This window comes from Myripristis murdjan, chromosome 1, assembly GCF_902150065.1.
Source record: "Myripristis murdjan chromosome 1, fMyrMur1.1, whole genome shotgun sequence".
NCBI lineage: Eukaryota > Metazoa > Chordata > Actinopteri > Holocentriformes > Holocentridae > Myripristis > Myripristis murdjan.
Window position 1 is genome coordinate 17,707,398 of NC_043980.1, and position 61,000 is coordinate 17,768,397.

The 61,000-nt window shown below is 42.3% G+C and overlaps 1 protein-coding gene across 1 annotated transcript; it reads right to left on the minus strand.

Moving 5' to 3' along the window:
• Window positions 1–211: 211 nt before the first annotated feature.
• LOC115365167 (mitochondrial calcium uniporter dominant negative subunit beta) lies at window positions 212–18,079 on the minus strand. The gene is made up of 8 exons (XM_030060016.1): window positions 17,662–18,079; window positions 4,674–4,743; window positions 4,300–4,467; window positions 2,053–2,157; window positions 1,737–1,897; window positions 1,394–1,597; window positions 1,138–1,254; window positions 212–509 (listed from the first exon to the last, which is right to left on the minus strand). Exons 1-8 carry the CDS (start codon window positions 17,767–17,769, stop codon window positions 432–434), a joined length of 1,011 nt encoding a protein of 336 aa, XP_029915876.1. The 5' UTR covers window positions 17,770–18,079; the 3' UTR covers window positions 212–431.
• Between the last annotated feature and the right edge of the window lie 42,921 nt (window positions 18,080–61,000).

Genomic DNA, 61,000 nt, shown 5'->3' on the forward strand with positions numbered 1-61,000 from the left:
ATGCTTGGGCTTGAACGATTATGGCAATGATTACTGTTCATTGAAATATTCTGGAATGATGTGCAATAAACTGTTGAGCAAGTTTCCTCTCAGTTATTCACATTTGTTTGCTTACACTTAATTATGGAGAGGTAACATGCAATCAGTTGGAATGAACACCTAGAAGCTGACTGGAATTCCAACAAAGATGCTAAACAAAGGATACAGCCAGTGATGTTTTGAAGAATTTATTCGAATATTTCTCAAGATATGTTTTTTTTCTAAAGGGTACACTTAGCATTATTATCAAGACTGTAAACAAGGCGAAAATGATATGGATTCCTAATAAAAGGCACCATTATCAAAATAAAGTGGAAGAAATGGTGTTGAAGTGTTTTTGCTCTGGTCTGGTGTGTGCATGGGAGTGAGTACTCTTCATGGCTTGACTCCGTTCATGGCTTTGGCTGGATCTGTTCAATTGGCTGCTGAAGTTCAGTGGGATTCCTCAGACGCCTCAGGTCCTCCTCCACCTGACACACAGGACCAGAAATAAAAGGAAGCATAGCTGAGTTATCGGCTTGATAAAATAACCAGGAAGGAAAACACGCCAATGGATTTTTTTCAAAATAGTTTCCTCCCCTTTTGTTTATACTGCCGACAAATTACCATGGTATAAGCAGGATAATCAACTTCTCGGTGTGCGTCAACCTGCTTGTTAATTATCCCTTACTTGCTGTAGAATCTTAGCAAGAAGAGTGACTGAAGGTATAATTTTCTAGAAATATCTGATTATACTAAAACCTATTTAGTCTGTTATACACCTATAATTGTTTGAATATCAAAAGCCTGATACAAATACTTCCATAAATTGACGGCACAGAATGCAGGATGGCACATCACAGGAATCTGGAGAGTTGTAGCTTTGATTTGTGCCATTACACATTAACGTTGTTTGTAGGAGCTGCTCAACAATAACATACTGACTGCATGGCGGCTCACAGTCCCAGGACATGGAAGTCAGAATCAGTGGAGGCTCAAAATTGCTTGCAGCTATGAATGTGAGCATGGACCCCCTGAGAACTGGTGGTCACTGATTTAGGGGTCAGTTAATTGGGGATCCTAATAACTACATGGATAAATGAAACAGTATCAACACACCTGAGCCAGTTCGTCCTTCAGCTCATTGTATTTTTCCACATTGAAATGCATCTTCTTGGCTCCCTTGTAAAAGTAATTCAGGAACTGTCTGTCTTTTGCTTCTGTGTATATATAATCCTAAGGAAAAGAATATATTGTGATTAAAATTAGTCTGGGCAGACAAAGTAAACACATGTGGATGATTTTGTACGGTTGTACTCTAGATTTGATGCAGCATTAACTGGAATCCAATCCGATGTGTGTCCCTCAGTCTCACCTGCTTGGTGAGGATGTAATAGGCGAAGGCTCCCATGCTGGTGGCGTAAGTGATGAAGTAGGTGACGGGCTCCATGACGTCCCAAGAGTAGACCCACCAGGTGAGCCAGGCCAGAGCACCGCCCTGCACAGACAACAGGGCCATGCCGGCCCAGATAGCCCTGGACGACTGGAACTCGGCCTTACGGGACAGCTTGGCCCTGGTCTGACGGTCAGTGACACAAGGAGCAATGGGTTAGCGGCAAAGCAACACCTGTCCAGTAAAACTCCTCCTTACTTTAGTGCTGTCCAAAAAGCACTTAAGGAGCCACACACACACAGAGCTGCAGGGATAAATCTCCTACCTTTTCCAGAGGTGAGAGCTCTTGTTTGAGGCTGTCCAGTTTCTCCAGCAGCTGCCTCTCTTTGAGCAGGTGGTGGTCAGGCAGGTGGAGCGCAGTGTGGAGCAGATGCACAACGTGCTTCATGTCCTCCAACTCCATGACATGCTCATTTGACACACACGCTACAGTGGAAAAGGACAAGTTGCGAGAAGAGAAGGGAAAATGCTTGACCACCATGCTCAAAGAGATTATCAGCATTATTAAGTTCAAATAACCTACAAGCAATTGAGAGGCAAAGAAAAAGTATTAAGGTGACTGGAAAGAGAATTATTTTTACCTTTTTCAGGAGAGCTGACATTGTATACGGCATCGTTGATGATGAGCTGGAAGTCCTTGTCCAGCAGAGAGTCTAACAGTGTGGTGTTGGCCACTCGCTCTCCATCTGTCAGAGGGGGACACACGCCCACGTCAGTACTGATGAAATTACTCAAAGTTCAAAGTACAATAAAAACACAATAAACAGAATGTTAACCAAAACCTTGTGGTTTATTTGTACACATATATGTATATAATATCTCTTTGCTTGTTTTTTTTTTGTATGTATTGTTCCATTGGTATTAACCCACTGACTGCCACTGCTATGTTTGAGTGCACTACCTAAAGACTGATATTAAGCAAGACTTCCACAATTTTATTTCTTGTACTTTCACCTGCCCCACTAAAGAGCACCTGTCATATGAGCCATTAGAGCATGCAATGCTTCCTTCTCTCTCTGTAAAACCAGTAACACTTAATATATAACATCTCAGTGCAACATATGCTACTCAGAGAAGCCTAAGCTGAGCAAACACCAGATTGGGAGTCAACAGTTTGAGATGATACAAATAAAGCCGCTCAACTAATCAAGAAAATTACAACATTCTTAAATAAACAACATAATTTTGCATGCATAATAGAAGGACCTTTCTACTCTTGAACACACTGCAACTGTGTTGCTGAACGTGTTCCATTAACTGTTTTGTGATGGAGAAGATTTTGCTACCTTCCACAGAATGTTTTCCACATGAGAGAACATGCCTGAACTGGTTGCATCCAGCAGGGTTTTACATTTGGGTGCAGGGAGGAATAGTGAGTTGAGAAAAAGCACCTTTTTACTCAAACCACAACTGCTGCATTACGGACTGTTAATGGCTTTTTGGAGAAATTGGCACTGCGTCCTCCTATGATCATTTTGAAAGCTGAACATCAGTGCAAAATGTTCTAGGGAAACATTTTTACAGAAAAAAAGCTCTCAACCTGGGCTCAGGACCCCCCAGAGGACCACAGGATAATTCTGGGAAGTCTGAAGACAATTTATGGAATAGGAAAAAAACACATCTTGTGTCTACAATACATAGTCCTCTGATAATCAAATGGAACAATCTGAGAGGGGAAAATAAACTCTCTGGTTGAACTGTTCAGCACTCTGCAAGTGCAGCCTGTGACAGGGTTTATGAGCTGGCATTACTTTGTTTTAAGGGGTAATGAGCCAGAAAGGTTGAGAATCACTTATCAAGAGCAGGAGTTTTCAAACATTTTCATTTTCTAGACCTCCAAGTTGACAATCACTCAGCTGCAGTCACCCATTACAAATAATTTTGCCTTTGGCATTTGGTTTATGTAAACTATTACATTGTTTACATGTCATACTTGAATTGACAAACTGATTCAAAGAGGTGAAATCAAACATAACGTTAAAATCATCACACACTTTTCTTCAGATAGTTACAGTTTCTAAGGAATTAAATTACACTGAAATTAAACTATTCCTCATTTTTCTGGGACCCTGTAGAAGCCCTCCCAAGGACGACTGGTGGTCCCTGGACTCTACTTTGAAAACCACTGGACTAGAGCTCAGAAAAAAAACCCTTGGTGTCAAACTGCTCTCTGGAACAGGGGTGTCAGATTCATGTTAGGCAGTGGGCTGCATTTGTTCAAATGAAACATCACAAGGGCTGGATTATTTTTTGCTAACGCCAATATGACCCGAGCCAACACATGGATATTTTAGGCTACTTTCTGATTTATTATTTCACATCAATCCATTTCTGATTTATTATTTCACATCAATCAATTTGTAGCCTACATTGGTAGGCTGAATGAGAAATTGCATGTTGGCACATGGAAATAATACATAATGTAGAATTACATAAAGCAGAAGAGAGAAATGAAACACATATATAGCATACAGGTTTTCCATTTACCTCCAAGAAGCAAATACTGCTCTTTCCATCTTTTTTGAAAAATTCAGCAACTAGCCTGGTGGTTTTAACTAACTATAACATTTCACTTTAAAAATAAAAACGAATATGTTTGCTTATTCCCTTTTGCCTCTAAAACACCTTGGGGGCTGGATGAGACATGCTTGTGGGCCAGATTTGGCCTGCAGGCCGTATCTCTGACATTTCTGCTCCAGAGGGATGCCCAAGGCACTCAAGAACAGCAGTTAGTTGCTACTCTACCATCAGCTGAAATAAATCTGACAAACCAGGCTACAGTGTATAAAAAATGCACAAAAAGTATATCGTGCATATGTGTGTCCTACCTTTGGAGAGTACACAGGCAGTCACTCCGGGGTCTTCTCTCTGCAGATCAGCAATCAGGTCTCCCACACTCATCAGCATGGGCCGAAGGAAGAAGAGACACTTCTCATTTCTGGAGGGCAGCGGCACCTCCAGCACCAGGCGACCATATCTGTACTGCAAAGAGACATCTGCAACCCAGCCGCGGGATGCCTGCTTCAGAGCACTGCACTGCGGTTTCATACCCACTCTCATATATAAGCATGTGTGGTTAAGTTAAAGTGACATGGTAAATTTGGCTTTTACTCCGTGTGGGTGAATTTAAAGGGTCAAGTATGGATAGTCATGCATATCATAGTAGTTACATTGTCATGTGGATGTAATAACAATATCTTACCACTGGGGGGAGGGAGTGTACTGTAGAAAAGCGCTTGATGGTGTGCCAGTAGGGGCCTCCTGTCTTGAATCTGTACAGGAAGAAAGAGAAAAAGAGAGAATTAGTTATTAGCTCACTCATTCTTTTCATTCATGCTTAAAAGTATATCCCTCCCTTGGTGAACTATAATGCTTGCAGAGTGTGGAGGGTAAACAGCGCCAGAAAATCCTGCTGGAAAAAGGATCGGTCAGCAAGTTGTCTGCCAATGTTTGGGCAGTATGACTTGATTTTTGGGGGCTTTAACTCTGTGCTTTGACTGCCTGCACTCTAAACTAAATTTCTACAGCTATAACTTTATGATGAAATGCAGTATAGAGTTAAGTATGCATTTCACTGCCATGTGAAACCGGGTGTAATCCCAACAGCTCACCACATACAGTGCAATTCTGCTGATTAAACTTCCTCTTTTTGCTGATGCATGAGTTTAAGATAAAATTAAAAAAAGAAAAAATAGGTTACAGCATTTAATGTGTGGTGAAATGCTGCTGTGGCTCAATAAGAAGCACCAGCTCTCTGCAGGTCCCAGCCCATACTGATGATATGATTATAATGATAATGGTGAATGCATCCACAGGGAACACCTCGTCACTGTAGTGGACAAGACTACTTCTCTGTGCCATATTCCACACTCTTTGGGGTTAATTCCTTCAGTTGAGATGCTTAATCTATTTCTACTCAGCATCTGAATCTACCGAGGAAGTGCTCTAAGACAGGCCTTTCACCATATGATGCTGTAGTCACAATGGATTTTGCTTCAAGACAATGGGCAAGACAGAGGTCAAGGGCTGTCAGCTTTGCATTTCAATGTGAGTGACAACCTTAGTAACTCTACTGCTGAACATGGCTAGCTTTATTCTGAATGGAATGGTTGGTACTGCACCTGGATGCCAGGACAGGCTAGGGTGGCACTGCATTACATCCACATGACAGGGTTGGGTTAGGAATTGAGTGATTACTTACATAATTTCAGGGAATTTGAATTGAATATGGCCGTTTGATTTCACCTCTCTTTTAAATAAATGGCTTAATTCACAATAGCTTAAGTAACCCAAACCAGATTGCCAATGCATATGCAATGATCACAAAAAATATATATGTAGAGTATGTTCAGAACATATGGCTAACATATGATTAGGTCAAACTAGACTTAGATTTAGAATATTTATCCTCTCCAGTAAAAAGTGGCTCATATGGTTAGAGCTGAATTTTTATGCACGCTGAAAATCTAGAGCAAGGTGTCTGCAGGTATCAGAGAGGTGAAAGTACTAAAGTGAATAATGTGGTTTCTTATGTGCATGTAAATGTAGTATATGACTACATATAAAGTGACTCATCTGCAATAGACATTTTCCCAAAAGATTAAGTGTAGCATGCCAATATAAAGACAGTATTAGGTTCAGTGGCAGTTTTGGAGTTGTGTAACATCAGAAATGTTGAATTTCATGCAGAAGAGCTTGACAACTTTTGTCAAAAAGAAATTAAAAGGTGGATAAATTAAATTAGAAAACATGTTCATGTGGAAATGAAGACCTCATACATTCAAAGTCAGAGACTATTTAATGACTATTAAGGCCTAATATCTACTAAATTGAATTTAAGATTTTTTGAGAGCCTACAGACACCCTGTAGAACCTGCTATATCTGCATGCATGGAGCAAACCATCTTTGCCCTTTAAACACAACCTTTGGTGCAACTGTTAAAAAATTGGATACCTTTATTTCTTTCTTATTCAGCAGAAAATCAATGCGGTCCCATGTGAATACATGTGTGTCATACTGACATCCAGGGACATGACAGCCACTCCCGCATGCCTCTTTGTTCTGCAGCCAGGAATTCATCCAATCAATATCACATTAAAGAGGACCAGGGGAACCGTCCATTCCTATTGGCTAAGAGGGTAGAACAGCCGTAAGTCACAGTGGCGGTGCAGAGGCCAGATCTGCAGTTCTCACACATCGCTGGTCATGGAGATGGGGCTTTAATAGGGGTCAAACATTCAAATATAGCAGTAACTTATTATCCTTATGAGTGGAGGCGTTGCTCTGAGTCACAGTTTTAACCCCACAGACAATAATTCATGATGATGAGAGGCAAACTGGCCAGATGGAGTAGCACGAGTTGTAGTGGACCTGTGGGCCTGCAGTAAGCCAAGCAACGCTCAAATGATAAATTACAAAAAATGGCTGTCTGGACATCGTGTACTCTGGTAGGACAGCTCTATAGAGGAAGAGAGAAGGGAAACCACATAAGCAAGATGGTGCAGAGAGAGAGAGAGAGAGAGAGAGGGAGAAAGAGAGAACGTGTGTGTGTGTGTGTGCGCATCAACTATACTTTCTACATTTCAACACTGAGCTGAAGATGAAAGGCTCATTGAACTTGGAAAAGCAGCGAGCCAAAACTGAAAAAAACAGGACTGAAAATCTATGTGGAAAAAAAGATAAAAGTTTTTTGAGGCAGGTATGACACAATTGCAGAGATGTACTCATTTATTTGTCAACAAGTGTCATTTCTGCTGACAGTATAAACTTTTAGTTGCATAATATTGCCACCTTCTTGCCACCATTCTGGTTAAGTTGCAGTTTTAAAGCATTGGAAAAAATATATTAATTCCATATTTCCATGGCCGTGAGGGCCTAATGTTTTAAGCACTTGAACGATACAAACAAGAAGGTGACAACGACAGTAAAGTCAGGATTTCCTTATGTCCCCACATGGCTAAGATATGATGTTTTGGACCAGCTGGCCATGATAACAGCACCCAGTAGACAGCAAAACCGCAAGCTGGTGTAGCTGGGTAAGGAAGACAATTTACAGCTTGAATAACTTTGTTTTTGCCTGGAGAGTCCTTAAAATCGTGGGCTAGTACCGCTTGACAAAGAAACAGCAATCCCAGTGAGATCTGAGCCGTTCTGCTTGTGTGCGATCTCCAACTGTTATCATCCAGTTCTGAAACATGTCACACCGCCTTACTGTACTCTCATGCATCGGCGCAACTGCTCTCCATGGACGGCGCAGATTTAGTGGAAATGTAGGAATTAGGCCCCTCTCTCTGAGGGATACAAGACAACTTTCGGTACAGTAGACTGTGTCATCCCAACGGATACATCACACAAGAACAGCGGCACGCATCAAAAGCTTTACAGGGAAGTTTACTTGAGATAATGATAAACAAAGGGTATGAATTCCCTGTGTTTAGAAAAAAAAAAGTCTCTTGCATGCTGTGAAACGAAGCACACATTCCCGGGCTTGTGAGTGTGCCATCAACACAAGGAGTCGATTTTTCTGGAGATTGTTAGGAGTTAACCCCAGACAGAAAACAAATGATCAACATCTCACACAGCCTGGGAGATGGTGTTATATACTAGTCCACTACTTGATTAAAGTGGCAGGCAATGACTGTCAACAGACATGCAAAATGGGAAGGTGTGAGATGTGAAAAAAATGCCTATTATGTCTCCAGTCTCATTAGCAGTGTTTTGTGTCAGACGTAGTTCTGCTGTGGAGGAACGTTGGGTGCTCAGCACACGGCACATTGCTGAGATGAGGAGAGTGCAGCGACCAGGAGCCAGACATCAGCTGCAAGAGCCAATTTACTGAAGACACACCACTGTCTGTATACATGCATGCATGTGTGTGTGTCTGTGTGTAAGATCACTGGCAAGTTAATTGAATATCTGCCCGATCTGAGGCAGTTTATATGCTGTGCACACACACACCATGCCCATCGTACGTCAGTGGAATGTGGTTGCTGTGGCATGTAATGAACCTTGGGGGCATTACAGGAATTAATGATATGGTGCATTTTCCAAAGCTACGCTCCTCCCCCTGTAAGATCACTGTCTATAGGAAACTGGATGGCAGTGCACTTGGAGTACAAGAGAACAGCACAATAAAGTAAAGAAAACCCATCCATCCATTTTCCACACCGCAGGCCACCAGTTCATCTCAGGCTAACACAGACAAACACACCCACATTCATACCCATGGGCAACTTAGAATCAGTCACCAGTTCACCTGAAATGCATGTGTTTGGACCGTGGGAGGGAAACAGCACACCCAGATGAAACCCATGGAAAACACAGTGAGAAGCTGTCAACTCCCCACCGGAAGGAAAGGGGTTGAGGTTTTAAACAAGACCTGCATGCTGTGAGGCGACAGCGCTGCCCACTAAGCCCCCACAAATAAAGAGCAATGCTGAAAAAATGTTTTAGCTACCATGAGAGTAGAAGCAAACACAATCCATAATAAGTGCAGTGGTGTTATGGAGAGTATGACCTGGAGAGTTGAGTAATGAGTCTGAAACTGAAAACTGGGACTGAAAAGATGGTGTGGCACGAGCAACAGTAAACACACACATGCTGGTACATCCAACCTCAAAACTGGCGGTAATAGTGTACATACATGCTCAGAGAGTCACACAAATGCACTCACCTACTCCACCAGCACTGATAAACACACAAGGGGAATAGAAGCATCTAATGAAGAGTTGCAACAGGCTACAGGTTAAAGATTGCAGACACTGGCCTGCTGTACACAAAAAAAAAAAAAAAAAAAAAAAAAAATCCTGCAGCATTGCCACAGCTCACAGACTACAATTTGTGTTCGAAAATGAGGAACAGACGATATGGCCCATGTCACTGCCAGCAGATACGCAGCAGAGATGTTCTGTGTCTCTCAGTTTATGAAATCAAAAGACACAAACTGCTCTCCCTACCCTTCCAATAGACCCCTTTCACAGCAGCCATTCTGACAGGGAAAAGCAGGATAAACACTGGTGATACTTACATTAATAAAAGTCCCCCTTCAGTTATTTATTAAGACCCTAAAGCCCAATAAAAACAACCTCTGTTCATAAATATGACATATTTACAAGGTTTTTCCATGAAATATTATCTGCCTTAAATGTAATGCAAAGTCTTGCCCTCACTGGAAAAGGCCAGATCTATGAATATGTAAATATTCTCTGCCCACCCGCCACCTGCTGGCACACCGGCTTGTGACCAGAACTCTGTTCAGAGAATGCACAAGTCCCACCCCATGACAATCATGAACATTGTGCCCTATTTCAATCTAATCATGAAACTAATCATTAATTACACTAATATTGTTGATGTGAAGCAGTCATTTTGAGTTTTTTCAAAAACAAAACACAACCAGCAGTCCAACAATTAAAGTCATAAGTGACACATTAGCAGGTAAAATTTTTCATCTCTCATGATGTGCATATCTCAAAATGTATATGACTGATTGCCATGAAATTTGCAGGCAACACTCATGTTAGGTAGATAACGATACTAGTCAATTTTCCTCTAGCGCCACCAGCAGGCCAAAATGTTCAAACAGTGGTAGCGCTGGTTTTAAGAGTTGAAATTTGTCCCATCTCTCTCTCTCTCTCTATATATATATATTTTTTTTTTTTTTTGGAAATATTAAGCATTTGAGGAACAAGATGAGTCGGAGAGGAAGGCCAACAAAGGCTAGGGTGTGAAAACCAAGCAATATGGTGACAAACTGCCATTTCCCTCCTCAGTGATAAAGCAGGCCCGGCCTTCCTGCTCGAGCAATGATCAGGGTTATCACGGTGACAGGCAGCCTCATTTTCCCTGCAGTCCCTCCATTATGGGTCCTGTCACATTTGAGAAATGGCCTGTTGCACCCTACCTGAACACCCTGAGGTAAGTGCTCCCACCCTCATCATGGGGTTTGATTCCACTAAGCAAAGGCAAAGTGAGTCAGTCTGCGTTAGTAGGATTTTTCTAAACACAGATGTGTTCCAATAGCCTGTTCCATATACACATATTTCTGATTACAGCTGGATGAATTATCTTGCTGGCTGCACATAAGGCAAAAGCAAAAGGAGGTGGGCGTATGCGCGATAAATGGTCTCAGGGCTGGGGTGAAAAATGACGGGTGCCAAGAATAGAGACCAAATTGCTGCCTGCTGTCAGTGTGACTCACATCAGCCACCACGCTACCATGGAAGAGATTTGCATTGAAGCATTCATCTTGTGTTATCCAGTTAATGTTCCAGTAGGATAAGAACAAAAAGGTGATAGAGAGGGATGAGCATGGGTGCAGGTCGTGGAAAGGCAACGTTGTGTAAAGTATGCATAAAGGATGGGATGGAAGTAAGAAATGAGACAACAGTCCTGGAAAGGCAAGTTGGCTCTTAGTCAAGCAGGTCTGACAAGTTCCTGACAGCTTTCCAAATTGTTATTCTGAATGCCACGGGGAAGGGGGTAATTCTCGGTTTCAAAGGACTGCTCATCTGCGTCTTGCACAAGCTTGCTGCAGTCAGTATGGGTGGTGCAGGGTGACAAGAGGAGACAGGACCCATATTTTTTCTAGAAAGCTTAGATCACTGTTCTGTGGCCAAATTACCATATGACTCAAGTCAGCAAACAGTTGGTGTATTTACTTAGCAGCCTAGCACAGCACCTATAACAAAAGTGTAGGAAGATGGACTTAAGAGGGACACTGTGCGATTTCGTTATTCCCTGGTCTAGAAGAGTCAGATTGATGGGAGCAAAAATGCCTCTCAGCCAGGCAGCACCAACTCCACTTCCTTGATTAAAATGGAAAGCTGCCACCAAAGAACCCCCCCCCAACTTGTGCGAATCATATTGCCTGTTTCGTCACACATAGTGAAGCAATGCATCATCAAAATGTCACATCAGGGTAAGAAGTGCTAACACTGAGGCTAGGAGCTACTTTGAACTTTAGATTAAGGTTCACTGAGGGAACAACCTGCTTAAATTTAGGATTTGATTTTCCTCACAACTTTATATATGGTTAGGGCTTGAGGTTTGGCCTACTTTTCACTCAACATTAGGATCATACTTAGCTTTATAACTTCATACACCTTATAACTTCAATCACTGGTGGGCAACAAACAATTAAAATGTGCTTCCTTTTCAATATTCTGCAAGCTAGTGAAAGTAATCATATGGCTGAGCAGATTCCTCAGATTGCTTTGTCCTATGGGTACACTTAGACATACACAAACCTCTAACACCATTTATTAACAGTGCTATGAAATAAATAGCCCAAATAGGTTTGTTATCACATCACTTATTTCACAAGGATCATCATAATCACACAGTGTTTACATCCTTTGGGAGACTGTGCAAATGTGCAGTCAGAGTAAAAACAGTCTGGCCATGGGCTTGTAACAGAAATACAATATAGCACTTCTAAAGTTCAACAAAACGTCATTTGTCCCATATGTTCAACATGTTGACATGACAAAACATACAAATAGTTGCAAGTGATTACAGCTATTGGAAAAAGAACACAACTGAACCAGACACAGGTAGGGTAAAGTCATAGAAAGCTGCTACATTATTTGGTTTACATATTTATTCACCGACGCTGATACTGTCTGCATTTTTTATGTCTATGAATGTATAGCCTGTGGATGAATAATGTATTGGCTCAAGCAGATTGCAAGTAGTTTTAAAATCCATGTCAGGCTAAGTGCAAGATGTATAAATATCTCTCCATGAGTCCTGACGCACAGCAAACACATTTAACTTTCAAAACATAGTTTCCAAAGTGTTGGATAATTGTTTATTACAGCCATTTCCTGTCGTGCACTGTGGGGCAGCGCTGCTCCATATATCATCTGAGTGAAACCTAAGTATGAAAGAGCTCCTTAGGGTTATGTCCACCTGCTCCTTCTTGGAGTTCAGTCCCATTCTATTTCTGTGGATGTTGTCCTAGTAAAAAAAATGTCGAGCATGACTCGTCTCTTGTCAGTCAGGAACAGAAAGGCCAAGTGATCAGCTGGCTGAGCTGAGACATTCAGAAAAGGGGCTTAATTCACCTATTATACATGGATTGGGAATGGTTGTTAAGAATGGCTATGCAGAAGATTATACAAAACAATCACTGCCAGAGCACATATAGGGCCATCAATTAGCCTAAAATGCATTAAGCCTTGTATAATGCAAAAAATTATACCTAACCTACCTGATACCCAGGCAGCTATGTATTATAAAATTCAGATAATGTTCTCATGCGGTTAGATCTCGCTTCCTTGTCACATCCCATTTACAAAATAGTAAAATGAGCCATTTCCCACTAAGAGTCCACAGGAGATAAAGCACTCCGAGTTCAGCAATCAAATTTGCACCGCCTTCAGCAAATGATCACCACTGAGAAAAACCATCAAGCCAAGCACTTTCACCACAATGAGGGCAGCTATAGGCAATTCTACTTTCACACCACACAGTGATCATGCAGCCAAATGATTTATTTCTTATCTACAGTCACTGGCTAGCATAAAGCTGTGGAAAACAATCATAGTAGCATAATGAAGTCTGGAACACCAAGCACGGCACGATTGCCAAGAGTAAGCTGACAGCCCCGCAGTACACTCAAGGTGAATTAGTGATGCTGAGTTTGTTCTGCCGCTGCCCACTCATTATTCATCGTCTGTATGTAACAAATTTACCATTAAGCAAGCAATGACCCAGTGCCAGACAATGCAGGGGAAAGTGCAAGCAAAAAGCCTGTGTGGTGACCAAAAAACACGCAGGGTTATTATAATACACAGGAGTGACCAACAAAAACAGATGTTTTTGTTTTGTTTGTTTTAGATTTTAGCCATCAAACTAAAACTAGAGGGGCTGAAATAATGAGAGCAAGTGATGCCTTGAATAAAGCAAAGCAAAAGTGTGATATTAAAGAGAGGACTTCATGGGCTTGGAAAACAGAATAGAATAGAATAGAATAGAATAGCATGCAAAGGTTTCTTGTAGGAGCATCAAAATGAGGCCTTTATGGGTGTGTGTGTGTGTGTGTGTGTGTGTGTGTGTATGTGTGTGTGTTAACCAAGCTACTGAGTATTTTTGGACCAACAAAGACAATAATATCACTACCATGAATGAGATGGCTGGCTTTTGGTGATATTTTTTCTACGACAATGTTGGGATATTACTGATTACCAGTACATTCACAGATTTTGTCAGCTAATCATGACCAGTATGAATGACCATGATATGACCCATAAAGTAGCTGAACCAATGCTTTTACTAGCTTTGTGCAAACACTCTACAACAAGTTGCATAAGCATAGCAGAGGAACAGGATAGGATAGGTGGGAACAGATTTACATTCATAATGTGTGTGTGTGTGTGTGTGTGAGAGAGAGAGAGAGAGAGAGAGAGAGAGAAAGAAAAGGGAGGAGGAGAGAAGCTTGGTATACTTTATGCTGGTGCATTTGTGTCTGGCCACTTCAAACCTGTTGAAGTGAATCCAATTAACTGCTAAAACTGAGATACTTTAGCTTTTATCAACTGCATACTGGCAATGTTTGTGGGGGGGCTCATGCCTAATCTACTGCTCTCATTAACCTGATGAAACTTAATTTGAGTTCTTCTCCACAAACACTTAAAGCTAAATCATTTAACCTTTTCCATCATTAAATATTGCCTTATTTCCGATCCAAGTAAAATAACGGGGGTCCACAAAAGGGAATTCACACATCTGCTTGTTTGTCCAATATCAGCATCTGTGTTCAAGTACAACCAGTGGCATGAAGTTTTCTTGGTGAGGCATTTTACTTAGTAGGTACACAAGAAACAGAACTGCTCTATGCTCTGTAGACTATTTTGGATTGTACTGTAGTGTGGTGTTGTGCAGCAGGACACGTGCAGCTCCACAGGTGTGACCTCACCGGTCCCAAAATGCAGATGGAGTTCAAACGGAGCTATGTGCCAGCTATGTTCCTGCAAAGCTACAAAAAAGAAAACAGCCTCTATGGGACATAAGATGTACTGGTTACATCTTTCAGCATCATTAGCCTAAGCAACTTGCACACACAGATGCTGTTTGGGCAAGGTTTGAGGTAGCTGGCAAAATTTCCTTAGAGATGCATTTTACAGACTACCATTCATTTTCAGTGTTGCTGACATAAGTCAGGTGGCTATTTTTGTAGCCATGTTTGAATTATATAACCACAAATATAACCGTGTAATGTAATGTCACCTGTCTTGAAGGCATTTAACTTTTGTTTCTCCCACTGTTCTGTAGATTGGTGATGGGAAAGGACATGAACTAGAGGCTCTATTTCTAATTTGGCAACTTTGCCCCTGGATTTAGCTACTTTTCAGAACAGGGTTTTTCTCAAAAGCGACTAAGAACAAATTTACAATCTACAAGATTTTCAGACCATGTGGAACAATGTTAAAGGGATAGATTGGATTTATTGACACATGGTGGTATGACTTACTCACTACAAGTGATAGTGATTCATGGACAGGATTACCTCCAGAGGTGATCACCATGGTTGGAGCTGTGGGTAATTGTCTCAATAAGGAGGTACCGTATTTCACCAATTAATCGCCTGGCCGCAAATAGCCACCGGGTTCTTTTAAACGCCTGGGGTCTGCACCCATTTTGCGTATTAAACGCCCACCCGAATAATCGCCGGGGCGATTATTTGCATCATAATGAGGTAACCCAAAATAAGGCTACTCACCTTATTTTTGCAGCAGTAAACAGTTAGCCGCACAATAACTGTGCGGCACTTCCGTTTTCTGTCAAAATAAGAGCGCTAGCTAACGTTAGAAAAAAAAGGGTGCACCGTAATCTTAAATTGCCCGACTGTAAATATGTTGGACGGTAACTGTCATCACGATGATGGCCTGGTGCAGATCTGTGCAAAAATAAATAAAGGCCTGCAGCGAATAGCCGCCTGGTTCTTTTAAACGCCCGGGGTCCAAGTTGATTTTGCATATTAAACGCCCGGGCGATTAATTGGTGAAATACGGTAGCTGAATGACTAACAACAGGGTCAGCTAATGACTAACGTTGCAAGCCCCACCCACCCATAACAAAATGCAACAACATCAATGTATCCCGATGCTTATCACCTCCAATATACCAACAATATCCACAGTAGAGCTGCTTTTGTCTCCATTTCCGGTCCATTGTCTGGCAATGGATCTCTGAGCAGTCAAATAGTTAGGGAGTTTTATCCATATATGCACGTTTTATTTGGTTTGGGATTGTCCTTGGTAGCTTGTGTCTTTGCTATGAAATTCAGCCACCAAAAAAGCAAACTGGGCAGCGAAAATGGGCCAGCAATCTAAGGAGGAAATCTTGGAATTATTTCTAATAGAACGGGAACGTTAATGCCCACTTTTTAAATAAGTCAAAATGAAGTTGAAATCAGAGTAAATCATGTCTTCTGGGGGAGTAGATACTGTAGTATGACAATGATGACTGATAATGACCTTTGACCTTTGATGGCATCATCAATCCATGAATGAATCCATAAATCCATATCACCAGGAGTGATTAAGGAATACCATCTTGTGTCAATAAATCCAAAGTATCCCTTTTAGGTAATTGCTGCCACTTGCCCAGCGAATCCAAAGACGCCTGTCATCACAGTGCTTCCCATACACATCACAGCCCCACCATCCCCTATGGATAGACCATTGCAATTAATATGCAAATTACCATGTGACATCATCTGAGAGCTTCTAAGGACCTTTCTCAGAGCAGAGTTGGCAACTCTATTTCGAGGTTAAAAAAACAACAACACTGCACGCTAAACAGTCACTACTGGCAGCCACCCATCCACGCCAAGTTACAGAGTGCAGTCTTAAGAGCACTTTGCCAAGATAATTTGACGGGAGAAAGATTGCATTATTTTATACAGACAAGTTTCAAAACACACTTCATCTTAGTCATTCCTGCATCCTGAAGTGACTCATGAGACAGTGTGCCCGTCTAGCAAAAATAGATCTTGGGTTCACAATCCCACATCCTGCATGACAATATCAAATTCCCTTGTGCCAGTCAGTGTATATGCAGAATGCCATCGACTTGCATGAACACCTACTGTACAAGGTTCATTTCATTATACAGCATTACTCTCCAACAATGTGCTTTTGCTTTATATACTGGCAGTCTGCTCAGCACTGCTGACCTCTACAATATTTTATTTTTACTCTGCATTCAGATGACTAATAAAAAAAAAAAAAACAGGCCCATCCATCAGTTTGTCAAATAACTAATGTGAAGATATCTACACTGACAACCACATGATGTCAACATGCGGTGTTGCTTTGAGCCACAGCTCCCACTTGCACAGCATTTGCAAGAGCATCCATCCTTGCAGATGATTTGTGTCCAGTGATTTACTTGGTAGGTTTCCCTGTGGCACAGTATGGCAAACCCACTTGACAGTAGGAGAATGACACATTATCCACGTTGACCTGTATGATGACCATGCTGCAGGCGATACAGTGACATATGACTCCTTGGATTGTGTGATTCACTGTCCAAGGTCTCAAAGTATATTCAGTGCACGCCAGCTGTTCATATGGAGGCTTGCAAAGCAGTTTCCCTCGTATTACTATTCAGTGAGCATTCTTTGTGTAACTGGGTAATGTAAAATGAAATGATCAGTGAACCAGACACTATGGGCGATTAGCACATAATCAGTCATGTAGACGCGCGCGCACACACACCCATACACACGCGCGCGTAGAGTAGAGTAATGCGCTTGAATAATTTATTTGCTGTTCTGTTTTGTCCTGTATAAAGAAAACACTACCTGAACTGGGCTGAATGATAATAACCTACACATCATTCCACACTGATGGCACACTCCATCAATTAGACAAACTGACACTCATGCAGGCTCTTTCATAGCACTTGGCTACGAGTGAAAAGGGGAGATTGTTCTCTATTGTTGAGCTTGATTTAAGACTGGGCCAACAATGTTACATAAAATAGCGACACTGAATAGAGCAGGCCTCGATCGGTGTACAATAATGCTGGAAACCGGGTTATTGTGCCGAGCACTATCAGGCCTACTTTAGTCTAAATTAAGTGAAGAAACGAGCCATCGGGCAGTGCAAAGCCTATTTCAATAGTTATGCGATGTTGTAACAATCGTACGTCCACTTGTATGAAGTTAAGAGTCGTTTACCTTGTGAAGTAACGAAGCCGGACGAGCAGTTTTGAGAGCGGAGTGAAAAGGCTGAAGACTTCCCAAAAGTCTCGCCCCAACTTTGGAGACCATCCGTACTGAAGCCATCGCTGCTTGAAAGCCTACCGCCGATTACCGGTGATGTTTTAACATACCGGGCGGAGGTATTTTGGCGAAAATTGTGCCTCAGAGCCCGGGTGTTCCTGTTAAACACGGACTGCCTTCCTTTCCGTGTAAAAACAGCAGATGTGATAATACGCGGCGAGAGGAGGCACAGCCCAACTGAGCTGCATACCATTTCCTCCTGACAACATGCGCGATCCGCCGCTGACTCGATTTCCTTTGTCTCTTTTTTCCCACTCGGTTTACACAACAGAGTGGGAGGCTATACACGCACGGCGAAACTGGATGCCACCATGACCCGGGGGTACGCACTTTTTTTTTTTTTTTTTTTTTTTTTTTTTTTTTTGTGTTTTTAAATTCCAAAGAGTACACCCGCCCAGATCCCTGATAGTTGAGTCTTCCCTCTCTGTTCACAGGGGTGGTTAAATCTGCATACTTCTGACACAAAAGTATGCAGATTTTGAAAAAGTTCAGAAGTAAGGGACCAAAGCACGGGGCAAACCAGGTCAGGACAGGGGTGTGCTCACACAGTAGGGGGCTGTGAGAACCTCTGAGCATCCCCAGGGCTGTGTGTGTGTGTGTGTGTGTGTGTGTGTGTGTGTGTGTGTGTGTGTGTGTGTGTTCTCCGTCAGGTGATATTCCACAGGTATGTCAGTGTGACAAATTTTGAGGGCGTTGATGCATCTTGACAGTGTGCTCCTCTAGGGGGCGCCCCGGTGTCCCGTTTAAGGAGCATTCCACCCAGCCTGGCTGTCCAGAGACTTTTGCCCCCAGCCCAATCCTGTTCAACCCCTCAGGTCCTCTCACCTTAACCATTCAGTTCAGGTAAATGCTCCACAAAACTTCAATCAATCAATCAGTCAGTCAGTCAGTCAGTCAGTCAGTCAGTCAGTCAGTCAATCAGTCAGTCAATCAGTAAAAATTCATTCATTCATTCATCTTCTAAACCGCTTATCCTCATTAGGGTCGCGGGGGGATTCTGGAGCCTATCCCAACGCACATAGGGCAAAGGCAAGGAAACACCCTGGACAGGTTGCCAGTCCATCGCAGGGCTCAGTAAAAATTGCACTTGAGTAATGAAGGATTACAATGGCCTACAGAGGGCGCTGTTATCAAAGGTGTAGAAAATAAACCCAGGTGCGCTCTCCCACAAACTACTTTGAATCCCACTGGAGTTCTGGGTAGGATACACAGAGGTTTATGGTTGGGGGAGGGCATCTCCCAGACATACACACATGGTTAAGGTAAGGGTCTTGGCTGGGTGAGGACTTACAGTTTGCTTCATAAGAGCCTCTGAAACTGGGGTGACAATATATAAAACTGGCGGTACTTCCTAAAAGGTCATTGCCATATTTTTGTTCAACCCCTTAAAGCTGAAAGACTGCACTTCAATCACATCTTGATTACTTCATTTCAAATCCACTGTGGTGGTGTACAAGGGCAAAATCATGAATATTGGCTCACTGTCCAAATACTTGTGGACCTAACTGTATATCAAAGGTGTTGTAGTGAGTACGCAACAGCCCGGTGAATTTTGTGGCCACGAGCAAGGCACTGGTGGGCCTATGTTGCCCAAAAATTCCAGCAGGATTCATAATAACCATCTCAGCCACTCCTAATATTAGGCTACCTCTCACGGGATCCTTCAGCTAGAGTTACACACCAGGGAGGAATAGCGTGTGTGATCCAGCCACAGTTGTTTCCATTGGTTGAGGATTTGCTGCTGTTCCACTTGTGGGTGGAGTGACACCCAGGCAGAGTAACATGTGTGACAGTGATAAGGTTCAGCCTATGGTGAAGTGTGATTCTGCCTCATTCTCCAGGACACAGCCAAGACCTTGTCAACACAACTGTTTTGGTTATTGTATAAACTGGAAGGATTATGATGCATTTCAGCTCTGGGTTTCAGTGTTTTTGTCTGAGGCTACTCTGATCGGCCTGAGGGAGGCATGATAAATAAAGATCAAAATGTCAAACTTAAAAAGGCACTAACTGCTACACCTCTGCTCTAATATGGAAGGATGACAGACTGGCATTATTGAACAAACAGTTATCTGTTATCCTTCCACATATGGGAAGTTCAGCTCTGTATAAAATCATATCAAACAACACAAATCTTCTCAGTTGGTGGGTCTCTTAGACAAATTCCTCTCAAGTAGGAGTCTGTGGTCTTATGTACTACCATTGATCTCTTCGGGAGGCCTTGACATGAGAATTTTTGGAACTCCCACACAATACAGGTGCAAGAACAATGAACAGTGAAAAAGAGTCTGCACACTGTATTGTGCCTCCAATAGACAGAAATGTTTATTAACCTTACACAAGCTGCATTTCTATCAAACAGATCTTCCTAAACGCCTGAATTAGGCCATAGAGAGCTATTTGATGAGGTTTTGTCTGTAGGAAGCACATATGAGAACATTTACTGGACTGTTATCTATGCACTAATTTCACCTTAATCAAATAATGATAATAATAAAAAACGATTCTCCCTAAAAGGACCCTGAGATGTCCCTGGACCCCACTCTTGGGATCACTAGACTGAAAGTACCATAATTAATCAAGATCATGAGTCATATTTGAAAAGAGTATAAAGACAGTGCATTTATATAAAGTTTACTATGCAAAATGATAATTATTTGTATCCTGCTGATACTTAAGCTGCACCAAAACTTTTTTCACATTCTGTAAGAAATTTGCTGAGAAAATGTATTCCCCTCAAGCAGGATATATGCTAGGCAATATTCTAATTAATATTAACAATGAATACATTTTTATAATTGTATATGTGTATGAGAGAAAGAGAGAGGGAGAGAGAGGGAGAAAGAGAGAGCAGGCCAAACTAATAAAATGTTCAAAGGAAGCCTAAAAAACAGTAAATGCACATGCATCCTAATTCTTAAACAGGTTTTTAGTTAAATGTATTCTAGGATTTGCTTGCATGGTTTAATATCACATTTAATTGAAAAAATCTCTAAAACTGCCTTTATATACATATAAGTATTTTTAAAACTACTTCTTTGATTGTGAGTATTTTCAGATGTTTGTCGGCAGAAGGTGATATATTAACAAATCTAATCAACTTGATTGATGACTTATCTTGGGCTTTTACTCAAAGAAACCCTTTCCTAATTCATGAGTATGGACTTGTTAGTTCTTTGCCTCAACACTAATCAATGAAAACCCCAGTGCAGTCATCAGTAGAGGAGTAATTGGTCTTGGCTCTCATCCCCAGCTATGAGCACTCATCATCTGGTCGACAAAATTCCAATCCAGCAAATCACGTTTAAGTCGTGGCTCCTTGCCCACTGTATTGATTCTAGTGGCTGCAGTTGTTTCATGAATATTTAACATTATCTAAATAAGACAGACTCTTGGCAAGCAAAGCCAGGTTAATAAGATATTTAAAATGTTGTATGGCTCATACATGGAATCTCATTGTGTTCTTGCATAGCATGTTTTGACCTTCAAGCTAAACAACAATCAGTGCCATGCACTAGATGAGGAATTGTGTTAGGTGGAGCGGAGCAGGAGGACCCAGATGCAGGAGACCAGGCAGGCAGGCAGGCAGGCCGACTTCCAGAGCTGAACATATCTAATATGAACTAAAGGCAGGAACACAGAGACTCAGGAAATAGGCGGGCATAACTGAACACAATGAACCAACAGACAGAACTAAAAACAGGACTTAAAGACTCTTGAGGCTAACAAGGAAACAAGACACACCTTGGTAAGGGGCTGGAGCACAAGACTGGAGAAAGTGGATTATTGTCCAAGGGAGGCACTGTGCAGGGAACTGAGCAATCATTGTGTAATGACTCTAAACCAGGACAGGTGTGGAGGGAAATAAGTTGGGCAGAGCAAATGAGACAGACAGAGAAGGCACAGGAAACCAACACACCAAAAACACAAGGACATGCAGGGAGAAACAGAAACCAAATAGTGTTCAAACATAAAGTCCAAAAAACACAAAGTCCATAAACATAACCATAACAAACTGCTACAAGCACACCCCTGAAGAAGGTGCGTCATTTTTTTTTTTTTTTTTTAGAATGTGTCTGGTTTGGAACAACACAAATTTTCGTTCTTTTCACAGCAACATTATCTCAATACTGAAATGAGATGATATTGGTGAGGTGGGAAGTAACACCAGAGTGTGTGTGTGTGTGTACACCAAACCACCCTGACCATAACAGGGGAAGTAAAAGCTCCAGCTCTGGCCTGTATTTCTCTTAATCCTCCTACAGGAGCCTAAAGGAGCTGTTTGCTGGGATTTATCTGAGTTCCAACACAAAAAGCTGAGACGACATCTCTCCTACACTGAAATCTGACCAGGCTAAAAGCAAAATAGCTCCAGGCAAAGAGGAGGTAACATGAGAAGGATTATCATAATGTTGAAATTTGTAGATGACTCAAAATCAGTATGGGGACTGATTACTGTGTTGGCAAACACATACTGAATCGACCCACTGTTCGTACCAGCGAGGACACATTCACTTCTAGTTTCTCAGGTCAATGGACCTCAGCCACCACTCATTACACTGGAATGATAAAGACAAAATGTAAAGGAATTGCAGATTTTTCTTCTGCCCAGTGACAGTGCTGTTGTCTAGGCTGGCCATAATCTGTCTTGCCTGCCTGATGTATGTTCTCTTACTGGCCACAAGCAAACGGAACAAGATTGCCTCTAGCATTTGCTGGTGAATGAAGTTATTTATTGGGATGTCTGCCAAGCCTCTTTTTCTTGTGAGCTGGCAAGTGTGCTTTAGGCCATTGAGAGGAGCCGCTTTTAGATAAGAAAGCCTGCTGTACAACAAGATTTCTTGCTTTGGTGTCTGCCACATAGTGCTTTATTGCTGAGTGATTCATGCAGTGATTCTGTATTTTCAATAGAAAAACACCTGTAAAATCACCATTTTATTGTCCTATCTATTTTTGCATTGCGCTATTGTGTTTTTCTCTTTCAAGTCACAATCTTGAGTATCAATGTGTCCTTAGTTTACTGGGTTGCATAGATTTAAGGCTAAAAACAAGCACAGCTGAAGTTGAGTGCTTTCTCATGTCAGTCTCACTTGTTGTAATAATGGTTGCCTATGCAGTCTTGCCTGACACGTATCTTTCCTAAGTCTATGTAGTGACTCTCTTGAAGTCTTTGTGTTATAGATATTCTGAATTTACATTGCAGGTTTAAGGTCTAACAGCAGTAATGAGGCTACATAGGGCCTTGGTGACTCAGGTGGAAAAACAAAACAGTGGATTTGGACAAACACATTGACTGGTGAGTTCCTTCTTCATTGTCTGGTAAACCTGCATTTTACTGTCAAGTTAATCGGTCAGTCAGTTTGAAAGGTTAATACAATCACTCTATGTCACGGCAAACTTTGCCTTCATGAGTCTTAGGTTTCCACCTTGTGGGCTTGGATCAGCATTACATCTTTATCTGTTACCAGTCAGTTACAGTGTCATTATAGTCTGTATACAGCTCCTGCAGGCAAAAGGACATATTTCCCTGCTTTTCCACATAAATATCATCATGTCTGTATCTGCCTGGAATTTGTAGCCTGAACTTGCTGTTTGAAATAATTAATATGATTGAAGGGCAAGACTTAAACCATATGGGGCTACAGCTTGTGGGCAGGCAATTTGGCACCATCTTGTGGTACCAAACACAAAAGTAAAGTGATGAATGATTGAAGGATAAGACTTAAATCATGTACACTACCAGTCAAAAGTTTGGACACACCTTCTCATTCAATGTTTTTTCTTTATTTTTACTACTTTCTACATTGTAGATACATACTGAAGACATCAAATATATGAAGCAAGATATATGGAATTATGTAGCAAAGAAAAAATTGTTAAATAACATTTTTAGATTCCTCAAAGAAGCCACCCTTTGCTTTGTTGACAGCGCTGCAAACCCTTGGCCTTCTCTCAATGAGCTTCATGATGTAGTCACCTGAAATGGTTTTCACTTCACAGGTGTGCCTTGTCAGGGTTCATTTGTGGAATTTCTTGCCTTCTTAATGGGGTTGGGACCATCAGTTGTGTTATGCAGAAGTCAGGTTGGTACACAGCTGACAGCCCTATTTTACAACGGTTAGAATTCATCTTATGGCAAAAACCAATCAACTAAGTAAAGAGAAACGACAGTCCATTATTACTTTAAGAAATGAAGGTCAGTCAGTCCGGAAAACTGCAAAAACTTTGAATGTGTCCCCAAGTGCAGTTGCAAAAACCATCAAGTGCTATGGCAAAACTGGCTCACATGAGGACCGCCCCAGGAAAGGAAGACCAAGAGTCACCTCTGCTGCTGAGGATAAGTTCATCCGAGTCACCAGCCTCAGAAATTGCAAGTTAACAGCAGCTCAGATCAGAGACCAGATAAATGCCACACAGAGTACTAGTGGCAGACAAATCTCTACATCAACTATGCAGAGGAGACTGCGCGAATCAGGCCTTTATGGTCAAATAGCTGCTAAGAAACCACTACTAAGGAAAAGCAACAAGCAGAAAAGATTTGTTTGGGCCAAGAAACACAAGGAATTGACATTAGAACAGTGGAAATCTGTGCTTTGGTCTGATGAGTCCAAATTTGAGATTTTTGGTACCACCCGTCTTTGTGCGACGCAGAAAAGGTGAACGGATGGATTCCACATGCCTGGTTCCCACTGTGAAGCATGGAGGAGGAGGTGTGATGGTGTGGGGGTGTTTTGCTGGTGACACTGTTGGGGATTTATTCAAAATTAAAGGCACACTGAACCAGCATGGCTACCACAGCATCCTGCAGCGACATGCCATCCCATCCGGTTTGCATTTAGTTGGACCATCATTTATTTTTCAACAGGACAATGAGCCCAAACACACCTCCAGGCTGTGTAAGGGCTATTTGACCAAGAAGGAGAGTGATGGAGTGCTGCGGCAGATGACCTGGCCTCCACAGTCACCGGACCTAAACCCAATCGAGATGGTTTGGGGTGAGCTGGACCGCAGAGTGAAGGCAAAGGGGCCAACAAGTGCTAAACACCTCTGGGAACTCCTTCAAGACTGTTGGAAAACCATTTCAGGTGACTACCTCTTGAAGCCCATCGAGAGAATGCCAAGAGTGTGCAAAGCAGTAATCAGAGCAAAGGGTGGCTATTTTGAAGAATCTAAAATAAAAAACATGTTTTGAGTTATTTCACACTTTTTTGTTTACTGCATAACTCCATATATGTTCATTCATAGTTTTGATGCCCTCAGTGAGAGTCTACAATGTAAATAGTCATGAAAATAAAGAAAAAACATTAAATGAGAAGGTGTGTCCAAAATAAGTCGTGGCTGTTGGTGTGTGTTTTTATGTGTGTATATATATCTATGTGTGTGTGTATATATATATATATGTGTGTGTGTGTGTGTAAATATATATATATATATATATATATATACACTATATTACCAAAAGTATTCGCTCACCCATTCAAATGATCAGAATCAGGTGTCCTAATCACTTGGCCTGGCCACAGGTGTATAAAATCAAGCACTCAGGCATGCAGACTGTGAAACAAGACATTTGTGAAAGAATGGGCCGCTCTCAGGAGCTCAGTGAATTCCAGCGTGGAACTGTCATAGGATGCCACCTGTGCAACAAATCCAGTCGTGAAATTTCCTCACTCCTAAATATTCCACAGTCAACTGTCAGCTCTATTATAACAAAATGGAAGCGTTTGGGAACAACAGCAGCTCAGCCACGAAGTGGTAGGCCACGTAAAGTGACGGAGAGGGGTCAGCGGATGCTGAAGCGCACAGTGCAAAGAGGTCGCCGACTTTCTGCACAGTCAATTGCTACAGAGCTACAAACTTCATGTGACCTTCAGATTAGCCCAAGTACAGTACGCAGAGAGCTTCATGGAATGGGTTTCCATGGCCGAGCAGCTGCAGCCAAGCCACACATCACCAAGTGCAATGCAAAGCGTCGGATGCAATGGTGTAAAGCACGCCGCCACTGGCCTCTAGAGCAGTGGAGACGCGTTCTCTGGAGTGATGAATCACGCTTTTCCATCTGGCAATCTGATGGACGAGTCTGGGTTTGGAGGTTGCCAGGAGAACGGTACATTTCAGACTGCATTGTGCCGACTGTGAAATTTGGTGGAGGAGGAATTATGGTGTGGGGTTGTTTTTCAGGAGCTGGGCTTGGCCCCTTAGTTCCAGTGAAAGGAACTTTGAATGCTTCAGGATACCAAAACATTTTGGACAATTCCATGCTCCCAACCTTGTGGGAACAGTTTGGAGCGGGCCCCTTCCTCTTCCAACATGACTGTGCACCAGTGCACAAAGCAAGGTCCATAAAGACATGGATGACAGAGTCTGGTGTGGATGAACTTGACTGGCCTGCACAGAGTCCTGACCTGAACCCGATAGAACACCTTTGGGATGAATTAGAGCGGAGACTGAGAGCCAGGCCTTCTCGACCAACATCAGTGTGTGACCTCACCAATGCGCTTTTGGAAGAATGGTCAAAAATTCCTATAAACACTCTCCTCAACCTTGTGGACAGTCTTCCCAGAAGAGTTGAAGCTGTAATAGCTGCAAAAGGTGGACCGACATCATATTGAACTCTATGGGTTAGGAATGGGATGGCACTTCAGTTCATAGTATGAGTAAAGGCAGGTGAGCGAATACTTTTGGTAATATAGTGTATATATATATACTGTACATACGCACCATGTAATTCTTACATATTATTATGTCAGCTCTCAGTTTCAACACCAGACTTCAGCTGGTACAAAGGCATTAATAGAATATGGTTAATGACATCACCGCTGGCAGAGCAAATGCTCGATTAAAGAGAGAAGAGCTGAGCTGAGTTACAGTCATACATACACACACGCACTTACGGACGCACCCACATGGGTGTGCCACTGAAAAAGGCAGCCGGCATGCACTCACGGGCACAGGCGCGCGTTCACCTTCACACAAAGTGAGTTAAAACAGAAATTATGGAAACCGATTCACGTGGGGCTTGTGGAATATTACAGAGAAACCGTTACAGGCCTATATAAACACATAAACAACTTTTGTTGAAGCCATGCATGTAGCTAGAGAAACAGAGTTTGAATGACAGAGAGAGATGGAGAGAGCAACCAAGAGACCCCCAACAAAAAAGCAGCGTCATATTTACATACATAGCATTTACAGTGTGCCTTAGAGTGTCCCATGATGTCACTACAACACTACAATATGTAGAGATTGCTATAGAGTTTTTCAGTGACTTTTGCTTAGTATTCTCATTATAGTATTCATTTAGTGTAGTATCGGCGGATGGTGAAGGCACGCCTGCGTGTGTGTATGCGTGTGCGTGTGCGTGTGCGTGTGTGTGTGTGTGTGGAGGGGTGGGGGTGTGGGGGGTTGAAATAGAGAGATGTCAGTGCCAGGGTGCGAGAGGGACGGGCTGTTGTTTGAAGTGCCGAGCAGCGCAGCGCCGAGGTAATTGTGTCTGACGGGCGGCGATAATGATGAGGCGCAGATCAGATCAGATCAGCGCTGCGGATCCCCTCCCTCCTCACGCGCTCCCGCCCCCCGCTGCTCGCCTTCACTCTTCCCTTCTCCTAATTGACCGGGCCGTGTCTCCCCCGAGCCTCTTTGTTATTATTTATTAATAATTCATTGCTAAATAATTCACACCCTTGGACCCCGCAGTGTTAATTGAGCCGGATGGGGTGGCTCTGGTGTGCGTGCGCACGCGCGCGTTTGAGTGTGTGTGTGTGTGTGTGTGTGTGTGTGTGTTGGTGGGTTGTGGGGATAGGGGGGCTCGATGAATTTGAAAAGTAAGGAGGAAGTGAGGAAAGCCAAGGACTTAAGAGAGATGTGTGCTGGATTTTAATTTTGGATGGGAGAGTTGTGGTGAGAGCGAGAGAGAGGAGAAAGAGGGAGAGGGAGAGAGAGAGAAACAGAGGCAGACTGACAGAGCAGAATTTATAATTTTAAGTTTTATTGTTTCATTGTGATTTAAAGTAACGCTGAAAAACAGTTAAAGAGCTTACCTACATCGTAATTGTCAGGTATTTATGTAATAATGTCAAGGCTGTCCCCAACTAAACACACTAGGCTACCCGTTAAATAACCTTCTGCCAATCAATACAATCACACAAAACGCATCTTTTAGATTTGAAATATATTGTAAAGCACAGGATAAATAAAAAAGATTAAAAAAAAAGTTAAACAAAAAAGGAAAATCTTAGTGTACAAAGATCTTATCTAAAAGTGATTAGTAAGTGAATGAAAAGGGTCAGCCCTGTGGAAATTATACTGTTGTGTCCTAATTTACTGATGGATCATATGGATCATACCAACTAAGGATTGATGACAGTGATTTGGGGTATATATTTCTGCAGTGGTGCAGTGCTAGTTGATGAGGTGGCACACTATTAAGTGGATGGGTAGTTCACTAAAGAGGAAGTGGGAATACTTACACGTGCATGGCTTTTGGCTGATAGATGGGTATACTGTAAATTGTCAGAAAAAGAGATGGATATTCTCTCTACAGCTGCATATACCCTCCACAACACCATTTTATTTGCATGTAATATTATACAAGTATAGTTGGGTACTCTCAGTACCCAATACTCTCAATTAACAAGCTCATGTTCCAGTAGAAGCCCTTTCACCCAAGACAAAACATGGTTAAAATGTGTTATTATAAGTAGCATAAAGTGTGGCTCTTGGATCAGAGTGTGTGGTTTTGGTGCGATGCCTGAAGTTAATGTTGCACAGTCTTGGTATCTGATGACTATCTTGCATTCAGGAATGGGGACGTCCAGTAGAGGTCAGCATCAGATCAACAGAATCTCTTTCCTATGTGGTCGGCTGGTTCGTGTGTTTGCAGAGCTGCAGTTAATTTGGAATCACATGCTTTGTTTATGTTAAATTATTCATGCAACCTTTCATTAGCATCCTAAACAAATACAAATTGCACAGCATAGAGGGAATCATAGCAGTCACACTGTGCCAAGGAATGTTTTCTTAAGAAAATGCCTGCCTGGTGATTTGTAAACCTGCTTATATTATTACTGGGTATCATGAATCCTCACTGAGCCAATATGACACAGCCCAGCGGGCAGTGTGCATGGGCTACTTTCACTTGCTGCATACTAATTAGTTTGCAAGTTGTAACATCATACAAAAATGTATAGAGTTCCTAAAAATCTGTAAAATTGACATTGATGTTGTTAGGTTTCCGTGTTTTGTTTGGCTCTGGAACAATGGCAAGTCACACCAAATCCAACAATTTTAAAACTTAAGCTTGATTTGCTCGAACTGACAGAGTTGAGTATCTCATAACAAGTTTAAAAATGGTTCACCCTCTCTCTCTGTCTCTCTCTCCTCTCTCTCTCTCTCTTGCTCTCTGTCTGTCTCTCACTCCTAAATATTGGCAGTGTCGAGTACGCTTGGGCAATCCGTGTCCTCTGAGCATTGCCTAGTTGCTAAATCTCTTTCAAGCAGAGCAATATATCAAAAAAATCAAAGCAACTCTGAACCCAGTCTCTTAAAAGTTTAGATTTTTTGTTGGGGGAAATTTCTGTGCTGGGAAAAAACAAGTTAGGAAAAAATCTCCCCAGTTTGCCGTTCTTTGGGGAATGGTTTATCTGAAGCTGTCGACAAGGTCCATACAAGTCTCCAGCTACCATGGAGTGTGCAGACCGTCTTTCATGCTGTGGTCGTTTGGGAACCGAAGAGGAAGGGCCAGCAGAGAGGGATCTGTCTCGCCGAGCTCAGTGTATACACTGTATGTATTTTTGTAGACATTGCCGTAGACTTCACTTAATCTAAGAGTACATCAAAGCATCCTCTGCTCCTCTTCTTCAGTTAAATCCTTCTCTGGTCCTTATTACCAAAGTGCTCATAAATGCCTTTGGGGAGTTGAGAAGAGGAAAAAACACAAACAAAAAACAAACATGTTTGCTTTTATCTTTCAAATAACTATTTATGCTGGTACAAATGAGCATTCTGAGAGAGGATCACATTGTATCATAGTGGGTGAAGATGTAAAGAGTCATCCTGACTGAAAAGAACAAAAGGAAGACAGAGTATATAACAGGATATATTGTTACTGCGAGTACCTCTGACACTCTCCACAGTGTCATCATCGTTACTAGGCTTAAGTGGGCTGCCAGTCTCAAACATGACGCTCAGGCTGCTTTTGTATTCAGCGAGCGGCACCAGCACAGGGCTTCAGAAAGTGCCAGCAAACATCAGATTAACAAATGGCTTGCACCAGTCTGTTTTTGATTCATTTTTGATGGCTCACTGTTGTGAACATGGAAGTGATGGGACTGGTTGTATACTCCAGCGGACCATGGGCCGGGGCCGGGGAGTAAACAGTCTCTCTGCGGCACAGGAGTCTTTCCGTCAGGATAGAGAATGTAACCCCATAGAGATCCTAGAGAGTTCTGAAGCCAGAGATGGTGAATAATAGAACAAAGTGAGGATGAGTCTTCTGAGGTTCCACTGCTCTTCAACATCTCTCCATTGCAGAGAGAAGGGGTGTGTGTGTGCGTGTGTGTGTGTGAAAGAGAGAGAGAGAGAGAGAGAATGATGGAGAAAGCACAGATCGCTGCAACTTCTCCATCCATCCTCAGTAAACTATGTTTAACCTGCAGAGGAGAGAAGAACTGGAGTCACATGAAACGTTTTCCACAATGCTCTTATCAAGTAAAAAGCACCGCTACCTTATGAAAACTTTGCTCGGAAAACATCGCACAGCACAATGACAGCAACTGTTCTCCAGAACGCCAAAGAATGCATTCAGATGACAGCATCCAAACCTAATCCCATGGGCCCGTGGCCCCTCTCTCTTTTTTTCTTTGCTTATAAAAAATTCACCACAGCCACCCCCCTACATCTCTCTTCTGTGTGTCTCCTACATGGAGAACTGACATGCAGTAAACGGAAGAATATTCAAAGGCGGGCCAGGGCTGCCCATGTCCCACGGGGTCTCCTTTTTACCCCCCTCGCCACCGCTGAGAAATCAAAACTCTTTGGACGTCACACAGGCCGATTGAAGTTTGGTGCCTGATCTGGAGCGGTCCCTTGCCCGGCAATAGCAGGCTTCATTAGAGCTGTCAGTCAGGCCCTGGCGATGGGGCAGCGCTGCGGGGCACCCTCAGGGCCCAATCAGTGTTGGGGTCCCCAGGAACGGGCCATCAAACGATCCAATGAGAAGATACTGTAACCCGGCAGAGTCAAGCTTCACACTCATCTCTCATTGATCACATGATTAATAGCACAGCTCCACATTTTCAATTTTGTGTTTTTTAACTCTCACACAAAGCTGTGCTCTTTTGTTTTTAATCATCAACTTCCCATTGGCTTGGGTATGGAAATGGACAGGCACCCTGGAAACCTAGACAGGAATAGCTTTAATGATATTCCGATGATGAAGGAGAATGAAACTTATTTCTCTCACAAATATCCCTCCATTTGTGGCAATTGGAAACAGGAGCCAGTTGTTATTTTTGCATCATTTCAGCCTCCATTCCCACTGTGTTGCAATTACAATGAGTCACATGATGCAATGAAAATAAATGAGCCAGTGGGAGCTTCTCTGTCCAACAATCTCAAATCCTGGAACAATGAGATATCCACGAAATCACGGTACACGTTTCAAATACAGGAGCAAACAAAACCCAAACAAAACAAAGCAAACGTCTTTGAAGAGTGAAAAACTCAGATTGCCAAAGTTCCTTTCAACAATATACAGAGTGCAATATTCTCAGTACCAGTATGTTATTCAGAGCGTTCTTCCAAATATTTGGAGAGAAGGAGGAGAGATGAAACGGGGATAGAACAATGGGACTGTGGCTGTGTTATGGCGTGCGTGCACCTCGCCCCGCCAGCCCTTTGTAGTGTCCGCGTCCCCAGTCAGTCCCCCGCTTGTTCTGAGTCCAGGTGGGGTCCAGGCTCTCAGTCCCCCTGCACCCCTCCCCCCTATTTCCCTATCTCACACACACCTGCTCCACCTCAAACACACACATACACACACATACACACACACACACACACACACACACACACACACACACACACACACACACACACACACACACACAAACACACACATGCACCTCTTTCCAAGCATCCACGCAAAGATGAAAGAGTCTGAAAGGGTTGCTTTATTGTAGAATTAGAGCTATTAAATGTTATTTTCTGAGCATTTCCAAGATGATTTATTAAATATTAACCTTATGGACACATTCATGCATGGATGAGGACGGGGGCCTGTAAACCAAATTTGACCCTCCACAAAAAATCATTTTGGCCCTCCTTGGTGTTTCCATCAGTATAAAATATTCTGTTTTATCTGTTTTGGTTCAATTCAGTGAACTTTCCTCTGAAAAGTTATTTTAAAAAAGTCTGATTACAAAGAATATTAATAAGCATCTTGATTATATGAAACCTGAGAATCAATATTTACTTGTTGAATTTCATGCTTCAATTAAATTATTTATGGTCAATTACCTTTTTATTTAGTTATTTATTCATTTAACCTTTATTTCTTTTTTTTTTATTATTATCTTCTTATGACAAAATTTTTAACCTGATCCTTAAGAGCAAAACCTGTGGTGACAGCCTGCATCACTAAATAGGCGTACATGGTGCTCATACTGTATATATATATATATATAAACACATGTATATAAATTCATTCATACATACATATTCATTAAATCAGTATATTATTGATGGTAAACAAGATAGCTGCTGTCAAGTTCTGTAGATAGATGAGGACGGATAATGGATGATGCTGATTTATGCAGACACTCTTTCCTCAAGGAAACTGGTAAAAGACTCCAAGGACTGTACTGATGGAAAAACTCACAAAAGTTGGGCAGAAAGTTTCCCTCATTTCAAATGCATTTGAAATGTAACTAATTGTGCTCAAAACACCCCAGAGCGACACATTTGCTGGTAAGATATCAATTTTATTTTATCTCACACTCACATCAAATTCTTGTGATAAGTCCATCACTGCACATGTCCCCTCCACTACCACTGGGCGCACACTGCAAAAAACCCAAGTCATCTAGTCTCATAGTCAGTGTTAATATTTTGTTTTTCTTCAAACAAGTGACAAAATCCACCAGTGAAAGGAGATAATCCCACTTGTTCTAATGCTAATAAACTTGCTTCCAGAGTTTTCTAGAATCAAGTGTTATTTTCTTGACACTGGTGGGCTGATCTGCCCTTTCAACATGTTTACATTTCCTGAAATCTCCAAAACAAAGTGCCACTGCATTGAAAACCAGTGGGATCATCTCATCTCGTCTCATCTCATTGATTTTTTCATGTGTTTCACGAAGAAAAGATTTTACCATTATATGGGGTTATAGATGATTTGTTAACAGTGCAGTGCAATACCAAAAGAGACCACAGGGTGATGCTGTGATGTGCAATACACACAGATGAAGTTGTTGAGTATGGAACAAAGAAAATAAAGTAATGATTTCTCTGTCAGATATTTGGCTTTGGGTACTGAGTGCCCCTCATGTTCTTAGTAAAAGGCAGTCATTAGTAAATAACAGGGAATGCAGACACTCTTCGAATCAGGCAATCAAAAGCGAATAACAACAAGAAAGAGGTCTGACCTATATACACACTGCAGCAGCATCCCAAAGGAAAGACAGGTACCCAGACATCAAGCACCCTTCTAGCAGCACCAGTAACCTTTTACAGGGCATGAAGAGTGTTTAAACGTATAACGGAAGCAAAAACAATCGGTGTCAATGATCTCTTTTAACCTTGTCTTGTAACTGAGGGCTGACAAAAAAAAAAAAAAAAAAAAAAAAACTGCTTCCAACATATTATTAAATTCAGCTTTAGTATATTGTACAGAGAACGATTCAAGAGCTTGTGTTTGTTGCCTCTCTCTCTTTCTCTTCTGTCTCTTGCTTTCTCTCCCTATGGGGGAGTGGAGCGGGTGTCTATGGTCAGTGTGTAGAGGCTGTGTCTGGTGGAGGTAATCCTTGGTGATCTGCCCTAATCTGTCACAGATACGCAGCTGAAGCGCCGAGGAGCTGTTAGAGGAGAGAGGAGAGGGGGATGAGAGTCAGAAGGGGGGAAAACTGGATTATGGCAGTACGTCTGCATTAACTCAGTGGCCTTATCTCTTAAATGCTCTGCAAAAACAGCTTTGGCTTGTACACGGGGAATGGTGTGGTGTGGAAGTGTGTGTGTGAGTGTGTGTATGTGCGTGTGCACATGTGTGTATGTGTGCATGTGTGTCATGTGAGCTGAGCTTATTTCATGCCAGCCATACAGGCCTGAGAAATGTGTGTCCCTATTATGGAGAGAAGTACACCGAGTGCCACCTTGTGCGAGTTCACTTTTGAAAAGTCCCAGCTTTGCCAGCTTCCTGAAAACCTCAGTCTTCTCCACGTTACAGCCATTCCCAGGTGATTCAGTTTCCATTTTCTGTCGCTTTGATGGGTGCAGCGACTGATTGCCTTTTGGGAATTTGGTTTCTCGATTGCCAAACAGAGATATCAAATCTCTCTTTTTCTCTTTCTCTCCCTCTGTCTCTGTCTCCATATCTCACCACGATGTGCTTTTGACGTAATTTTTCCTCTTGCAACCACATGTAATTATGGTTTACACGATTATTGTGGAAAAATAACTAATTGTCGGTTGTTGCGGATGAAAGTGTCTCACATGTCGAGTCGCGCCCTGGTTTGGAGCCTGAATTACCCAGCAGCACAGGAACACACACATCCTTTGCAGTCATAAACATGCACACAGACTCTCTCTCTCTCTCTCTCTCTCTCTCTCTCTCTCTCTCCCTCTCTTGCAGCAACTGCCTCCAACTCTCAAGTAGGTTCACAAACAATTGTTATAAAACTGATATGTTGATTGATACAGGCGGTGTGACTCTCCCAAAGACAAACAGTCAGCCTGGAGCACGCACAGTGCTCCTGCAGCCCCTCATCTCCAGTCATGGGAGGGTCACCTCTTGGCCTCGAGAGAGAGACTGTGTGGATGCTCTCATGTTTATGTTTGGGAGATTAGCAATGATGAAAGAATGCCTTTTCATGTCTGGGCTAGAGGGGCTGCTGTTCAATGCACCGCCCTTTCACTGCACACGCGCACTCGCACGCATGTACATGTGTGCACATACATAGACACACGCATGCTCACACAGATACATGTGTAATTTCACCTGCAATCCCAGCACAATGTGCTGTGCATTCACCAGAAGTTTGTCACATCCAAAGGCTTGCAGGATCCCACGTGTTGCGTCTTAATCCACGCCGGACAGTAATTCAGTCATCTTTTCGGTGCTGCACCTCCAAAATGCAGAAAATCTCCATCTTAACAAGTCATTTAGTGCAGTAATAGATCAGTAGAAGTTTAGTACAGTCTTAAAAATCATGTTTTTCTTAAAACAAGTGAAAAAATCTCCCAGTAGGTTGAGATAATCCCAACTGTTTACCATGATTTAGGATATTTTCTGAGAACAAGTGTGAAAAAAAAGTTGAAACAGTGCAAAATAAGATATATCAACCCACTAGTATCAAGAAAATGACATAATAATAATAATAATAATAATAATAAAAAAAGATTCAGGAAAATCTGACAAGTTGACTACCATGGGAAACAAGTCAGATTATCTCACCCTGCTGGCAGATTTTTTCCCCCCACTAGTTTGAACAAAAACAGAGTTTTAACACTGAACATCAGACTAAGTGATTTGTTTTGATGGAGGTTTTTTCAGTGCAGTGCTGATACTGTACTCTAAGTGTAAGCCACACTGACACTTCACCCTCGTCCATCCGCCTCCCCCTCATCTTCGCCTCATCAGCAAGCCCTGATAAAAGAGCCGTATTGTTCTCGTCTTGTCTGTATGTGGTCTCTCAATCTCTTCTCTCTAATTTTCTTCCTCCTTCTCCTTCCCCCTCTTCTTCTGCTTTTGCAGCCCAGATACTTGGCCTTCTTTAGTGATTTTTGTCATCTCATCTTCTTGTGGTAACAGGGATTAAAATTTGACTTATTCGTTTTGGGGTTCCCATACCCATTCCAGGGGCCGGTGCTATCTGTCTCCTCTGCCATTTCTCTCTTATCCCTGTCTGCCAAACCAAACAGAAGAAGTTATGAGATTTTAAGCTCTTTCTATCAGTTGTGGATTGGATTAGGGAAACCCTCAGTTGGAGAGGACGACATGCTTGGTCAATTTGTTTCCCATTAGTTGTAATATAAGGCAGGGTTTTCCAAACAAAACATGATTACCACTAGGCAAAACACTGACCACATGCAGGCCTCTCCCAGAAACATGATCTAAGAGGAGTTTTGCTCGCAGTCGCAAGATTCTTATTCACTCTTCAAATTTTGCATTGTCTGCGATGCATCAATCACAGTTGTTTAAACAGGTATTTCAAGGCTGTATTGTGTAACCTTCTTCTTTGTGCAAAGCTGATTATGTTTTCTTTGGCTCTTTGTCGAGGCCCCACACCACAGTTTCACTCACTGTAGAGATTCATGCTCATACCTTTGAGTCAAGCGTCTCTTAAAAGTGACTCAAGACTTTGATATCCTCGTTGTTGTTTTTTTATCAGCCAGCACGGTGACGGTATCCAGCTACCTCCTTTGTTGTTTTGGCAAGCAGACCGTTCATTCATCAAATGGTTGGAGCCACAGATGTAATTGAAGTTTTTAGTATGATCTCTTTACTACATTGATTCTGGGGGGCCCCTGCCTGTTGTGAGGCAGACCCCCTCAGGTCTTACCTACCTAAAAGTGGAAAGCACCTATTCAGCTGAAGTCATGAGAGAGCTGTTTTGCGGTGGTGGCTGACTGAAGATGGGAGAAACAAGGGTGTGCTGTCAGAACGTTCTGGAAGCCACTTAATTACGCATGGATCCAGATGACAGTCATCAGCGCCTGATTGTCTTAACAATGTGTTAGTGATCGGGGCGGTGATGGCGCACTGGAGTTGTCATCCCGCTCACGATATGGAAGAGACGAGGGGGGAAAGAAGGCGAGAGACAGACAGATGAGGTAATAAGACTGAGGGACAGAGCAAGGAGATATAAGAGAGAGAAGAAAGATGAAAAGCTGTTGTAAAATCCACCTTGGTGAGCGGTAAACCTGGAGGCACTGGCCTGGCTGTCTGCGCGCAACATGATATAGAGTCTGTGACAGGTGCTGACACTGCTTGATGTGTAGGCTCAGAGGTTGTGGAACCAGTCAGGACCCAGGAGGGTGTGGAGAGGGAGAGAGAGGGGGAGAGAGAGAGAAAGAGAGAGAGAGAGTGGTTGTCCAAAAAATACCACAAGGCAAATGATACACCATCCTCCTTTTATAGAATCGTTACTTGTGGATTAAATAGCATTCCAACGTGCCCTTCACTACGAGAATGAGGCGGCTTGTGTTGTGCTCCCTGTCAGTCACTGCTGCTGCACTCGCACTGAGTGACACGCCGGAATGTGATGTCATGTGTAGGTGACCTATATCAGCATGATTGTTAACACTGTCAGGCAACACCGAGTGTGCTTTTGTTTGTATGTCTTGCACACTCTACGTGTGATAAAGTATGGGGGAGCGGAGGGGGGTCACCTTTCATTAACCTTTGAAATCAAAATTGCACGGCACATACACAAAACTGAACTGGTTCATCAAAGTAGTTACTTGTACAGAGAGTCTACATCGAAAACAATTCTTCACACTCAAAAAAAGTTGCCATCACCCCATTGTTTTTTTTTATTTCGCCGAAAGGTCCTGTTAGTTACAGTTTGTACTTTTGAGAGTTATTTTTGTTGCCTGTTCCAGGTGCTTCCACTGAACCTGGGAAAAAAGGTTTGAAATATGCTGGTCTTAGTGCTTCGAACAAAACACAAGACATTTTTAAGCTTAATAACTTGGTTCCCCTTTGCGTTTTTGTTTCACTGTTGAAGAAGTTTGAGAACGATAACTTTCTACGTCTCGTTGCTTCACTTAGATTGTTTGTTTTATCTGTGTATTTTTAGTATTGTGTATTTTGCATGTTTGTGTGGACTTCATGTTCATGTGCTCATTTTGCCCCGACTATTATTCTCAATGGGACTACGCTGGTAAAATAAAGGTTTAAGAAAACAATCTCTTCTCTGTCCCCACAGTGCTTTTTAAAGCATAAAAGGACTTTTCTTGAGTATGGACCCTTGACCTCTTTCAGAAGTGAAGTGGGGACACCAAACGTTGGACAAACTCAGCCCGTTGGCAGCTGTCTGTGTGCCGTGTGAGGACGTGCCTCCATTTTCTATCAAAACCCACAGCTGAGGCACAAAATATGGGAACAAACATCTTCATTCAATCAAAACTGTTCTCATAAAACTTATATGAGCAGCCAGACAAACATCATGGATGTATTACATAGAATACGCTCTCATATAAACGCTACAGCGGGATCAAAGCAGGAGACAGGGCAGCCTGCGCAGTCCACATGCAGGACAGGCTATCTGTTTGGACAGTGAAACAGTTTGTTGATATAGATGTACAGTATTTGTTGTACATGGGGAGCAGATGGCACTACCGTTGACCCCTCCGTGTGTCTTCCTGTCCCTTAACTGAACCGCAGCGTGAGGAGGGCCTTATCTGGTCAAACAGGGCAACGGGGAGGGGAAGACTTTGAAGGCACGCTTGTGTGGCGATGCAATCAGGCAGACCGCTGTAGGGCCACAAACATCCCCCCTCCAACAGCCCCCCACCTTCCTCCCTTCTGAGTGTTAGCCCCTCTAAAACCATAGATAGATCCGTATAGAAACCTCCGAGGCTCCCTGGGTGTAGTTTGAGCGGCAGAGGATCCTGGACGAGGCTTGGGGAATTATGCGGACAATCTCACGTACAGTCCTTCCCCTTCCCAAATCACATGTAACATCTTCAGGAGGATCTCTGAGTGATAAAACACTTAGGGGATACCCAAAGGATCTGTCTCAAATTTTCCACCCTGGACAGACAAATAAATAAAGATTATCTGAGAGACAATTCATTCTCCAGTGGTATCCCACTTACTGTACCCTCTGCATGGAGGACACAGATAAGGCCTCGCAGATACTGGCCTACACTGAGGACGAATCAAGGCTTCTGACACTAATAATGAACATGTATAGCAAATGCAATCCATAGACAAAGCTGATAGCATTGTAAAGAATTGTATAGATATGTAAACTGGAAGTCGACTAGGCTACATCACCAGCTCCCTTTCCCACTGCAGGGATAGCCAGTGCTTGCTCGTCATTGGCACGTCTTCGTTTCCCCCAGAACAAAAATGATTTCACTCCTTTCTCATCTGGTTGGCTCCATATCTGATTGTTGAGCAAGGACATGGTGCCATATAAAAAATAATGCCATCAGCTTTGTGTTATATGCTTGAGTAGCTGATCCTGGCCCTGTTAAGGCCTGCTGTGGAAATGGGGCTACTACTGTAACTTTGGGGAATATAATGTCTGTTGCCTGCTGCCTCCAGTTCAAATGTGGTCGGTCACATATAAGAACGCCTGGATGTTAGCAAAAATTTATGCCAGCTCTACCAGATTTTTCCAATTATTTCTCATGATATAAAAAGACATAATTTCATCTAGCTAACCACTTTGATGCTTTCATCTTCAGCTAATATGTTCCACACTAGCATTGTAACAACACTCTACCACTCACAGATATTGATTTGGATTAGGCTCTGTCACGTTCAGGGATTGCGTAAATGAGGCTTCTCTTTTTCTTTATTCTCCCCTCACTCATTTTCGTTCCCCCTCTCCCTGTCACATCTCCATGCTGCCTCCTCGCAGGCCCTTTGATGTGCCTGCTTTAATTTGGAGCTTAATGGAATCTGTGGCACTGCTGTGCCTATCGGTGGCAAGATCACAGATCCCAGGGTTCATTGCGGCATGCCTCCATTCTGGTGAGTGGGTGTCAAGATAGCCGTGAAACAATGGAGGAGGGCCTGTAGCCCTAGGAGAGAAACTACATTTCCAATGCAGAATCGGAAGCGCCGCTCGGGCTTATTGCTGGTGTGTTTCACTGGAGGAAGTCTCCTCTGCACTTCTGTTTCTCAAACAGCAGTTGACTGAGCAAATTACATGAAGTAAAATAAAGAAATACATAACAATTATGTTTTATTACATTTTTTACTAATAAAAACTAGCATCATATATTCCCACAGGCTGATTTATGAGACATTGTATAGTGGAGTATTAAAAACGAAAAGAAAAAGGGGGACAGAAACAAAAAGAAAGAACAATAGAATAAGAAATAAGTCAAAATAACAGTGTTAATAATAATTTTCAAGTAAAGAGAAAAGACAAAAAACACACAGACACATAATATACTATATTCACATACACACATCTCCACACACAGTAAATGTGTAAATACACATACATGCATATGCATTCATGTTGCACTCTACGCACTTTCCTTCCTGTAAAAACACTCCAGTGCACCAGTGCATCTTTTCTCACCGAGAGAAAAACAAAATGAACAAAACACAATTTTTTCATCACTCACTGCCCTCACATATAAGACATGGATACATGATATACATGCAAATATAGCTGGAGCACAATTTTGCACATTTTAGAAATATTTTTATTGCTTTTTTCCAGTTTTAGATGTTGGGTTTATTCAAGGCTGGAGACACAGTCATTTCCAGTTGGCCTGCATGTGTTACGGCGAAACATAATGAATTCCTCAAAGGGAAAATAAACTGTGGCTGTAAAGTTGTTTTCTCTACATTCATGTTATTCAGTTCTTGGTTATACTGCTACATATATGGCTCACATGCTGAAAAGATAATGCTGATTTCTCCCTGCCTGGCATTGCTTCATGTCCCTCACCTTGTGTTATGAAGCCTGGAACTCACAGATTAAAGGACCACACCAGTGATTTTTCATGTCTAATCTCTTCGCACAGCAAGCAGTCGTATTTTAGATCATTTTTCCTACCATTTATCCAGCCATTGGATTCCATTCATTCCACTATGATTTGAAAACTAACTTTCAGAAACTTCAAACTTTCTTCATACTGGTACTCCATGATCGTGATAATGATACTGTTGTGTTTTGATGACTTGAAACACTGGAGATTGAGTGCAGTAAAACGGTCCCTCCGCTAGGGAAAATAGTCCCCGGGGAAAGATTTGCCTTACACAGACACTTAGAGCAAAATTTCAAATTTGGAAATGTATATGTTGTGAAATATTTTGTTCCCTTGCGTGATTTGTGAAATGGTTTGTTGCGATGTAAAATGTGGGTAAATTGTAGTAAATGGGCCAAACATTTCAAATCTGTGGAATGGTCCTTTACAAGTTACTCTGGTCAAATGGTCACAATCACCTACAATATTTTGATATTAGCTAAGGAAAGCTGTCCTTATTCAATTTGTACCCATCATTCAGATCACCCCACCCAAAGCCTGGACTGCTCACCGATCAACATGGTGGCTGAACCTAGAGGAGATGTCAGGGATTTCATACACTCCAGTTTGGACTCCCAGTTTTCAATCCAGGGGGGGTTGTAAATCAAAGCAGGTGGTTTCCGCCCCAAAAACCTCTCCACAGGATAGCTTGCTCGGGGGCGATGGGCTCTGAGTGAGTGATGATAAAAGTACGGCCATAAATCAATTCTTCATCCCTATCAAAGGCATATTTCAATAGATGTATGTACCGTTTAACTAGCAAGCTAGTAAAAAAAAAAAAAAAAAAAAAAAAAAAAAAAAGACACAAAAAGAGAAGGAACTTCTATCTGTGTGGAAGAGAAGACAGGATCTGAGGCCTGATGAGAATACGCCCTCAGCCATGCATGTGTACAGTATTCAAAGACACTGGCAGTCATGTTCAGACAATATGCTAGCAGGGGGAAATCCCCCAATACTGGGGCCTTTATCTCTCCTCACATGCTCAGCTTAATGAACTCTGCTGCATGTAATGGCACATACAGGAACTATGTTGGAGGTGCTCTCCCTCTGCCTTTCATCCATGTTTGTATTTGATGTGAGCCTGCCAGATCATTATACTGCAGGGAGAGTTGTTTATGGCTTTGAGATCCTGCCTTTTGCTGGTGGAAATGTTGCCCTCTTATCCCAGTTCTTTGTATAGCCTGAATCTACATTACGCAAAAGTCCAAGCTTTCAACTGACACATCCACTGAGAGAGAAAAACATTCATTTGTGTGCTGTAATCGATATCATTACATGAGGCATTGGTGGATAGTAATTTGATATATTTGTTTTAAATCAGCTGCAGCCATTTGAACCCCTTAGCAATGGAGGCCAAGCGGGAAGACTGCTTTGAACATTGAGATTTTACATGCTTTGACCTTTGAGAAATGTTTAATTTCTTGACCAAAATATGAGACGCACATGCACACAGTCTCACAAATGTTTGGTACAGTCTCAATTCAGTGCATAAACACAGAAACACAGGCAAAAATGTGAAAACACTGGGTATAAATAATTTTCGCAAATGAATTTTCTGGTGCATTGAAATGAGATTGCACCAAAGATTTAGAGATCGTGTGCGTGCATATCGCATATCTTGAAGAAGCTTTGGTCAAGAAATATCTTTTCATCCTTTCAAAATAAAGTCCATTCCTGAGGCGCTCCGATAGTTAAAGATCTGCTGAAGCTGATTTGAAACAAATATGTATTATTATGAGCACCTGCATTTTTTAAATGTCTGACAGCTCCTCATACGAATACACATATTACAGTTGACTTCAATACAGTTCAAAGTAAAAAATAGTCTTTTTTTTTTTTTTTTGCTCTCAGTGTTTGAATAGTCCTCATGCAGATCAAAACAGAAAAGTTCAATCTTAACTTTGATCAAACTCGAATTCCAATACACCCGTAGGCATATAAACAAGATTTGCTTTATACGTGTAATGTACCTTAGGCTATATCAAGTTAGGAATCAGCCACTGTAGACCAACCGCTGTTTAGTGGGTTCTTACTTCATGCCATCCCTGAATCCAGTGATACTTAAAACCCATGAAGATAAAGGCAGGCACACGGGTAAATTACTAACACCATGAAGCAGTTTACTAGCTATTGGACCATGCTTTCTTGTGACTTTGATGTACCGACATACAAACCTTTACGCTCCAGCGATGGACACACCACTTTAGTCAACCCACGCTTCAGACTGTGTGTGCTGCTCTGTTTGCTCTCTTGCTCGTAAATCGATCCGTGTAATGAACCCAACAATGAATCTGCTTTCGCCAAGCTGCCCTCCTCTGTCTGTTCAATTCAAATTTGACAGATGATGAGTTTGTGGAGCTGCAGCCCCAGCTCTCTAGGCTCTACCTGTGCAGAAGGAGCCTCACCCTCTGATGTCTGTCTGTGAACTGACTTGCCTTTTCAGGCTTTGACCCTGGTGTCTGATGTAAGACCCAGACACCCACACATCAAAGGGAATGGGGGGGAGGGAGAATGGATTTCTATTCTGGAGGAGATATTGACTTTAGGCATCGAAGTGATGAGGCATCCAGCTTTTCATGCCCTGTGTGATATTACAGAATCTAAGAATTTATTGCTTTTTTTTCTTGCTTTATATCCAAACTATCATGAAGTAAGTGCAGTGTTTTTGGTTGCCAAAGATATGTATTGCTTTGTAAATATGTTTTGTGTTATTTGACTCTAAAATGAATACATTCAAATTCTAAAGAATAGAGATGTTGGCTCTGTTTAGATGATGATAATATATTATTTTTATATTCTCTGGTGGTTTGCGCTCTGGTTTATTTCATATGTTGTGGTTGTCATATTCACATATAGAAGACACACACACACACACACACACACACACACACACACTCAGAACAGACATCTTTAGTTGAAAAACCAAAACCAATCTCCTGAGGCACTGAATTCAGAAATGAATTCAGAAGGACATGGGAGGCGGCACGTTATATTCATGTAGACACACGCGCACAAACACACACAGATGCACACACACTTCAGAGAGGCTCTTTCTTCAGACCTTGGGATCTGGAGAGTAGGACGCTGGATTGAGGATGGAGGAATATTGAGCAGGCCTCTCCTCCTCCTGCAGCCCAGTATCAACAAACGGGACCCAGCTGTAGTCACCAGAGACAGAGGCCACCTGCTGCCTATCCTGCAGGCCCATTCTGCTGCAGCATAAACATACCTGCACTGCTTTGGGACTGGGACATCAGGGAAAAACTCTCTCTGACACACACACACACACACACACGCACACGCTCATGCACACACACACACGCACACAGCCTACAGGTGCTGATTTTAGTGATAGCTCAGCTTAGAACAGGACTGGCTGTGCTGAGTTCCAGTAAAAGCTTTGGCGAGAGGAGCTGTGGTGAGTCACACACTCTGCCAGGAAGGGATGAATTGGCAACCCGGTCCTTTCCTTATTATTAGTAAGCTGTCAACTAGCAATTAAAACCATCATTTTGAAATGATTTTCTCACAGTTTGAAAAAAATCAACCCAAAGCCTGGTTACAACCTCAGGCCTGGTTTTCAGTCTGTTTATTTTTGGGCTTATGGCTTTTAGTCACTACTTGTCCCAGTCAGGCATGCCACATATTGTTTTTTTTTTTTTTTTTTTTGTCAAGACAACTGAGACTATCTAAGGCCAAAATGCCATCATTTGCCATGTGACTGGTACTAAACATATTCTGGAACCATTTATGATAAATAAATGTTTTTTTTCTCTCTTTTTTGTCAGTATATACAAATGTCTTTACCCACCTCAGATGTCTCCATATGAATGATGAGAAGAGAATTTAAGGGCTCCAGGGGTATAGCAACCATGCTGGTGGGCTGTTCACTGCCTCAGACTTTTTCCACTGTTTTTTCTTGTGCCGATTGCTGAGCAGCAAGACAATTTTTTATTTAGAAGAATAAAAAAAAAGTATGATTTAGACTGTTAGACTGTAAAACTGTTGTCTATATATCTTTATAAACACCATTAAGTCACATCAGCAAGACTAGTGCTATCACCACCTGACATGCAATGGCTACAGAAATGTGAACAAACGCAATTTTTCTGGCATTTCTTTCGTTTTGGCCCACTGCCTCATGAATCACCTGAACCAACTTATACAATAAATACAGGAAATAGCTGTTTCACTCTCCAATGACACACACACACACACGCACACACACACATACACAGATAGACAGACACAAACAAACACGTCCAAAGGTAACACCAAAGCTTCTGCTGATCACCGTGGTGAAACTTTAGCTGAGACTACACACACACACACACACACACACACACACACGTGCACACATACATGCACACACATCTAATGGTAATGCCAAAGCTTCTGATGATCTTTGTTATGAAAAGTTAGCTGAGACACTAGAGCCATCTTCAAGGTTCAGTCAACCGCTGCGCTCAGAGAGGAGTTTGTGGGATGGAAAAGCATTTAAGCTGGATTCACAGTGGGGATCTCCAGAAAGCACGCTCAGAAGACAGAAAAACCAAGTATTATACAGCTTCTCTTTGAAGAGTGGGAAATACCAGTTGTTATGTTTCCCCAAAATAAGCGGCGAGGCACACTGCGGGTTTGTACCTTCAATTTTTCTCCTTGTACAAATAAAACTAAACATGGGGGAAACGCAAACACACACAGCCATGCATGAGCACACATAAAAATCTTTTTGATTCAGGGGCACAGTGTATACATGAAAAAGCCTCAGTGATTTACTGTACGTGCGCACACATGTAGACATGCTGCACACACACACACACACACACACACACACACACACACACAGCAAACCGCTTCCTAACCCTATACCGCTAACCAGAGTGTAGCAGTTAGAGTTATTTCCCTCCTCTTCCCTCAGCTCTCTGAAGGCTCTTCTGGTAATCGTCTGCTGGCTGCAGGCTCCGCGTTGCTCGCTCTCGGCCCTGCAGGAGCCGCCTTGCAGGACCCCTCACAGGTGGCTGCCTGGCCCGCTGCCAGAACAGAAAACAGATATGGAAGCTAGTACCTGTGAAGGCGTCACACTCTGGTTGAAACTATACACACCGGCGCTCGCACAGAAACACACACCTAAAAAAACCACACACATGCTCACACACACAAAAGGGAGGATAATTCCCTTGGCCACATGAAAGCGGGAGGCGGTGGGCAGAGTGCCAGGCTCCGCTACCTGGAGACAAAGAAGCAGCACCTCCAGGGGGGTTTGATGTTCATCTGGGATCCAACATGCTGATGGATCCTGCCTATGAGGGGGAGAGGGAGATTTGGGTTGTGTGTCTGGAGCGTGTGTGCGTGTCTTTGTGTGTTTGTGTGTGCGTGCATGAATATATTTGAGCCTGCGAGCGATGTGCACTCCCAGCATGCTGCTGCGCCGTAGTCTGCAATTAATCTCTCCGACATCAGGCCTTCCCCTAGGGGGGCCAACTTCTCCCTGCTGCTATTGATCTCCAGCGCGCTGCGGGGCTGGGGGCGGGTGGGCGGTCTGAGAGCTCACCTAGTCTGCACACAGAGGAGGGATCCACCTGGACTCCAACTCAGACGCAGCTCCTCTGGCCGAGCTTGATACATGTTGTGATGTAAGTTTAGTGATGATCTCTGCCATGGTGAAAGAAATTGCTCCAATAAGATTTGCTAATTAGGATTAAGTGTGGCTGCATAACCTCTAACTTGGCATTAACAAACAAATTACTTCTTAACCTAAAGCTATGTCAGGTGTTATTGTTTTCTCTCATTATCATCCTCTCCTTTATGTTTAGTATATGTAACAAAATCTTGTGTTCTCAAAGGTGCACTGTATGCAAAACTGCAGGGGATCGAGTGAAATGAGGACTGTTTAGAGTCAACTAAAAAAAAAAAGTAGATTATGCACATAATTTTATGGTGCACTCTACATGGTTTTTCATGGGTATCATGGGTAAATTATATGCTTTCCTCACTTCATGCAACCCTTGGCAGTTTTACATAGTGCAACTTTAAGTGACCTGCGGTTATATTTAAGAATCATTAAAACATCATTCTAGATATTATATATTTTATTATTTTGTTATTTATAATAAAACAAAGCAAACCATAGTGTAGCAGTTGCATAACAAGTCCATAAACCAGCAAACTTTTGAAAGTGAGTTTTGACAGACAGAAAGCAAAGAAAAGCGATCATTTCTAAACCTTATTTCCATGTTGAAAGTAACTATTTCTAAAGACTGGAGGTCTTAATAAAAAGAGCTGATCACCTTTTGTTTCCAGAAAAACAAAAAGGGCTTTGAAAAACATTACATATGCTACACCCTAGGCAAGAGGCCCAGATGAGCATTTGCAGTAAAGTGGTCAAAAGGAACCAGTTTATTAGGGATAATAGGAGTTTCAGGATAGTTACTTTAGTTTCTGGCAAAAGGTACATTTTCCAGTTTGTGCAACCATAAAACAAAGCATACCGTTTTGTAGGGCTGGATATTCACACTAATTTATAATATTTCAGTAACAATTCTAAATGTTGCTTACATATAGCTTTGGTTTTCCAACTCTTCTTTACCATCATGGTTTTTAAGTCCAAAATGTATCTCAGTACTGTTCATTCATTTGTTCAAAACTCAACTTAAAATTTACTCAGCTGAGTTTTCATAAGTTGAGCAGACAACACCTATGGGACAGGGGAGATAACATCTAGAAAAAAGGTGTGATCTTAACATCCCACTCAGCTCTGGCTGAAATCAGTGCCTTGGCATTTTGGACCAACTCCATGACCTTTGACTCTTACATTAACGTTGGTTAATCAACTTTGTCCAAGACTCAGACATTCACTTTTCACAGTGCACCTTTCTGTTGTGTTTCTGCCTTCGTAGCGTTTTGGTCCCGTTCCACGCACAGCTGACTGATAGCAATATTGGACATGGTGCTGCTGGTGCCGGATAATCCCGTGTTTATGTTTGTATGTGTATACTGGAACATGCACAGTGTCACTCTACATCAGTACAAAGGACCTGTGATGTGAGGATTACACACACAGAAGCCACGCAGAGCCTCTGGTTTCATGCGGTGGGACGATGGTTGGCTGCTGTGTATCACCAGCTTCTACTGTTCTAATGATGTTGTCTGAGAAAGGGTGTGTGTGTGTGTGTGTGTGTGTGTGTGTGTGTGTGTGTGAGTGTGTGTTGGGGGAGCGGTTTGAAAACGGGGGAAGGGGGAGGGGGGCGTTGCTTATCTTCACCGCTCCGCAGCATTTCTCTTAATTAAAACTCCTATCTGTGTCTTTGAAGTTCATAATGAGTCAGTTTGGTTACACAGAGCAAAAAGGGAGAAAAGAGGGCCAGGGCTGATATTTATGGTGTGATTTCTTTACCTCTGATTCCTTGTTATACGACAACACGCTGAACGTATGTGTTGTTGCATGTTGTAAGCGAGACAGGGGGGATATTGTCATGTTTGTTGCAGTCTCCTGTTTGGTTATTTGCATGAACGCAACCCAGAGGAGCGCCGACATACGAAATGAAACTGATAAAAAAAAGGACATAGTGGAGCTCATTTTTCATTATAGGATGTGAATGGGTTTAATCTTATCACTGGCTGCTCCTCACAGCTTGTGTTGATCTCTCTCTCTCTCTCTCTCTCTCTCTCTCTCTCTCTCTCCCTCTCTCTCTCTCTCTCTCTCTCTCCCTGCACACTCCTGCTTTCATAGGCCTTTCAGATTACAGTCAAATATTACAGCCCGTGACCAATCTCCAATTAACCAAATGTTGTAGGGGTATAGTATCACCCTTGGCTCCTTTCATGCTCCTTTAACGCCTTTTCAAGAGCTTGAATATTTTCACCGCCGTACTATGAAATATCATTCTGTTAAAGCCTCCTTACTTTTCCCGCACGGCACCAATGAAAGCTTAACCTAAATAAATCAGTCTTCCTGTAATGTATTCCAAATCAGCTTAGAATTAATTGAACCTCAAAATTGTATTCCAATCAAGTAAATTACCACAGCGCTTCCAGTTTTGAAAGGCTGACCAAGGAATTTTTCCTGTCTCTAATTTTTTCGTGACAAACGACCAGACGGATTCAAGCATGAAATGATCTGATCCTCCGAGGACGTGCGCGGCTCGCTGGACTACACGCATCCGCTTTGTCTGCCTTTTCCTGTGACGTGTTGTCTGGCCATTTTTGTGTTAATGGCTCACCCCTCATGTCCACATGCTGCCATTCTTTTAACTACAGGGAAATAATTAGAGGCTGACATGCTAATTTTTTTTTTTTTTTTTATCCAAACAGTATGGCCTAAATAAACCACAGTGTGACAGGCAGTAACAATGCCCAAGCCAAGCTGCAAACTGCTGTGCCAACATCAGAGCTTCACACTCATGAAAAGACCCGACTTCTGCCTAACTAGAGAACCAAAAAGCTTTTTCGCAGTTTGCACTGTGATGCTTGTCAACCTGCATGGGTCTTCATTTGAAACACCTTTGAAAAAGACGTTTGTCTCCAAGTTTTTATATAGTCTGATGTTGTTGTTTTTTTCCCTTTACTCTTCCTTTTTTTTTTTTTTTAACTTTCCCTCACTGAGCGATGAACCTCAGAGATAACCTGAAAGCTTTCTTTAGTCCTTTACTCCTCTCCTAATCTCCCATTGTTTCCAGCCTTCAAAGTTGGCATCTACTCTTTTTTCCCTAAAAAAACAAACATAAAGACCGCAGAACTCAGATATAGTGAACATGAAACTCCGCGTAGCGCTGTATTTTATTGTACTATTTATTTCTCTATCTTTTTCTTAAATCAAGGGAATTTCAAAAGAACACCCAATAGTGTGAGGCACGTTTGATGTCGCCAGGGACAAATATTGCAGCTGAGACTGATTCCTAGTTTGGAGAAGACAGGTGGAAACTCAAATATAGATAGAGGGGGGAAAGAGTTGTTACTATGTCAAGGGAAAAGCAAAATTTCCCTGCTTACGTTGGGGTGTTTTGTTTGAACTGGTTTTGTTTTTGCGGCATACAACCTCCTACCTAATTTACCTCTCAGATGAGTTTTTCTATATTCATTATGTGGGATACTGGGGCAGCGGTTAACCTTCCCCCCCTGTAGCCAGAAATGAGATTCAAGCTGAGACTGTCTCCCAAAGTGTGATGTTACCTGGATGTAACATATCGCTCTGTGGAAATTAATTCAACATGACGACTGTGAGAAAAGGAGACTGCAAGAAGTTACTTGGGTTTCTGGCAAAAGGTGCATTTTCCTATTTGTGCAAACATAAAACCAAGCTCTTGGTTGAAATTGTTATTTCATGAATGAAACTTTTTGTCAGTGTCGTCTTTAACATGACATACAATTTCGCAGGGCTGGGTATTGGCACTATTTTCCTGATTCCATACTGATTTCAGTTCTCAGTCGAGGATATTTCAGTAACAATTCTAAACTTTGAACAAATGGCTTTGGTTTTCCAACTTTTCTTTTCCATCACGGTTTTTAAGTCCATAATGCACCAAGACAGCAACGTTTAAGGATTGGGTTATTGTTAATTCATTTATTCACAACATGCAATTTTGGTCCAAGTTTCCGTAATTTAGTAGTTCAGCAGACAACATCTGCAGGGCAGGAGGCGCACCACAAATAAAATGCAGCCAAAGTCCAATGAAAAGTTGCACAGAGTAAAAGACTGATCTCAAGATTTTAAGAATTGATAACGGCTCGGTCATGATTAATTGGAAGATGGATATTTTTCCTGAGCCCTATTTATCCTTGATACGTACCCTGCATACAATCAGTTGTAGTTGCAAAATGTCTCTAAGTCGGTGAAAGTCCAGGAAGAGAAGGAAGAAAAGTTCATATATGTATTGCAGGTGTGATATGTGAAAGGCCAGGGCTCCAACCAGCACCTGATTTTCGAGCATCACTATTACAGACACATCCAGCCCGGGGCCTGGAAATTGCCTCCAGAGGCATAATTCACTGGAGAATCTTGAGAAAATGCATCTGCAAGGACACAGAAGTCCTCTTCAGGTCTGAACCTTTGATCCTGAAGAGACCTCCACCTTTCTTTTTCTCCTTGGGCCCTGGCATCAGCGTAATTGAAGGTCATTACCAACCCACAATGCAACCCTCTCAGCAGCCGTCTCCATAATGGAAATGAATTGTATGGCGCATAGCAGCTCACAACAGCAGAAAATGGAACCCAAGAGGTAGCAGGAGAGAGGGATGTATTCCAAATTGAAATGAAGTGGAAATATCCCGTCCGCGGTGCCATTGGTTAGCCAAGGAGCCGAAACGAGCAAGATTATTGGCTTACATTTGTAGCTCCTCAGTGTTTTTGTTTTGTTTTGCTGAAGTGGGGTGGTATGGGGGGGTGGGGGGGGGGGGGGGTCTGTGCACTTCAAAAGAATTTGTAACAAACCTAATTCATCTGAAGCGTAGGATGAGCTGGTAAGAAAGATGAAAGATGAAAGTCAGTTGGCATGGAAACAGAAAGCACATCAGCGCTCGCTGGCACACAAAAGGGCTGCCTGCGTTGCATGTTGCATTTCCGCGGGAAGGGATCCAGAGAGGTTTTAAGTGCTATCATGACCTTCCAAACAAAATTAGCCAATTATGACTAACTAGGGTGCTCAATTTCGACTGTTTCATGAACCCATGCTTATCATGTTTTTTTTCTCTATTTTTATATAGGCCTATATTTAGTGCATAGAATGAGCATTTTTGTTACACACCTTCGAGTATATTCACTTGTTACACTGGAGCGCGGTGCGCAACACTTGAGACTGGATCCAAGATTGTAAAAGAAAGCTATAAGGCTCTCTCTCTCTCTCTCTCTCTCTCTCTCTCACTCACTCACTCACTCTCTCTCTCTGGCTGTCCCCATCTCAGCTGCTATCACTCTTTTATCTTACCATCTTATCGCAGATGCAGGTGAAGAATTATTTGGAAAGCAATATATCTTCTGTCTATTTGATCTTAGACAGGGGAATTCCACACCTTGCTACTGCAGAGACCTCCATTGCTCCACACACACACGCACACACACACACACACACACGCACACACACACATGCACACACAAATACACATGCAACCACAAAAGAGTCAACAGAAAGAGAGAGAACAGTAAAGATTTCAAAGAAAGTTATTCTGCCAACTACAGCAGCATTTACAGAACAACAACAGAATGAGCAAAAAAAAAAAAAAAAGTAAAACAAAAAAACATTAAAGTCAACAATCATTTCCAGAAACGCCAACATTGTTCGTTACTATTGCCCCCAAAACATTAGCGGTCAGAACATTTGAGACAAAGAGAGGCTCTAAACAGGTAAACCGCCAGGACTCAGTATTTACCTTTTCATGTTCTCTCTCTCCAGAGGAGTTTGATCTTTTTCTCCTGTATATCCCGCAGTGTCACAAACACAATACAGTGTCTCGGAGCTTCAAAGGCCCATCAGTGACAGGTTCAGGAAAAAAGATCAAATATTCATTTCTAAGACATAGGATGGAAATTTAAACGAAATACACTGGAAATAGGAAAATAAGTGCTTGTGTCACTTTGTGGCAGAGAATCGCTCAAGAGAAAAACCTTTTGGGCTCTCCTTTGTGTCATGTTTTTTTGTTTTATTTTTTATAACCTAGTTTGGTATGGTGACAGTAGCTTTTTTTTGTTGTTGAATTTACTTGTGCGCTAATGTACAATGTAAATCTGTTTTGCAGTTTTTTGCAGAATCAAATGAATTCACTGCAAAAACCTCCGTCTTAGTAAGTCATTTGGTCTCATATTCAGTCTTAAAACTTACTTGTTTTTCTTAAAACAAATAAAATAATCTGTCAATTCAATGAGATTATCCTGATGGTTTGTGATTCAGCTTCAGTATAAATATGCTGAAACGTGGCAGAATATGGTAATAAAAATGAGAAAATGACATGATTCAAGACTGACTAGCATTAGAAATGGGAATATCTCATTGCACTGGCAGAGCCCGCATAACTTGTTAAGACGGAGATTTTTTGCAGTGTTGAAGTGACATGAAGATTGAGAGAGAGAGAGAGAGAGAGAGAGACAGAGAGAGAGAGAGAGAGAGAGAGAGAGAGAGAGAGACAGAGAGAGAGATGTGAAATGATTAGGTCCAGCTATAAAAACCTTTGCTAACCCATTATGAAACCTTAGGGATTCTCAGCACTGCACTGTGGCCAACTTTGTGTGATAGATACCAGGCGTATTTTGGCCTTTAATTAAAACTTTTCAGTTTGTTGCTCGTTATGGCACTGAATGTGCTCATCATCATATTAACTGGCAATCCTCTCTCGGCTCACTTTTGCACAGTGCATACCATCAACAAAATATCCCTCTGGGCTTCCATGGCAAGCCCAGCAAAGAGCTAATTGAATTAAACTGCATTAATATGATATACTGTATGTCCCTCCAACCAAAGGAGAACATCACTCTCTAATGCCCTCGTGTTTATGATTATATGGGATATTGATCTGAGTACTTAAAAGAGATGTGCTTTTTATCATCTCATCCAAAAGGCTCTCTCATGATTGCTTGTTTACAACAAAATCTGTCTAAATCGTAAACACAGATAGCAAACACATGCATGCAAAAAATTCCCACAGCAATTTGAATAGCAATCCTCAGCAAACACCCCTTTTTTTCTCTTTCTCTGCACTTGCAGAGGGAACAACTTAATCTCTCTGCTCTTAAAGGCGAGACCGCTTGTCAAGTGAAATGTGGGCGGGCTGTGAACCGATTGCTTGCAAGTGTTTCATCAATATGACAATGATAACAACGGGCTGACCTCATGAGGCCTCTAAAGCCAAACTTCACAGAGGGAGGAGGAACTCCCTCCACTTCTGTTAAGTGTGTGAAGGGGTAGAGGGCTTTACTGGATTAGCGTGATCCTTGCCTGGTTGGCACACACAAGGGAATGTCTCACTGAAAGACAGGATCAGGAGGATCCCTCCTGGATTTGGGATCCTACCGCCATCACTGTTTCCTGATGTTACAGTCATTTATTTTACTGTGAAATGTAAAAATGTAAGCTACTGTTCAGTATGTGTACAAGTCTGCTGAAGATGTTAAGGTTTGGCATTTTCAACTCAGACCGTATTAAAATGATGATACGTTTCATTTAAAACCATAAATAGCATGGCACACCCTCACTTACCTTTGTATTTATTTTTGTGAAACTGTTTTTAATGTTATATGTCTATCCATGTCTGTGTTTCTATGGATCACAAGTACGCATTAAAGATTTCATTCATTCATTCACTGCTAGCTTTATTGACAAGACACGTATGGATGAACAGGTGTTTGTTTCTTTGGTATTCCCTGTGGAGGAAATTCTTCTTGTTGTGAGTCTTCAATTGTCCCAAGCTGAGACTGTGAAAGACATATTGTTGCAGGTCAGAAACTTATAAAGCTGGAATTATACCTCTGCAATGATATACACAAGGGTTTTATGGGTAGAGGAGTCGATGTGCACACCTTCCAAATCACATCATGTTGTGTGGTCGGCCTGTCAAACAGGCTGCTTGGTTGAATTGTTCCACCTTCTGTCGGGAGGCAAGTTCAGCATGGAAAAGAAACATTGGATGAACATGGAGCAGATAGTAAAGCACATTGCAGAATCTGTTTGAAAATATAAATGCAATAATGCAGTTTCTTTTCACTCAGCTGAAAGTTTCTGTTTCCCAGTTTCTACTATGTTCTGTATTTTGTGGTTTACTAAATGTGACTTTTCCCCAGAGTCAGCACCTAATGATCCGTACGAGTATAAAAGAAAACAGTCTCACAAATGCCTCCAAACAACACCTGCTTTTTTTTTTTTTGTTTGTTTTTCTGATTTTTAAGTTCAAATGAAAGCAGCATTAGTAAACTTTGTGCAGATTGTTAATGTAAATGAAAAATAAAGGCATTCTTGTCACTAAAGCTGATGGTTAGGTAGTGATGCATACTATTATAAATGATGGGTATCAACATTTTAATATAGCTTGGGTTGCAAAATACCAAACCTATTCTTTAAAATAAGGCCGACGTTACAAATACATTCAGCCTAACAATAGTTCTTAACAAATCAAAGACAACTCTCAGACCGCTGCCTGAATACAATGTTATAGAGTTATAGAGTCCAAATAGAAGCTGCCAACCTGGTGAAGGTTGATCTGCTACAAACACCAAAGCTCATCAAACAACAAGAGGAACAGCCTGGACTGAAATTTCCTTGTCTTTTTGTCATGCCTTCCCCCTTGTTCTCCCCTTTTCCATATAGCACTATATCATCCCATTTCTCTCTTCATGTCTGTATGAGTTTCTCTGTACGTGTGTGTGTGTGTGTGTGTGTGTGTGGATGTGCTTCTTGCTCCAGCAGTGGGGAAAGCGGAAGAGAGACCAGCCGGCACACGTTGAAAGGCAGGGCTGCTCTTTAATGTGGCTCCAGCTCAGGAGTCCTGGGCCTAATGAGGTGCTGTGGAGCTCTGCGGCTCCATCGCCTACACACCATCACCCCACATACTGCCACTACCACACCATTCAGGATCATTAAAGAGATGCACCCAAATTCCTCAAGGGACTGAGAGCAAGAGGCCTGAAACAAGACACCCAACCCCCAGCACTGGCAGAGGAGTTTGGGTGAGAACTGCTCTCCACCCGCCAGCACCACCACCCCGCATACAACACATACACACACACACACACACGCATAAACACACTCAATCCTGGCCAACACTCAGCAGCAAGCTCAGCGTCTGTCTATGCAGAGGGAGTTACAGCCATTTCCCCCAAGGGCATGATTCACCTCCCAGACATGGAGAGGAACTGCAGTAGAGGAGAGAGCTTCATTGGCTGCCAAGGGCTTTCGGCTGGGCAGAGAGACACTTCAAGTGTAACCGGTTTTGATGAAGCATTGCATCACACGCATAACGACAGATTTCGCCGATTTTATTTTTGTCTCCCGTTTGAACTGTGGGTTAAAATGCGTCTTCAGGGTGCCCTGGTAGCTCACTGGATAAGAGCAGTAGCATTTGTTAAGGCTGAGTCCTGATCGCAGCATGTTGGGTTCAAATCCAACCTCAGGCCATTTGTTGCATGTCACCTCTCTCTCCCCTGCCTTTCCTGTCACCTTTCAAATAAAACAGAAATACAAAACAAACAAACAAACAAAAAGGTTCTTAAGACACTCTCTTGCTCTCAAAATGATGAAAAACCTGGTATAAGCACCAGATTTGATGGTTGAATCTCCATAGTTCTCATTATTGGCCAATTTTACAGAGATCAGCCGGCTGAAATGTTGTTAAAACATCTGATCTCACAGGAACTCATGAAGTCCAGCGCGAATCAATTAGTATTAATATGCGCATTGATGCAACCTGCATTAATGTGCACTAAAAAAGCAAACATGAAACAGAGGAGGAAAGAGGATCTTTGACTGGAGAGACACAACCACCATGGGTTGCACACTTTTCTGTGGAAGCTGGAGGTTTTCATGAATTTATTTTCACAATAATTAAGCATACAAATGTCTAAATGATAGCACTTGGTCTAAAACTAGGATATAAATAGTTGCCGGGCTGTGTGAGAGCAAAAGCATTGAAATGGTATGTAGTTCCCAGTGGATGTGTGGCTAGGAACATACATTTTCTGTGGAACAAGAGCTCCCAGTGCATCATCATCATGTAATATTGTCATTTATATAACTTTTTAATGTGGAGCTCACCTATTCTCGCTGTAAACTGTTAGTGGTGTCTGCTCTTGGAAGAATCTATGATCCCTGCACTTTTCAGGAACATCTAGATGTTGAGTATCAAACATGTTTGGTGTAATGAGGACAGTTCATGTCTGTCTGGGTCTACTGGACTGGTTCAGACTGAACGTGTAAACCCCTCACACTACCAGATCATTTGTGGGGACTGTCGGTCCCGTCGAAGCCTCTGATCAGGATTTCCCCCCTGATTGTTGGGAAGGACAAACATGGTTTTAATCAGCCTGATAATCCTCTAGTGTGTCTCCAGGCTTCGCGGTTGAGTTTCGACCAATGGAGTGCATAATAATGAAGCTTAGAGCAGTTTTGTTCAGATCTGCACCTGCTTGAACCATTTGAGAGGAAAAAAATACAACACTGCAGTAGGTCAGTTTTTCTTGACATTAATATTTTTTAATTTTGTATAAGATGTACCATTTATTTTTAAAAAAAAAAAAAGAGGCCTCATGACAGCTGCAACGGTGTATTGTTTTAATCCTTTACCTCCAGAAAGCCAATTTTCATGCAGCAATAAACTGCCAAATCTTTGTGACAACTGTCAACATTGTAAAACGTGTGTTGGGTGTTCAAGAAAAAAATAATAATTTGAAAGAGTGGCTCAAGTTTCTTACAGGAAGTCAGATTTCCAGGATGTGGTAGCTTTATGCTTAGTTCTGGCTTTTTCCACCTCCTTGGTGTACTAATACAAAACAAAAATGCTCAGAGCACGTTCAGATGCCACCAGCAGTTCTCACATCACCAGAGTGTGGTAGTTGAAAAAGTAGCCCCTGAGTAGGAGATATTGTGAGTGTTTTTTTTTTTTGTTTTTTTTTTTAAATAGTTAGCCAGTAAGTGTCTGTATATGCATGTGCTGCTGCTGCTACCACTGCGACTGTGTGACAGTGGTGCGGCCCAGCGAACAGGATGAATAATCCCCAACACCATCAAAGGATCCTCAGCCTGGGAGCTCAGGCCATGACAGCAGCACATAGAGTGAGTCTCACAGCCTGTCTCATACCCCCTGGGGACAACCACAGAGATGAGGAGAAGCTGAGGAGAATGGGGAGAGAAATAGATTGGGGATATGATGGGAGAAGGGACGGGGAAGGAGTCAAGAGAGAAAATTGGGAAGGGGGAAAAGGAAGTGCTGAAAGTATTGGGCAGAAAAGGGAACTGCAGAGGAAGAGAAGCAAGAGAAAAAGAACTGGTGGTTGAAGAGAAGAGAGGAGGTGAGCGATGTTTCAGAGAGTTTGAGGAAAATTATGTTGGTGAGGACAAATACCCCTTTTCCACCAGAAAGTTTTGGGGCCACAGATCCTGAGACTTGCTCTTGGAAGGTGACAAAACAAATACCCTAAACTCTTGTGTCTGCACTTGGCACCTCACTTAAAGCAAATAAGGAGGAGGTGTCCAGACTGGCAACAGCAAAACATTACGTTCATGATTATTTACTTTTGTGGGTCTGAGATGTTGCATTTGATTTAGGAGAAGAGACGTGCGGAAGTTGAAAATGAAATTGAAACACGAGCTGGCGTGCTTTCACATAGAGTAATGGAGTGAAGTGATCAAGTGTGACCATCAAAGACGGCAATGAACATTATCTTTCTCTCTCAATTACAAGTTGACCAATTTCTTGATAGCATCATCTTGTCATATTTTATTTACACTCAATCGATCCTGTTTTTCAAAATGGTGGGAGTGATATTTTCTCTCATGCTTGCATCAAATGTGTAACCGGTCAGATGTTTAGTGCCACAGCTCCACCCTGACAGTCCGCAGAAACTCAGAGGGAAGTGCCTTGATCACAGGGACGATTTTCAGCTCAGGTACACAACCCACGGGTCAAAAAGTGGGTCAAAGAGTTCCAGGTTCCCATGTTCTGGGACCGTTCCTGCAGTGGAAAAGGGGGTATAGTTTCCTAAATTTTCAGCTAATGGCAGGCAGCAGGTCAGATTTTCCAAACTAGATAGTCTGATTATGCACAAAGCACAGACCAGTGGGAGCAACAGAAACCTGATTGTCCTGAAAAATTAATTTAGTCTGTCTCCCTCAACTCTTTCATTCATGACTTTCTTTATCCCAGTAAGCTTCAAAGATCTTCTCCTCTCTTCTCCTCTCTTTTTCTCTCCTCTCTTCTTCTCTCCTCTCTTCTCCTCTCCTCTCCTCCCCTCTCTTCTCCTCTCCTCTCCTCTCCTCCCACTCTGGCATCAGTGATTTGCTGGCCTGTAAGACAGGGAAGTACAGTAGATCACAGCTGGCTCAAGGCCCGCAGATAGAGAAGCTCCCCAGCGTCCTCACACCACTGCCTCAGATCTCGGGCCAATTCCCTTGCCCCACCCTATAGGTCAGCCTTGGCCGCTCTGTACACCCTGTGCTCCGTCCTCTGAGCTGATACCCGCCCCGCCACCACTGGCACGGACCGCCCTGCCTGCCTCTGCCAGCTTTTAACACAAATCAGGGAGGATACAATGCAGTGTTATTGTTAAGAGGTGGACATGTAATTAACCTTGGACCATGGGTGTGTTTACCCCATGTCAAGGCGGGTGCAGCGGTATGGAAGGCGGGTTAGCAAACAGTCAGAAATGTTAATAGTGCATGAGGGGGGTTAAAGTAATGAGAAAGCAATCCATTAACCTGTGTGGCTCACTGGCTGGGACGACACCTCTAAATCTCAGCACAGACCATATCAGTTTACATTTTTCTTTACCAATTAAAGGGCTTGTCTGTTATAGAAGAAAATATTTTTTTTTTACCATTTAGATTATGCACAGTCATACAGTTCAGACGGTGTTTCCAATATAAAGGTACTGTATTTCTTTGCACACAGCCCTCCCTCCCCCAGCCCCCCGGTTCTCCTATTCTCCTTTTCTCTCCGCCATGACATTGTTCATCACCAATTACATAAAGCCCTTGCTGCCACTGCCTAAGCTAGACAGGATCCATTCACATGCAGATGTTACTAAATCCTCTTCTTGTTTTGTTTCGGGGATGGCTCATTTTGTTTAGGTTCCCCCTCCCACCTCTCACTCTCCCCTTGTTTGTGTCCTCTTGTTTGCATTTGCAGCCAAAAAAAAAAAAAAAAAAAAAAAAAAAAAAACACGGCATAGCTTAAATGGGGACTGAGCAGAAATGTTAATTGGTTGTATGCTCTATATAATCAACCCCTGCATGCTCTCAGTGACTATATAGATGACGACTGATAAATATTTCATTGTGGGTGTGAAGCTGTATGTACAGCATCCCCCCATCTGCACTGTGTCATCCCTCCACTCAACATCAGCTGAACAATAGGCCAGATATTTCTCTCTGCTGCCCCCATTTCTCCCTCTTTCTTTTGGCTTCCCATTCTCTGTCAACCCCTCCTTAAGAACAGGCTCACTGCTGCCATATCAGCAGGGGCTCCTTTCATCATATGGTGAATCCATTCCTCACCATTTTTTTCGTTTCATCACCCTCACAATAAATCAGGAATCATGGCGACATTACGCAACATGCTGTAACACCATTACCTCATTGTCAAATTTAGTGTCACGAAGGCGGTTACAGCATCTTCCAACAGCCTAATCCAACACATTCAAACCTCCCCTCACACAAGAGACGCACTGTGACTTCCTTCCTTTGCCAGAGATCCAATTGCTAAACCAAGTCATACTGTGGCTGTTTGGCCATCTCTAATTATTTCATGCCCCTTGGTTCTGCGCGTACGGGACGACACAGCATAGTGTTGGAGGAGAATGAGCATGATTGACAGGCAGCCCCCATCCCACAGGAACTCATTAGGCTTCCTGACTAAAAGCTAGTGGGCACGCTCATGCTGCTCTTGCCTTCTTCTTCCTCTGGTCCTCCTTTTAGTCCTACATTCACTAAGTTGGAAAAAGAAACGCCTGAACTCAGCTGCAAGCAGGGAGTGAACTTACTGTGCTCTTATCTCATCTGATCTGAGGATCAGCTTAGAATAAAGTTTTTTTTTCGGGCTCCACTCCGCTTTCATTTCGAGTTTCTTTTTCTCTGTAAGGGTTTCTGTACTCATCTCAGCCCCTATGACTTTTTTGCATTTTGGTTTTAGAGTGTTCTCCCTCTCGCTCACTGTCTCTTGCATTCTCTTTCTATTCCTCTTTGCTTTTCTCTCTCTTTCACTCTCTCTCTCTCGCTCTCTCCTGGGGTAATACAAGGCAGTGGTAAGGGTTCTAAGAACCCCTTGAAGTGTTGGCTCCTCGGAGAGCACTTTAAAAGGCCATTTCATCATGTTCATGAAGCAGCACTAGAGAACAAGCTTGAATATGACTTATGTGAAACTAGCAAAAACTCCCTGGAAAGTTTTGTTGCATCCATTACATTAATACCACTTTTCTGTGCGGGGGATGTCGGGTCTTGCTTCTTGTTTGTAGCGCTGCATTTGGTTATCTCAAGGTCCTCATGAATGTGCATTATGTTGCTAGTTAAAGGAAAAGGAAAGTGAGCACTGCATGCTGAAGGGCATTAATTATCTTGAATTGTAACCCTGGTCTGAGCTTTGCAGTTTCCAGAACTATTGAATTGCAGTCCTC

Bases quoted from the DNA above. Each gene is read 5' to 3' on its own strand.
- LOC115365167 (XM_030060016.1), bottom strand. From the start codon at position 17,769: ATGGCTTCAGTACGGATGGTCTCCAAAGTTGGGGCGAGACTTTTGGGA. The intron at 4,744-17,661 runs GTAAACGACTCT...CTTCCTGTACAG, and splicing joins CGGCTTCGTTACTTCACAAG to ATTCAAGACAGGAGGCCCCT. The intron at 1,898-2,052 runs GTAAAAATAATT...TTTCCACTGTAG, and splicing joins TGTCAGCTCTCCTGAAAAAG to CGTGTGTGTCAAATGAGCAT.